Source organism: Spea bombifrons, chromosome 1, assembly GCF_027358695.1.
Source record: "Spea bombifrons isolate aSpeBom1 chromosome 1, aSpeBom1.2.pri, whole genome shotgun sequence".
NCBI classification, from domain to species: domain Eukaryota; kingdom Metazoa; phylum Chordata; class Amphibia; order Anura; family Pelobatidae; genus Spea; species Spea bombifrons.
In genome coordinates this window covers 102,611,375-102,680,635 of record NC_071087.1, presented here as the reverse complement: position 1 = coordinate 102,680,635, position 69,261 = coordinate 102,611,375, and the positions used below count along the sequence as shown (strand labels likewise).

The following is a 69,261-nucleotide window of genomic DNA, read 5'->3' as shown; positions in this document are numbered from 1 at the left end:
ATATATATATATATATATATATATATATATATATATATCTAGATATATATCTGTATATAAATATGTATGTGTATAGTATATATAAATATTTATATGTATATATATATATATATATATATATATATATATATATATATATATATATATATAGTGTGTGTGTATATGTGTATTGCTGGGTCTGACTCAATGGTTGCTATGGTGATTGCTCTATAAAATTCTTCCCAGAACCACAGCCAGTGAATATAACCCATATTCACACAAGCGTTCATACCTTTGCTGATCTAATATCACATCATCATAACATCATCACATTCATGGGCTTGTTTGGGTTGCGGAAATATTAGTGTTATGTCATTGGTAAAAATCTATTGCTATTCATCCACATGAAACAAAAAGCATAGTACTATTTTGGGATTATTGTTGGTAATAATTATTGGTAGTAATTTTTTATTACAACAAAAAGAATCATATCAAAAGACATTCCATGATCAATAAGACAAAATATTTGTGTACATTGGTAAATACCGTGAGGTGGCATGGGGCAGTTCAAATGCTCTATAAACTTACATTTTTATATTAAACACAGAAATACATTAATAGCAGAGAACAATTACATTTTAAGATACATTGCATCAAATATGGTTTTGCACATTGGAACCACACCCAGCGAGGTGAAGTAAATAAAGGGTTTAAGAGGCGGGTGGGCCAGGAGTGGAGTAGGAATACTCCTCTTCCTCTAGACTGTCCTTAATAGAGTACTCCCTTAGGCTGTGGACTAGCCCGTGGCCATCTTGAACTGAGACACGCTCCCTTCTCATCAAGAGGCAGTTCCTGGCCCACCATAAAGCGTCCTTTACACGGCACATTAGGCGCCAGGCTTTTACTCGATAGAGTCCTTGAGTTCAAGCTCCAAGACTCCCAACATAGCCTGTGTAAACGGGTAGTGCCAGAACACGTGAAGGGATGTCTCTTTTTAACAGTGCAAAATGAGCAAAGTCTATAATGTCATCTAACAATGTTACTTTTCGTTAACTGTGACACATGTTTCTAGAAGGAAATGTAAATGATAAATATGTTTTACAGTATGCGGTGTTATTCGGTGACAGTGTTAGGTCTGAGTCAGGCACTTCAGCTGCTGTGGACTACAATTCCCATGATGCATCTGAAAAATAAAGCACATTAGGCTGCTCCACTCATGGATTATCTTGAGCTGCTCCACTGGAGTCCAAAAATTCCTTTCCTCCGTACGCTATCTGGAAACAGACCTGTCCAGTGTTGCGGATGACCCGGACCAAGCCCTCTTTTCCCATGAGCACCTCACAGATCCCCTAAATCCACAATCCTTATCCCCCAGTACCCCCATACCCACAGAATGCCTATGCCCAGATGCTCGCCACACCGGACAAGCCTAATACCATTTTTTGTTGCCTTCAATAATTAAACTTTTAATTAACCCCATTTGTCCCGGACGCTTTTTAAATGGCCCCAGTCTGATAATGAATCCTTTACACGTATTCTCATTTTAGAAAAGTCAACTTTTGCTTTTGTATGGTATGTCACTGTTCGTATATTAAACCACATCGACTGATGATCACTAGATCCAAAATTTTCACCTACGCTATTATCCAATACCAAATCTCCATTTGTGAACAGTAAATCTAATATTACCTCCTCACGTGTTGGCTCCTCAACTACTTGTTTTAAAGCTAATCCCAGTAGGGAATTTGGAATACTACTTTAGTTTTCCAGTTCACATTCGGAAGATTAAAATTGCCCATGATTAAAACTTTCTCATTCAATGTCATTTTAGATATTTCCTCAATTAGTAGATTATCTAACTCATCTACTTGTCCAGGCGGTCTATAAATCACACTTAGACAAGTTACTGTACTTTTACCAAATTGTAATGTAACCCAAACTGACTCTATGTTCTCATTGCTAACTTGTGTTGGGTTAGATTTTATGTTATCTTCCACATATAGGGCCACCCCTCCCCTTTCCCAGTCATTTTGCTCATTGTACCATGTCTCAGTAACAGCCACTAAATCAACATTCTCAGTTGCCACTGCTGTCACAAGTTCATAGATGTTATTCCCTAAACTCTGAGCATTTGTAGACATGACCTTAAGTTTGTAATTTAACACACATGCTGCAGGCACTTTATGTCCTTTTCTTGGAGGCCAAAATATATGTTTCTCCTATTATCTGCACAATCCAAGCCCCCAGATCAATCCAACTGGGTACTAACTAAAACACATTCCCTTTCTATGTCTAGTGTATATTATCCCCCCTCATACCTAGTTTAAAATCCTCTGTCTAGCCATCCTTTCCACCATGACTATAGAGATTCTACCCAGTGCTCTAAAAACCCAAAGGACTATTTCTTACAACAAAACTTCAGCCATGCATTAAGCTGCCTAGTATCCTGCTGCCTTTCTGGTGTAGTGCGGGGCACAGGTAGTATCTCTGAGAAAACTACCTTGGAGGTCATTTTCCTAATCTTACTACCTAAATCCCCAAAATGTCCTTTTAGGATTCTCCATCTTCCTTTTACTATGTAATTTGTACCAGTGTGCACCACGACAGGATCCTATCCAACCTCTCCCAACAATTTATCCACTCAATATGTTGAACCCAGGCAGCCAGGAGTCAGACAAACCATTTAGTTGCTGCAATCAGAGCCACAGAGTACCCTGTCTGTTCTCTAAATAATAAAATCCCCTACCACCACAACCTGCCTGGGCTTCCCTTGCTTTTGGACCCAGAGCCGGCCTTAGGTGTTCTGGCGCCCTGTGCGGACTACTCCTCTGGCGCCCCCCCATCCCAAAAAACCCCGCATACCAATCCACACGCATACACTAATCCACACATATATACCAATCCACACACATACACCAATCCACACACATACACCAATCCACACACATACACCAATCCACACACATACCAATTGTGATCCTGCACCCACACAGGGTACCAAACAGCACGGTCCTCTAGGGTATTAACGCCACATCTCAATTAGGTAATCACCCACGATTTATTTGTAGTCCACGTATGAAGATTTTTACAGGATTACATAGAACACAAATTCCCTACAAACAAAAGCCTAGCTCGTCTGAGCGCTTACTAACATATAACTCCCCTCACTACACAGGGTCTAAAACTAAACAAAACGTAATCCCACCAACCTTTTTGATGGTCTCTCTTGTGCAAAGCAAGCCCTGCTGCTTCCAAACAAACTCTCTCTCTTCTGTCCAACAGGTCAGGTTATATTGCAGCTAATTACCTGCAGCTGACCAGTGCATTGGAGTCAGCTTAAACTCCTGGCCTGGATCCTGGGTCAGTCGAGGTGCATGTAAACTGCGGGGCGGAGCACCAGCCTGCCCTATATGTCATAGAAAACCCTGCAAAATCGAGGGGGAATGTATACCCCTTCCACAACAACACCCCGCACCTTGTTACATATCCTCCCCCCCAGCTCAGACCCATCGGGGCGAGCGGCCTTGGACCACAAACAGTGAACTCGGGAGAGGCCATCCACATTACCCTGGGCAGTACCAGCCCTGTGAACCATAGTAAACTGGAATGGCTGGAGACTAAGGAACCACCTGGTAACCCTGGCATTCTTTTCCTTGTTCTGCCTCATCCAGGTTAAAGGTGCATGGTCAGTAATCAGTGTAAACCTTCGACCCAACAGATAATACCTCAAGGACTCTAGTGCCCACTTAACAGCCAGGCATTCTTTCTCAACCACTGAGTACCTCTGTTCATGAGGATTTAACTTCCGACTTAGATACATGACTGGATGTTCCTCTCCATCATGTGCTTGAGAAAGAACCGCGCCCAGGCCAACATCAGACGCATCGGTCTGTACAATGAATTGTTTAGAAAAATCCGGAGCTACCAATACGTGGTCAGAACACAATGCCTCTTTCAAGACCTGAAAGGCATGTTCTGCTTCTGGGGTCCACTTAACCATAACCGGGCCTTTAGCTTTTGTGAGCTCAGTCAACGGGGCAGTAATGGTGGCAAAGTCAGGGATGAACCTGCGATAATAGCCAGTTAAGCCCAAGAATGCCCTTACTTGTTTCTTTGTTACAGGACGTGGCCAATTGGAGATGGCTGCTACCTTGCTCTGTTGTGGTTTAAGGAGCCCCCGCCCTATTGTATAACCCAGATATTTAGCCTCTTCTAAGCCTAAAGAGCACTTAGCGGGGTTGGCAGTCAAACCGGCAGCCCGTATACTATCCACTACCGTCTGAACCTTCATCAGATGTGTTTCCCAGTCCACACTGTGAATCACTACATCGTCCAGATAGGCAGCTGCATACTCTCTATGAGGCCTAAGTATCCTATCCATCATACGCTGGAAGGTGGCTGGGGCACCATGCAAACCAAATGGTAACACATTGTATTGGAACAACCCCTCAGGGGTAGAAAAAGCAGTCTTTTCCTTTGCTCTCTCTGTCAAGGGAACCTGCCAATATCCTTTGGTCAAGTCCAATGTACTCAGATACCTAGCTTTACCCAACCTCTCTATGAGCTCATCCACCCGAGGCATAGGATAGGCATCAAACTTGGAGATATTGTTTAATTTACGGAAGTCATTACAGAAGCGTATTTCTCCATTTGGTTTAGGCACCAACACAATTGGGTTACTCCACTCGCTTTGTGACACTTCAATCACCCCTAGTTTTAGCATCTTTTTTATCTCTGCACTAACCGCTTCGCGTCTAGCCTCGGGTATTCTGTAGGGCTTCAGATTGATTTTCTTTCCGGGTTCGGTGATAATATCATGTTTTATTGTGTGTGTTTTTCCTGGTACTGGGGAAAACACATCTCTATTTTTTAGCACAAACTCTCTGACTTCCTGTTTCTGATGAGAGGCAAGAGTGTCACAGCAATGTACACCTCTGGTTCTTTCCCACAAGCAACATGAGTGGGTTGCCCTTTGGTCATGGTGAAGACCTCTCGCTCCACCCATGGCTTCAATAAATTCACATGGTAGATCTGTTCTGCCTTCCTCCTACCCGGCTGTCTTACTTTATAATTAACCTCACCGACACGCTCAATAATTTCAAATGGTCCTTGCCAGCTGGCTAGGAACTTGCTTTCAACTGTAGGGATAAGAAGCAATACCCGGTCCCCCGGTTTGAAGACCCGAAGCCTTGCATTCCTGTTATAACTGACTTGTTGGGCCCTCTGGGCTTTTTCCATGTTCTCCTTCACTATGGGCATTATAGCTTCCATACGCTCCTGCATTTGAGCAACATGTTCTATAACACTACGGTGAGGGGTATGCTCTTGTTCCCATGTTTCCTTGGCAATATCTAAAATACCTCTGGGGTGTCTGCCATATAATAATTCGAAGGGTGAAAACCCAGTGGAAGCTTGTGGGACTTCTCTAATAGAAAACATAAGATATGGTAAGAGATAATCCCAGTTCTTACCGTCTTTGTCTACCACTTTGCGTAGCATGGCCTTTAATGTTTTATTAAACCTCTCTACCAGTCCGTCCGTTTGAGGATGGTATACTGAGGTTTTTAGCTGTTTAATTTTGAGCATCTTACATAGCTCGGTCATAATCCTGGACATAAAAGGAGTTCCCTGGTCTGTGAGAACCTCTTTTGGTATACCCGTCCTGCTGAACATCATCATTAACTCCCTTGCAATACTCTTAGAGGAGGCATTCCGTAGGGGAACTGCCTCAGGATAACGTGTGGCATAGTCAACAACTAAAATGTATTGATGTCTCTTAGCTGACTTAAGCAGAGGCCCTATCAGGTCCATTGCAATTCGTTCAAAAGGGACCTCGATAACAGGAAGGGGTACCAGTGGGCTGCGGAAACCTTTGTGCGGTGCCTTTAATTGACATTCGGGGCAGGATTTGCAATACATCTCTATTGCAGCGTATATACCTGGCCAATAAAACCGGGTCAGAACCCTCTCTCTGGTCTTCTCAAATCCCAGGTGCCCACCTAGCACATGGCTATGGGCCAGCTTTAACACCGTGTGTCTATACGATTGTGGGACCAGCAACTGTTCCATCTCCTCTTCCCCTTTCTTCTCTACCCGGTAAAGCAGGTTATGTTTTACTTTGAAATAAGGAGAACTTAAGTGCTTGTCAGGGTTTACAATGGTATCCTCCATTACTTGCACATTCTCTCTAGCTGCTGTCAGGGTTGTATCCTCCCATTGGGCAGCTCGGAAATTTCCAGGGTGGACTCCCAGATCCAGAAACTCTACTTGTGCTAAGGGGGCCTCATTATGGGGAGGTTCTACTTCATTACCCAGGCACACTACTGGTGACTCTTGTTCCTTGCATGGCTCCCAATCAATACTGGAGAAAGGAAAAACATTATCCATTCCTTCTTCCTCATGGGTTTCCTCAGAGCACGTTACCTGAGGAACTGAGGGTTTTCCTGTTATGTTGCGGAAATGGGGGAAGTCCCTCCTTAACAATATCAACCTCTGCCGTGGGGTATGAGTGGGTGTCACCATGTATGCATACAATATCAAGAAGCTGCCTGGTATCTACTTTCTCTGGCTGAAGCAGAGCACTTTTTATCAAGGTAACCTCACTCCCAGAATCAATCAATGCTTGTACACTCTTCCCCTCCACCCTCACTGGTCTTAAATGAGTTGCATCAACAGCACTAGTAACCACACACATTTTTGAACAAGTCAACACAGTCTTGTGTAGGGCCCTGGCTCCTACATCACACTGCATGGGCTCTTCACCCTCTGGACAATTACGCGCAAAATGTCTCGTGGCATTTGAAGCATCTTATGTGTTCCTCAGTCTGCTCTTGTGGCCGTAATGGGAATTTCGGGTGCCTGTTACCACCATAGTCATATTGTCCCATGCGGGGTACAGGGTTTTGTCCTTTGCTTCCGGTTTTCACGCTTGTCCGGTTGTTAAGGGATCTGGACTTTGGCTGTGGAGAAGTACTATGTAGCTCCTTAACGGTCAAATACCTCTCAACCAGACACATCATCTCCTCTGGATCCTTCGGGTCCCCTTGGCTGACCCATTGTCGCAGTTCTGTAGTTAAATTCCTGAGAAAGCGATCCATGACCACCATCTCCATTATTTTAGTAGCAGAGTTGATCTCAGGTTTCAGCCATTTCTGAGCAAGCCTCAGCAACTCATACATCTGGGTCCGTGTAGGTTTACCCATGTCATAAGCCCACTTATGAAACCTTTGGGCTCTAAGGGTAGGGGTTATGCCTATACGTGTTAGAATTTCTTTTCTGAGTTGTACATAGTCCTGGGCTTGGTCATCAGGTAAATCTTCATAGGCTTTCTGGGGTTCCCCATTTAGACAAGGAGCTAGTAACCCCGCCCACTGGCTTGCTGGCCAGTTTTCTCTGGTAGCAACCCTCTCAAAAGTAGTGAGATAAGCTTCCACATCATCTGCCTCTGACATCTTATGCAGGAAATCAGTTGCTCGAATACGGGGCCCCTTATCCACAGTGGGGCTCCCTGCAGAGGGTGACAGCACTTTCTGCAAAACATTAGCAAGGACAGCTCTGTCCTCATGCTGGGCTTCTCTCAGGTTTTCAACCTGTGCAGTCAGTAAACGATTTGTCTCCTGCTGTACAGCAGTCGCCTGTACCAAAGCCTTCACCAGCTCTTCCATCATAACACCAAGGCAGATGACTACTATGAAGGTACTGTACTGAGTGGGTGACCCACAAGTCACAAACAATCTTCAATATGCAGACTGGCAAAGACTTTGCATACCCACAGACCTTTTATGTGCTGATACCCGCATTCTCCACCATATTGTGATCCTGCACCCACACAGGGTACCAAACAGCACGGTCCTCTAGGGTATTAACGCCACATCTCAATTAGGTAATCACCCACGATTTATTTGTAGTCCACGTATGAAGATATTTACAGGATTACATAGAACACAAATTCCCTACAAACAAAAGCCTAGCTCGTCTGAGCGCTTACTAACATATAACTCCCCTCACTACACAGGGTCTAAAACTAAACAAAATGTAATCCCACCAACCTTTTTGATGGTCTCTCTTGTGCAAAGCAAGCCCTGCTGCTTCCAAACAAACTCTCTCTCTTCTGTCCAACAGGTCAGGTTATATTGCAGCTAATTACCTGCAGCTGACCAGTGCATTGGAGTCAGCTTAAACTCCTGGCCTGGATCCTGGGTCAGTCCAGGTGCATGTAAACTGCGGGGCGGAGCACCAGCCTGCCCTATATGTCATAGAAAACCCTGCAAAATCGAGGGGGAATGTATACCCCTTCCACAACAACACCCCGCACCTTGTTACACAATCCACACACATACCAATCCACACACATACACTAATCCACACATATACCAATCCACACATATATACCAATGCACACACATACCAATCCACTCTCACTGAATGCTTTCCTACCTTTACTCTTTTCTCCATACAGCTCCTTTTCCTTCTCTTCGCTCCTCTTCTTCAGTTCTTCTGTCTTCTTCCGGGTCAGAGGGCACGGACAGCGGTGGGCGCGGCTTCAGTGTTGTGCGCCGGGATCTGACAGCAAACCATGGCGCACAGCAGCTGTTGCCGCGCGGATCACAAGGGAGTGGTATCGGAGGTCTTTAACAGACCTCTGGCTCCCTTGAGTGATTTTAAGCCGGGTTCAAGGGAGATCCTTGAACCGGCTTAAAATCACTCAAGGGAGCCGGAGGTCTGTTAAAGACCTCCGATACCGCTCCCTTGCGAGCCTGCTCCTCCAGCGGCGGACATTACTGTCCGTCTCTGGAGGGGTGCCAGGTGCCCCCCTGATGAGCGGCACCCTGTGCGGATCGCCCCCCCCCGGTAGGTACGCTGCTGACGGCAGCGGTACGCTACGGTGGCGTCGGACCGCGCGGCGACGGCGACGGCGGCGGCGCCCCCTGGAGTGTGGCGCCCTGTGTGGTCGCACAGGTCGCACACCCCAAAGGCCGGCCCTGTTTGGACCCCCTCTATGCTAGATGAGCTGTTCTCCTGGCTGTTAGGGGAAATAGTTTTTCCCACCAATCCCATATCTGCCCGCTTTAATGGGCAATTTTTTTAGAATGGAAAAACCCAGGACTGGCTTCCCTCATCCCTCCCCACTGCAACCACGTCTAACCATCACCCAATTATGTGCCTGGCTCACTTGTGACTCATCTCCTCCCTCATTGCTAGGGGCCTCATGCAAACTTTGCTCCATCCTGCTAGGCCTAAAATATTCCCATCTATTTAAAAGAATATGGGTGCAAAAGAATATTCTTGCATGATGTGCAACTTGGTGTAAAATGAAGTTGAAATGGCTACATTGAAGACTAAGTTGAGGCAGGGTAGGTGTATTTGAACGTGTGACTGGTATGAGAGCATGTGTGTGTCTGTATGTTATCGTGGTCATGTCTTTTTCTTGTTATGTTAGTATGTGTCTGGGTATGTTATTGTGTGTGTTTGTCTGGGTATGTTATTTCGTCTGTTTGAGTTTGTGGGTATGTTAGTGTGCATGGGTGTATAAGTATGGGTGACTGTGTGTGTCAGTGATGGGTGTGTTTTTTCCTGTGAATGCCCCTCCCATGTCAGCCTCTGGATCCAACTCTGTCTGCAATGCTGTCACGTAATGTCTCTTAACCACAAGCTTGGTGTGTCAGGCACCTTGGATGGTGGATTCTATACCTTGTACCAGTATATGTAGTTTATCTGTGTCTGTAAGTTGATGTTGCTCCTGCATGAATGTTATTTTATTTAACCTTTTAACCCCTTCAGTCCCTTGTGGACATACATGTACGTCCTAAGAAGGCATTCAGTAAAGACCTTTAGGGCGTACATGTACATCCTGACTTTATTGCAGCAGCAGGGACATCTCCTTTCCATGACATGGGAGGTCAAGCTGACCCCCCCCCTGTCAGCAGAAGCCAGCATTGCTAGCTTCCTGCTGACCGATCATTTGTAGGATACCCTCTGTCTAGACCCAAGGGTTCTTAACCGGTGGTTTATGCCTCCCCTGGGGAGGTTTGGACCAACTCCATTGGAGGTGTGTAGCCTCTCAACTATAAATTATTTCATGCAAACTCATCCTGCCTAAGCCCAAGTTTTGGGCCATTAAAACATGGAAGTCTTTGCTCATAAGACCAAGGGAGGTATGTCACCAAAGATGGTTAAGAATCACTGGTCTAGACCCTGCTGGGATATCTGATCGCTCCCCCTACCGGCTGATCACACACATTGCAATCCCCCAAAAACCTGCATTGGGGGTTGCAATGTGTGTGATTGGCCAGTAACAGATATCCCAGAGAGATCACAGTGGAAAAAGTAAAAAAAAAATAATCAATAAAGCGAGCTAAGTGTTATCATTGTGACATCACTGGCATAAAAACATATTCTACCCCTTACAGGGATCTCTACCCATGTTGCACCTATAGCAGTGCAAGAAATAAAATAAAAAAACAAAAAATGTAAAGTTATTAAAAGAATTATTTATGAAACCATTGCCCTAGCTCTACATGTAAAATGTATAACCCCTGCCCCTGATCACTACCCCAAAACCCATTAAACCTTATTAAAATTATTACCCTATAGGGCAGGGGCGTCCAACATGCGGCCCATGTTGAAAGTCCACACATGGTCTGACTCCACCATCTTTTTTCCCCACAAAAATATACCAGCCCCAGCAGGTGATGTAGAATGTCTTATAAATCCTTTTCGTAGGTGTCACATTCTACTGGGGATACAGGACAGAGGGGTGTCCTGTCCTGTATCCCCGGTAGAGGGGTGTCCTGTCTAGTATCCCCAGTAGAGGTGTGTCTTGTCTAGTATCCCCGGTAGAGGGGTGTCCTGTCCTGTTCATGTCGGATCTTGAGTATTCCTTGTCTTGTTCCCTGTTGTGCCCTGTATTATGTATGTCTTAAACAGAAGAAAATGCACCTGTAGTCCAATCGATGTAGGGGTTGTGACAACGAAGCCAGGGTAACCCAAAATAACAGGGAACATGGGTAAAGTGTCTCTTGATGTCCGGTCCCAACCGTGAGGGAGATGGGTATGGTTTCCTTGGTGACCGGACCCGACTGTATGGAGCTTCCGTCTACTAGACAGCATGTTTCTGTTATGCTGACGCAGGCAACGCAGGTTTGGACCCACTAAGCAGGTATGGTGACGTACACGCTAGGTAGTAGTGCGGCAGATAGGCAGATCGGGGCCAGGGGTCGGGGTGGTCAGTGCAGGTGCAGGGTCAGGATACAAAGCCGAGGTCGGGTCAGGCAGCACAGGATCAGAGTCAATAAACAAGCCGAGGTCTGGTACACATGAATCAAGCAAAAGGGAAACAGGAACACAGAAGGCACAAAACAGAGAGAGGACGAGCGAGCGGCACAGCGGAGGGACCATCCACCAGCGGGACTCCGGCTGACAAGGTAGGCATTTTTTTCCTTCCACTGTAAGAAGACAGGGATAGACAAGTGAGTAGCCAGACCCCAAAAAAACGCAGGAGACGGAGGTGGAATACACTTACCTCTGGAGGCTAGTGTGGGGCAATTGTATGCTGTGTGACCCGGACCCCCACAGTAGAAGCAGAGATTAGCGTTCCTCCTTCTTTCCTTTTCAGCCGAACAGTGGACCACGAGCCATACCTACTAACATAGGTTCTTCGGTTGTTTCCGGAGCGGATGCTGGAATGGAGTGGCTAACAGGAATAGAGTGAGGAGGATGACCTGAAGTACTGGAGCGTTCTAGGCGCTGTTCTCTAAATCGTCTGTCCATCTGGGTTACCAGTTGGATTAGACCTTCAAGAGCCTCTGGTATGCCAACTCTAGCCAGTTCATCTTTAAGGATTTCAGAAATGTCCTATTTGGGACATGGTGGAAACCGGCAAATTTAATTTACCCCTATCAAACCATATATTTTTTAAAACTAGAAACCCCAGGGTATTTTAAATGCTGATATTTTAATACATTCCATACATTTCTACCACCAGCCTTTGCCAAATTGTGTGGTAGTAATTTTTTTGTGGTTTTGTTTTTTGCACATATTGTATGAATTTACAGCTCTTGGTATATGTCACCGTAATATGTGTACAACAACATCTCCATCTAGCAACATATAGTCAGCCTGTGGCCATGTCCTATTTGGGACCCAGCCAAATCAATTTATCACATCAAACCATACATTTTTTTTTTAACTAGACATCCCTGGGTATTTTTAAATGCTAGTAATTTAACTGTTCCTTGTCTGGGCTTTTGGGAAGATACAGTGCTAATGCTAGCACTTGTTCATAAAAATAAACTCTTATTGCGTTACATAATATCAATTAAAGTGGATCTGTCAATTTTTGAAAAGATCCTAAATTATACAGTCCCATACAGCAAATAAGCCTATATAATTTTTTACACATTAAAATAACCAATATATGTTTATACAAAAAGTGCCTAAAGTGCATATGATGGGTAAATGCTTTTTAATCAGGATTTGCATGATTATGCCTCGTTATTATCCCCCATCTCCAAACAAGCCTGCACTGAAGCCCGGTTGATGCCAGCCCGCACGCAGAAGTAGAGGTTCAACTGGGTAAAGTACCACAGCATTATGTGACCCCACATTAGCAGAGTCATAGCTCTCACCGTGTGTGCGCTGCCCTGAAGACATGCTCAGGCTCCATGAAAGGGGATAAAGCATCTGTCTGAGTATGCATTTCTGGGTTTGAGTGTGGGTCTCTGTGTTACAGTGTGTGTAAGTGTGTGTTAGTTGTGGGGGCAGAGGGCCACATGGTTTACATGTCCTCTGGGCCAGAAGCCATCTGCTATGCCTTATTATTAAAGGGACACTCCAGCCATCGTATGCACTAATATGCATATCATAGCTTTGTGTCTCATTAAAAATATAATTTTGTCCCCACTCAAATGCCACCATTTACAACCCTAGAGGTGTTTACTCTGTCTGCTTGATAGTTGACATATATTTTTTATTCATAAAATGACAAAATATTTAGAAAAGTATGTTTCCATTCAATAAGAAACACATGATATTGAACTGTATACACAGAGAGTTAAATCTATAATGACAGTGCACATTGGGGATAAGAGTTCTGTACTTTATTAGTCCCCTAGCTGTTTCCTAAAACAGTTGACTTCCTGCTCAAGTGTTTCCTGTTTATTACAGAATTTCTCCAAATCACATCTTTTATCTTCCCGCTTTAAATTTCCTTACTCCTTTAGAGTTGATAACATTATTTGCTATTGTCATTGTAATTGAAAGCTCCTAATATTTGACTTAACACATTAATATTTATGTTCTGGTGCATTCTATAGCAGCCTCGTTATTTGTCTAGTTTCTGATTTTTTTGTTCTTTCCATCATTCCATCAAAACATTTCCTTATTGTGCAAAGTGTCTATAAAATGCAATATTTTAACCTCTTTATTTAAAAATTGACAATTTTACTACTGTTACCCTCAGAGGTCTAGATGAACTGAGTTGGCTAGGGTTTTGCTATGGTCAACTTGGCTGTATTTCTGACCATTACACCAACAGGAACTTTTATGACATTGCATTCTAAATACATATGTAGTTGCCCCCCTTTGCAGGTATAACAGCTTCCACTATTCTGGGAAGGCTCTTGGAGAAACACTCCAGTGTTTCTGTTGGAATTTTAGCCCATTCATCCAATTGTCCTAAATGTCATAGTATCCTGAAGGGGACATACCAAGACATTTTGGACAATGTTATGCTTCCAACTTTGTTTGGAGAAAGTCCTTTTCTATTCCAGCACGATTGTCCCCCAGTGCACAAAGCAAAGTCCATAAAGACATGGTTGGATGAGTTTGGTTTGGAACAACTTGACTGACCTGCACAGAACCCTGACCTCAACCCCATCGAAAACCTTTGGGATGAACTGTAATGTAGATTGCAAGCCAGACCTTCCTATCAACCATCAGTGTCTGACCTTACAAATGCTCTCAAAAACATTCCAAAGTCTTGTGGAAAGCCTTCTCAGGAGAGTGGATGCTGTTATAGCTGCAAAGAGGAGACCAACTACGTATTAATGTCAATGTATTTAGAATGCAGTGTCCCTTGGTTTAATGGTCAGCTGTCCGAATACTTTTGTCCATATAATGTATACTCCTCCCATAAGGGAGCAGAGATATGTGCCTCTCTGGTATTTATTGGTTACATTTACATTTTTATTTTTTACAGAAGGATCACCAGTGGATGCTACCATAAACCAGGCCTAAGGCAACAAACACCACATATTCATCCATGCCCATTCAAATGTAACTAACATATAGACTTAATATTAATGTAAACTCATCAAGAGTAGCGCAAGAGGTTCAAAAACATACACACTGCAAAACACTACTAATTTCCTATTATACAGCCAGGAGTAAGTCTAGGGTGCAATATTTATTTGCCCTCCTCTGTTACTAAAACATGGGCAGATACTTAAGCGCTGCGTAAACTGTTGGCGCTATATAAATAAAAGATAATAATAATAATAATAATACTAACAAGCAAACTTACTGTAACACCACACACATACATATTATCTCTCTCTCTCACATCACCAACCCTACACTCACCCAAAACCCGTATGCCGACACACACTCACGCTAACATGATACACTAACACCTACACACATTCTAACATCATATGCTGACACACAATTATTCCTACAACATACACTAACACCTACCTACATACACATGAACACTTAATACTAACACACTCTCTAACACCATACAATAACACACACATGCTTTAACTATATGTTCACACAGATGCTAACACCATATATACTCTCACACACACTAACACAATGTTAGGGATCAGTTGCACTGTTACTAGCCTACTTCTGTGGGGCATATAACATGTATGCAGCTCTGCCTGAACCACACAAATTTCACTCTATAAAATCTATATTTACTGAGTATAATACATAACATACATTTTAAAGTTTTTTTTACAAATATTTTGTTGGAGCAAGTATACTTAAAACTTAAACATTCTGAAATACTTACAGACCATCTGTGTTTAAATGTTCAAATCACATAATAGATTGTTTCTCAGTTGTTCTTAGAGAAGAATAAGCTATCTCACCAGCTGTGAAGCTATCCCACCAGCAATTGAAACATTTGCTTATCACTCTGCAGAGGGTCTCCTTGTCATGTAAATAGCTTTCAACCAAAACTCAGGGGGCAACCCTGAAACACAATGTATTTATCCCATAAGTGATCCAACATACTGAAGATGTGGATGAGTAAGATATGAAGCACAATGTACTAAAGAAATGAGTTTGAAAGTGTTAAACAAATGTAAGGAGGGCTGAGGTATTAAAACCCAAATAGATACAACAGAAGCAAATATAGACATAGTATTTCTTAAAAGAGTACTAGGTTTGTATATTACAATGTGGTTCTGTGTATTTTTAATTTTTTTTGGTTACTTCACAAATTGTTAGAAATGCAATGGGATATGGCCAAAGTTATTTATAGAGCTTTAGAGTGTCCTGGTAAAACCGTTAGCAGAATTATTTAACCAGTCGCTATTGACAGGTGTAGTTCTAGAAGACTGGAATTTGGCAGTTATAAGCTTGCAAGCAGGGTCCTCGTTACCTAATGTATCGGGATTGACTTAGTCTGTCAGTTCTAGTTTTGTCATACTCTTTGAATGTATGTATTATGATAAGCGCTGCATTCATTGTTGCAACTATATAAATAAAATATAATATTATTAATAATAATAACAATAACAGTTGTAGTACCAATTCACAAAAGGTAGCATTTATGGAAACCATGCTAAGGCATCAGATTAGTAAATATATGGATGCAAATGTTTGGTAAGATCAGAAACAAATCTTGTCAAATTAAGTCTATAATAGACCAAGGAGGGGCAGTATATATATATATATATATATATATATATATATATATATATATATATATATATATATATATACTACGGTATATATATATATATATATATATATACATATTTCAGGAAGGCATTTGTCCTTCATATAAGACTTTTACGTAAATTGTAGTGTTTGGATTTAAATGCTAAATAGTTGAATGGATAAGACAATGGTTGAGTGATAGGAGACAGACGATTGTAGTTAATGGTGTATATTCAGATGAAGGACTTGTTATTAGTGTGGTACCGCAGGGATCAATATTGAGATCCACTCTTTTTTAACATTTTTGTTAGCGATATTACAAAATGGTAAGGCATGTATTTTTGAAGTCGCAACAAAGGTCTACAACAGGGCAGACATTCGTGGTGGAGAAACCCAAATAGCAAGTGATTTCAGTAAAAAAGAATGGTCAAAAGTGTGGCAACTGTAGTTTAAGGTTGGTAAGTGTAAAATACATTTTGTAAATCCCAAATCAGTATAAACCATTGGGGCACTGTTCTGTCAGTGACAACGGAATAGAGAGACTTGGGAGTAATTATTTCTTAGGACTTAAAGGTAAGGAGGAAGTGCAATAAAGCATTGAAAAAAAAGAAAGCAGGGTGCAGGGTTGTATAGAAAGTGGCTTTAGTAGTAGAGAGAGGTGGTTCTGCCACTTTACAGATCTCTGTTCAGGATTCACCTATAGTATTTGTGTACCGTTGTGAAGACCACACATCCAGTAGGATATTGGCATATTGGAGGGAGCAGTAGCGTACCTAAAAGGGGGGAAGGGGGCCATCCACCCCAGGTGCCACTCATCAGGTGGGGTGCCCGATGGCCTGATGGCTGTGTAACACAAGCCCGCAGCTTACTGCTGTGGCGCTCGCGTACTGTATGAGAAAACTCTTTATCTGCGCAAGGGGGAACAGGATTGTGGGCGAGAGTGGCGCCCCTGCACTGTATGAGGAAACTCTCGCCAACAGTGTTTAGGGGCAGAAATGGCACAGGCAGGCTGTTTCAAGTGCAGAGTTTGCAGATGCAGGTTACTTCTGTGCAGCGGTGGCACAAGCAGGCTGCTTCAGGGGCAGCGGTGACACAGGCAGGCTGCTTCAGGGGCAGTGGTGGCACAGGCAGGCTGCTTTAGGGGCAGCAGTGGCACAGGCAGGCTGCTAAATGGGCAGCTGTGGCACAGTTAGGATGCTAAAAGGGCAGCGGTGGCACAGGCAGGCTGTTTTAGGCGCAGAGGCCTACCACGTCAATGTCTGGCTTAGTATATAGTAATAGAGGTTATGCTGAACTACCGTCAATGTCTGGCTCAGTGTATAGTGGTGGGAATTACGCTGTACCATATCTGTTCAGTAAATGTTATTTATTTAAATTAATAATTTAATAATTTATTTTTCCAGATTTCAATTTTTTTCCAGTTGACATACAGTAAAAAAAATTGAAATAAATATTCTTGTCAACATTCTCTTTTTTTGGGGGGGGGCACATACAGGATCTGCCACGGGTGCCAAATACCCTTGGTACGCCCTTGGGAGGGAGTTCAGAGGAGGGCTACGAAAATGGTAGATAGTTTGCAGGATAAAAATTATCAGGAAAGACTAAGGTATATCAATATGTATAGCTTAGAGGAAAGAAGAGAGAGGGAAGATATGACAGAAACATTTAAATGCTTAAAGGGATTATATACTGTATTTGTATAAACCTAATTTACCAAAACATGGAGCCATAAAAAAGTAGCTCACAAATGAAACTTTTGTATGGTAAATTTTCCATTAAACCCAAATAAACAGCTGATTATTATTATTACTTATTGTTTTCTATAGTGCCATCATATTCCGTAGCGCTGTACAATGGGCAGACAGGAGATAACAAGTAGTATATAGTATAACAATTTGACTTACAGAAACAACAGTTGAGGAGGGCTATGCTTAAACAGGCTTACAATCTGGAACTGAAATGTATTTTTAAAAATAGTTTACTGTTCTTTTGCTTGATCAAACTCAACATCCATAATGGAAAGCTGAGGCCCCCAAACTGTCCTCTAGCTTCTGTTGATAGGCTCATTATCTATGTGTTTTCTGTAGGACATTTCTTTCTCCTCGTGGGTCATAGTGGGTGCATGTGGCATACTACTTTAACTACTGAATATCATTCACTTATTTCATATTAAGCTATAGTAGCGGTCTCCTGTTCTTTCAGTAAATATTTAGTTATTTGTTACGTTGCATTAATGATAAACTGACGTAAATATCCGGTTTAATGTCCAAGAGATTTCAATTTAATAATCAATTTGATTTTTGACATGTAAAGTTCCTCTAATATAGGCCAACCGAAACACTTATACAATTCCTTCTGCTTTTTAAGGCTATAATTATAAATATGGATCTAGACATAAGGTTTACTAACAAACAACCATCCTGCTATTGTTGAACTATAGCTCCCACAATGATCACGCTAGTCAATGATCAAGCTATTTGGTACTTGTAGTCAGGCCCGGACCGGCCATCGGGCACACCGGGCATTTGCCCGGTGGGCCGGGCCGCGGCAGGGCCGGATTGACTTATGGGCTGATGGAGCTGCAGCTCCAAGCCCCTACCTTAAAACAGGCCCAGTCAGGGCCGAACTGACTGGGCCTATGAGGCCTCTACAGCCGCATTAACGCAGGGCATAAGGGGCACCTGCCTGACTGGGCCTATTTTAAGGTAGGGGCCTGGAGCTGCAGCTCCATCAGCCCCTAAGTCAATCCGGCCCTGTCGCGGGCCCGGTCGCAGTTGCTGCTTGCTCCGGCAACAAGGTAAGTAGGGTGAGGGAGGGGGGGTGCAGTGAGAAGGGGCATAGGGGGGTTAGATAGTGAGAAATGGGGAGAGGGGATAGATAGTGAGAGGGGGTACATAGTGAAAAGGGTGAACATAGTGAGAAGGGGCAGATAAGATGGGGAGAGGGGGTTGTGTGAATCAGGGGCGGGCTGGGCCGGGGGGCAATAGCCCCCCAGGCCGCCCGAAATCTAATCTAAACGGCCGCTGGGTGCTGATGCTGCCGGCCGGCGCTACTTTAATGCTTTTTTTTTAAATTTAATATGGCAAGCCGGATCGGCTATTAAATGGAAAAAAAAAGTATTAAAGCAGCGCCGGCCGGCGGCATCAGCACCCAGCGGACGTGTGCAATGGCCGCCTAGTGATGGGAGCAGCGTGAGGGGTGAAAGCTCCGCCCCCTCGCACTCACCTTTCACCCCTCACGCTGCTCCCATCACTATTCGGCCATCAGATTGTTGGAAACCTAATCTAAACGGCCGCTGCGTGCTGATACTGCCGGCCGGTGCTACTTTACTACTTTATTTATTTATTTTTAACATGGCAAGCCGATCCGGCATATTTAATAAATAAAAAAAGGATTAAAGTAGCTCCGGCCGGTGGGAGCAGCGTGAGGGGTGAAAGGTGAGTACGAGGGGGCGGAGGTATGTGTGTGTGTATGTAAGTGTGTCCCCAGTGTCACTTCTGTCCCCAATCAGCCCCCCATGTCATTGCTGTCCCCATTCAGCTCCCCAGTGTGGCCTCTGTCCCCCATCAGCCCCTCCCAGTGTCACCTGTCCCCTTTCGACCTCCCCATGTCATTGCTGTCCCCATTCAGCTCCCCAGTGTCACCCCTGTTCCCAATCAGCCCCTCCCAGTGTCATCTCTGTCCCCAATCAGACCCTCCCAGTGTCACCTCTGTCCCCCTTCAGCCCCCGTGTCATTGCTGTCCCCATTCAGCTCTACATTGCCACCTCTGTCCCCAATCAGCCCCTCCCAGTGTCGCCTCTGTCCCCCTTCATCCCCCGTGTCATTGCTGTCCCCATTCAGCTCTTCAGTGTCAGCTCTGTCCCCAATCAGCCCACTTTAAGGTATGATCCTGGTAGGGTACTCGTATTAGCCTTTACAATTTTCCTGCTGCTGTGTACTATACTTTCCATAATCCTCAGCCAGTATCATGGGGGGCATTTAACTGGCTGAGCATCAGGGGACATTAGGTTTTGCTTTTTTTTACCATCCTTTGTTGCTATTAAATTTACTTATGTTGAACCACATTTGAATCATATTTGTATTTTTATAATGAATATGCGTTCAGGAAAAGATGGGCATGTATGGTGGGCTGATTCGTGGCACAACGGGCCACTTCACTTGACTTGCCCCCCAGGCCTTAGGCTGCCAGCCCTCCCCTGGTGTGAATGCGTATGAGAATGAATGAATAAATGTGTGGATGAATTGTGTGAATGTGTATGACAATTAATGAATTCATGTGTGGATGAATTGCTTGAATGATTTGTGAGACTGCATTAATGAATGTGTTAATGATTTGTATGAATGAGTAAATGCAAAGATGGTACATGAAGGGTGGGCTTTAACAATAAATAAATAAATAAACAAAAATGGGCTGCTCAGGCTTAAATGCCCGGGCCTATTTTTTGTCCCAGTCCGGGCCTGCTTGTAGTCCCACACAAACTGGAGAGCTACATACTGGTCATCCATAACTGAAGGCTTTCTGCTACCGAATGATCATAACTAAATGGATGGGTCATCCCCTATCATGGTACTTGCAGTCCCACACAAACTGGAGAGCTACATACTGGTCATCCATAATCCCAGGCTTTCTGCTACAAAATGCTCATAACTAAATGGATGGGTCAGTTTATGCTGCATCATCTATAGCAAGGATTCTAATGAGTCTTGCTTTACCAACAGCTTTTAAATATCCATAGGGGATGCTTAGTAGGCAGATTTGTTGTCCTAAAATGGAACCTTTCATTCAATTTACTAGACTTCCTAGAGAACCTGCACAGGTGGCTGTTTGCTATGCAGACAGATACAAACGATTTCCTTCCTTTACTGTCAAAAGTGCCCTAAAGGCATAGTTTAAGGTGCCGAAAATACCAACAGCAATGTTTTTTCTCTCTTTCAAATAAATGTGTTTATTTCCTCGTTACATTTATCTAACCTGTAGTGCAATAATAAGCGACTGGTGGTATTCCAGCGGCTGGGCATTCTGAGATCTGGAGTTGCGGCGGGAATGCCAGAGGTTCCCTTATTTGCATGCAGTTGAAATGTGACGAAACATCTTGGCGGAGTGAATCACACCGATCAAAAGAAAGTATCCACCATTAAAAAGAGCTAAAATATACACTATAAAGACAAACAGCTGGATGACATAAATGAAAAGGCAAACTGGAAGACGGGTGATATATTAAACACGCTCTCTAACATTCCATGTTTTAGCTACAAAATCAAATGGGCCTTTAAATGAGAATCTCTTGTTGCGTATTAGAACATAATTGACTAATATTCCAAAATCATAATCAACCCATCGCCTCATCTACTCTGTCCGTTTTGAGACTCGGACCTTAATTAATCCTCGTTTAAACGCATTCGTGTTTAAATTCCCTGGCTGTATTAGCCTCTACCGTGTCTGCTGGTAGGTTGTTCCAGTTATCTACCACCCTTCCTTATAAAAACTTTCCTTATATTACATCTAAACCTCTGACCCTCTAGTTTTAGATTACACTCTCTTACTCTGGCATTTCTGTTTGAAATAAACTTCCCCAAATCCCTTTAACCGTTTTGAAAATGTATAATGCATTTAAATGTTTGTCTCCTGCTAGCTATACATATTGAATACATTGTAATGCGGTTCCTGTAATTCCTTTTTTTTGTGGAGCTGCCGCTATCTCCTCCCCCCGTTTTACGACGTCATATGATCCAATAGTGAATTGGCTGTAATAAAATTACATACACGGACTAGAGAGGGAACCAAAAGAAATTGTATATGGGGGTATAGACGTTTCTATGAGGCGCAATACTAAGGGGATGCAATGGAAGCCAGCGCTGGCCGAACATAGAGACGAGCTGCTGTGATTTATTTAGCGGGAATGAGGGAAACGCACAGCGAGTGAAACATTTGCCGTTTATTCCCTGGGATTTGCACTCCTCTATATAACTGTCTATTCCTGCCTGCTCTGAGAACGTCCGCCATATTCTTCCTTACCACGCCCGGGGAGCAGAGCCATTGAAAGGAAAGGAGAGAGAGGGGGAAAAAAGGGCTGGCTGTGGGAATGATTGCAAGCAGACACAGCTTGTGACTAGAAGACGACTGGATGCACAGAACGAAGCCATTGCAAATATAAAATAAAGGAAGGAGGGAGAGAAGGGGTCTGAAGGCTGGCAGTTTGGAAGGATCTCTGAGGAAAATCAAGAGGAGAGGAGGGAAAAAAATGTGTGAGAGGGGGGAAGGGTGCGAGCTGATGAGCCTGTTAGCGTTACAGTAGGGTCTGCAGGGGAGCTCACGCTCATTGCTAAGGGACATTCGGAAGGAAGAAAACAACAAAAGGGACTGAAGGCGTACGTTACACCCGGTGCCTGCTGCCGCCAGCCCCCGCCTGTGTGTCGGGCTTTGCCAGTGAGGGCTGTTATTCCCATGGATGTCACCATGTTGTTTGGTGCATGGTTTTGAGAGGAGGCGGAGTTGGAGCAGGCGAGTGACAGCAGATCGGGTGTTTGGTGTCCCCTGTACACGGGCAACGGCAGCGCCCACCCACCCACTTAAGGGGGTGCTAGCAGATCAGCTGTTTGGTGGGGGGTACCTGCGTACCTTGGTGCTGTAGCCCGTGGATTTTAACTGCTTTATCAGTATATTTTTTTAGCGTTTTTTCCCCATTTTGCACTGCATTGCCTCCCCCCTGTTTTTGTTGCAAGAAAGCAGGGTTGCAGCGGCAGGTCTGTGTTTTGCAGGGTGGGGGTCTGTCTCTCTCCAGCAGTCAGGAGACATGACTCTGGAGTCCATCATGGCGTGCTGCCTCAGCGAGGAGGCCAAGGAAGCCAGAAGGATCAACGATGAGATCGAAAGGCAGCTCCGCCGGGATAAGAGGGACGCCCGCAGGGAACTGAAATTGCTGCTGCTGGGTGAGTGTGTTTGCTCATGGCGGACGGTGCCATAGGTTGGGGGGGGGGGTTGGGTTGCTCGGAGCCTGGGCCCTGATCATGCACATGTGTACAGCACCCCTCCCTGTTTCATGGCTGTCCATTCATCCGCCCAGCTTGCCTCACACACGCAAATTAATCCACCCCAGTCAGGGCACCCGACCCGCCCGTGCTGCTCACCGGTATTCACGTACATGGCACACTACGTATAGCCAGCCTTAAGTGGCACCACGAACCGTGCATCTTTGCAATAATTTAACCAGTACACAAAAATGGCTGATGTATAGAATCTTTCTATGTATATATCCAATCATTACGCACCCCATATGCAGTACGTACTATACCCTTCTCCTTCATATACCTTGGAAGCTTTCTCCTGTGTGTGTGTGTATGTAAAATATATATATATATATATTGCAACTATGTCACCCCATTGCAGTTGCTTCTACTGTATATGGTTTCATATCCCAGCCATAATCAGTTACAGGCCTACTATATGCTGAGTGACAGATGGCAAGTGATGTATAAATCTTACACCGTTGACATACCCTACATAGCAGTATTCAAGTATACATAGCCCAGTGTTCGGACTGGTGATGTATGCTAACTTGGCATCTTTTAGAAAAAAAATATCGGCTTTGCATTATTCTGTAGAACGATGTATCGCACAAGGTTCGCGAAACCGCATTTGGTTTCCATGCATGCTCTTTGGTAACCGTGCTACCCTAAGATAATATGGAAAAATAAAATTATATGCAGAATGCAACTCGCATAAGATCATTGATGGGTGCAGAATCTGTATGATGTGTATTAGGCTGCTTTCCCTTTTGCAGTTTTTTCCCCCTTCCATGTACGGTTGTCATCGTAATAGGATATAGTGTATTTAGAATGCTTTGTATCGCTCTACGTTACATTAATGCATAGACTATTCTCCAAACTGTTATGAATAACCCGTTTCCATTAAGGATGGGATGTTTGATGTGTTTAACGCAGAAGATATGTATTTATCTAAATCCCACGCATATGACACCCCCCCCTTTGTGTTTTATTTCTATTCCCTTACAACGTTTCACACAGCTGCTTCTACAATGTGTTCTTTTTACATTGACGAGAACCATTAGCTATAGATGGCCGAGTTTGGCACTCTGCTTATATATATAATATGCAATCTATCGTTTCTTCCCCTTCGTAAAATGCCTGTGTGCTGGCGTCCAAAGTTAAAGATGGATGCTTGCTGTCAAGTGATGAAATGTGAAAATGGGGGCGAGCATGCGGTGTAGACACCTCGCCACCGTGTGTAATGAGGGAAAAAGCTTTCTCTGCGCCGACTAAAGCATGGCGCGTGCCAAACATGTACAGGAATATTCTATGTTTATTTCTGGCATTGCGGAAAATAATGAAGGGGTTAAAAAGCCACCTACACGAGGGAGAGAAGGCATGGCGGTGTTTGATGCCTGGTGACAGGTTTAAGTGTCTGCATTGTGTGTGTGCGCGGTGCTTCCCGAGTGGGCTGCCATAGAGCCATTTCTTTATTCTTGCAATATAACTATAGAAATGATCAAGGGAACGGGCAGAAGAAGAAGAAAAACCCTCTACAGTGGCTACGCCGCCATTGATGTGGCTTCGGATCTGCAACTAAAGTAAGCAGACAGCGATGCTGCCTGCATTGGCTGCCTTTTTTGTTCATTGGAGCTGCAGACCATTGATATGCATGCAAATCCTAACGGGCTAATATGTTAAATCCTTCCAGCAACTCTACAGATTAACACCCAGAAGAACGCGTAAAAATCGACTCATTTTCTTAAATCTGCCAATTTACAGCAGAGCGTTATTCAAGAGACAGAAAAACTGGTTAAGTCTCCTTTGTTTTCTGTTTTACTTTGACAATTTTTTAAAATTATTTGTTTTGCTTGCTGGAGATACTTTGTAGCAGCGAGCGATCAAGCGTCCGTAAACTACAACTCTCTAATCCTCATCCGAGAATTGGCTGCTCGGCGGATAGTTTAGAATGAGGTTTTCATGTAAATTGATTTTTACTTGCGCTGCATTTGCTGGCACACCAGGTACCTGTGTCTGTTTTTAGTATTGGGTTTCAATGAGGTTAAGTTAAATGCTTTTATTACGGTTTAAATTTATTTGTTAGTGTCATCGTGTTTGATTCTGGATGGCCCATGCAGCCATTGTATAGCCAAATACACTATTTGGGTGTATGCAGAAGAGCGACTGGTACCATCCGAAGTGGACTGATCACTGTGACCAACTGACCATAGAGGATTATTATGCATTGTGCAGGCGATATGATCTTGTACCCCAAAAAACTATTTTTTTTGTACAACTCCTGGAGTGTTGGTAGAGGAGGCCAATCTATTCTGCTGTATTTCCATATAGAATACATAAGTATTTGGAATAGTCCTGGTCACCGTCAGGGCAGTTTATCACAGGGAGAGATGCAGTCAGTCATCTTTGTTCTCCAAATATATGAAAAGGAACATGTTTTGTTTGGCCTTGACTTTATAACTTGTGTTGCAAGAAAGTACAATATAGGTAACCCCTATAGCTTCTGTGCTGCTTCATGACACTTGGCTAGTTATTGGCATACACGCCTTCAAACACATATTAAAAATATATTTATATATAACACGAGTGAGTGGTTTCTTTTCACTCAAACATTTCATGTGGTTTATTCTTGTATATCAGGAGAAAATGCCATTTTTATATATATATATAATATATATATTTCTCTTATTAAACTGCTTTTTAACCTCATTGTGATCCCTCCATGTAGGTATGAGCTACAGCTGCAAACATCAGGTCCTGGAGCTAATAATGATGATTGTTAGCCAGGAACATTAGAAACATATCTGCAGAGTTTTGATGAATTGCATACTTTTCATTGTTAAATTGTTAAATATTGTTAAATAGGATCTTTGCGTAAAACAAATTCTGTGGATGCGTTGAAAACAAACCAAACAAATAATAAAAAAAAAAAAAAAGCTACCTAAAGCCATTCCAAAATTAGGAGGGCTATGAACGGTTATTTATATAGATAAAACCAGAGCAATTTCGAAACCATGCATTTGCCTTCTAGTGACACTTGCAGAGCGGAGAAGATGCTGCAGATGGGGTGTAGCAACCTATTGTGTCTGCATGTACAGCTTTTGCAAGCTTTCTTATTAAATCAAATGCAATACATTTTGTCTACATTTTAACCCATTTGAAGCAGTTATTTCTGTATGGGTTTTCCTCGCATTCCCGTGCAGCCTTTTACGTGGGATCCTCTTCCTATCAGGGAATTCTGAAATTCCCAAGAGGGTTTTTTAATATTTGTGGCTTTAAAATTTTGCACCTGGTTTAAAAAAAAAAAAAAAAAAAGGCCTTCTATTATGTAGAAATCGGAATTGCTCTATTACTTGATGATGATTTTGGTGCAAAGTTTCAAAGTGATGTAATCTCCATGGCAACCAATGGGTTCTTCTTGCTGGTTGGTTTCTATGGTGATAATCCCTTGTTTTAAGAGACCTACAACATTAAACTTTCCATTAAAATTAAAGCATGGCAGCAGATTCAATAGTACTATTATAGTAGGGGAGAACAAGAATACGCAATAAAATGAAAATGTTTTCCTATTGGTATAGGAGGAGAAAAGATTACAACCGCCACACAAAATATTTATGTGTAAATAGAATATAATCTATACGGTGTGCGTCTAATATATATATTTTTTTTGTCTGAGATCTATCATTAAATTGTAAGCTTGTGAGAAGGACCGTTTTCTCTGATATCTAATCTATCAGCTTGTCGTTAGATGATGTAAGGCTGTCAATCTTTTCTCCATAAAATCAGAGGACTTGGTCAATCTTTCAAAAGCGCACAAAAAGCTTTAATGTCACACATCAGTCTGAGTGGGGGGGTGAGTCCTGCCCAAAACCTCCTAATTGAACTCTCTGGGGTGAAATGGGCAAATGTTTGTCAGGGAACAAACTTTATTATTTTTTTTTTTTTAAATTTAACATTGGCACTCCATTACGCCAGGGCCAGGCTGAGTATTGTGGGCCATATTGAAGGTCTTGTGCAAAAACTGATAAGCCTTTTAATGTTGAGGACTCCGAGCTAGGAAAGTGTCTGAGACTTCATATTAGTTACTACCTATGGGATGAGAGCGTGCCGGAAACTGGTACTAACTGCTGTGGGAGCCATTTCTGTGAATACGTGTGGGGGGTGTCTCATTAGACGGCCCTGGAACTTGCACTGGAGTTAGCTGGCAGATTATATGCTGTATGTGCACACTGGTAAGCAGAAGATATGTTCAGCCACGTATATATCAGAGAATATATTCTCTAAGCCACGGAGTTGAGTGGCGCACGCAGCGCAATTTTGGTAGACTGGCAGCTAGTAGACTTTGAATGTATTAGCAAGACATTAGTTCTATAGAACAGGTAGTTATTGTGGTTTGCAGGTTTTCTGTGTGGTTACCAAAGCACATCCATGGTTGTGTAGTAAAAGAGAACTGAAGAATGTACGTCTCAAAACTTTTCTTACCATGTGCAAAAAAAGTGGTAATTTAGTAACCTGACTACATGATGTAAATGCGTATTCATTGCATGTTCATTTGTGGCATATTGCTTGAGACTATGAACGATGGTAGCTGTCTTAACTCCTTTTACAGGAAACCCAACAGACATTACGTGTTGCCTGGCTTTATTTGCTTTGGTGCCATTAACAATGTTTTTTTGGCACTGACTTCCTTCGTAACTGCAATTCTAAATTGGATCTTGTATCAGCTGTGTTAAGAGTTACTGGGCTTACTGCTTCCATTATCAGGAAATAAAATCTGCTTTTAATGACATTTATAAAATGTCTCCAGCGACCAGCTGGCTTGACTTTTGCAATTGCTGGTGAATAGAATGAATTTTTATCTAGAATCGTTAAGTAACGTGATTTCCCCATTCCTTATTCTATCATTTATATACCTGTTTGCTGCTGAGAGAAGGTACAAATAAAGAAGCTGTTTTTATTTTTGAAAGCAATGTAAAAATATTTTCTAAAATTAAATCATAAAAAAAATATATTTTTTAAGCATCACTTTATGTATATTTAAGTTTAAAAGTGTTGAGACTCTCATCCCAGTGCTGTTATGCTCTGGCTGTATGAGCACTGCTTTCCGTTATCCATTGCTGGAGCCATCTTGTATTGGTCCCTGTAGACCCATCCCTTCTTTGTTCCTATAGAAATGTCTAGCCCTGTCTATACACATAGATAACTGTGAAGCATTTCATTTAAGAATGGTTCTTGACAGAAACACTGGACAATGAGGCTTAAAAAGTGTTTACGTGAACATCACATGTCAACGTTTTGAGGAGCAGTTAAAAAGTGATGTGATTAGTTTGGTATTCCCTGAGGTACTGGCCCAATACTATTTGTCACTCTTTATTTTACCAAACATGACCACAAATGTAAAGGAACTGGAGAATGTTCCATTGGCTTCCATGGTGTTCATGTCATATTTTGAGCTCCTTTCCCAAAATATCTCCAACTGTGGTGACCTTCAGGTGCTGCTGGTAATACATTTAATTGAAATACAAAGGGAAGGGACCCTTCCACGATACACCACACCACCTAATATACACATGTATGAATTTGGGTGTTTCAATTAGACCCATTGGAAAAGGTGTTTAAAATCAAGCACCTAGCCAGTCTATGCAGTCTACATTTAGTGAAACAAATGAGTCTTTCTGAAGAACTCTATTTAAGCATAGTACCGTGATAGGAGGCCACCTTTACAATAAGTCAGTTCATGAAATTTCATCCCTTCTACCCAACTGTAAGTGGTATTATTGGAAAAGGTGTAAGTGTTAAGGAACGGCAGCAACTCGGCCACAAAGGGGAAAACAACGTAAAGTCACAGAGAAGGGTCACTGAGTGCTGAGATGCATTATGCGTAAAAGTCACCAACACTCTGCCGATTCCATATATGAAGATTTCCAGGCTTCCACTGGCAATCGGCAGAAAAAACGTGCGGCAGGAGTTTTATGGAATGGGTTTCCATGGCCGAGCAGCTGCATGCAAGCCTTACATCATCCAGTACGATGCTAAGCATTGGATGAAGTGGTATAAAGCATGCCGGCACTGGACTCTGGAGCAGTGGAAACGGGTTCTGCCGAGTGACTAGTTGCACTTCTCTGGCAGTCTGATGGGCGAGTCTGGGTATGGTGGATGCCAGGAAAAGCTTACCTGCCTGACTGCATTGTGCCAACTGTAAAGTTTGATGGAGGAGGGATAACGGTATGGGGCTGCTTTTCAACGGTTGGGCCCCTTACTTCCAGTACTACATATATATTTGTTTCAAAAGCTCCACATGTTAATTAATCAAAGCCTAAGTGCACAGAAATTGACATGATGCTAAAGAAGTGTTTTTAGTTCTCTGGTGAGCATGGGTTATCCTGGTGAAGACTTCTATGGATTTTCCCACCTATGCCCATAAAAGAGCACATTCTGTGCTTGTGGTAGGGATATTGAGGATCACAGAGTCCAAACAATGTGTTGAGGTTTTACATTTTCTAATGTAATACTGCTTTGTTGTTTGGGGGGGGGGGCAACTCAGATAAGTTTCAGAAAAATTGCAGTATTTCCAAAATATTTTGGATGAACATTTAGTTGTTCAAAGTAGGCCTTGCTTGTTATAATATATGCCTTGCGTTTTCATCTAAAAAATTGTGCCTGGTCCAGGCTTTCCAACCGTTTGGCTTTTGACTGTCATATCAAAGACATAAAGTTGATCTCTAATGGCAGCACATTCTTCTTTCCCCAAAGAAGAAATCCAAGTGTGGTTTCACTACTTCCTCTTTTGTAGCTTGTGGCTTTTGTCCAGGCATTCCCATTCAGCACATTAGAACTCATCAGTTTTGTGTAAATATGGTAATTGTTTTGGGGAAATTCCAGCCTTTTCTTTTAAGAGCCACAAAAAGAGTTTCATTCAGTTGTCTGTCGTCCTCAAAGGTGTGTCTACGCATGTGAAGCTGGTTGACTAACCTTTTGTTACAAAGCTTTCGCAAAGTATATAGAAAAAGGATTAATTCTATAGCGATAAAGTAACCTGTGGGGTAACTCTAAAGGGTTCTAATGATACAAGTATTTTGTTCCAAATATTAAAACAAAACAAAAAAAACTGTCACTAGTGGTGTAAGAAGGTTTGAAACATCTGCCTTAAACATCCAAGAGTCCATTACTTACACTAACGATGCAGTGCTGGTAGCACCACGAGATTTCTGTGGGACCAGCAAGTCTCCGGGCTTGTCTCGTGTTTGTAGGTTAGTATTTAATAATTTCTCTGCTACCCCCTTAGTTTTCCATCCCCTTTACCCCACCACGACTTATGTTATGTTACTTTCGCTTTGAAAGCTTGAATTTTCGTTTGTCATGTTAATTCTGGAAGCTCATCCTGGTATTCTGCTATGTCATATGGTACAAGCCATGAAGGGTGGGGTCTTTACTGGTCCTGCTTACAGTGAGCCCAGCCAAGAACAGCTTAAAGACTCATTTCCAGAGTGTCAACATACAAAACCGTTACTAAACAGTTTTCTTTTTGGAGTCTTCGACATATTTTAATCTGTTCTCCTTATGGAAATATTAATGTTGTATTAAACTATTACAACACTTGTATTTATGTTTTGTGTATTTTTTTTTTTTTTTGTGGAGTTATTTTATTCACATGTGGGAGGAAGCTGATTTTATCCGTGAAAATTGCTTTCCCGTGTCCAGCTGCAAAATATTGTTATTTAGAGTAACTTCAGCTCAGTCAATGTTCTTGTACACTATTAAAAGCAGTTAGTGTAAAGAAAAATGCTTTAAATTACTAATGGCAAAGGGTTGGTTTTATATGAATAATGCTACGGAAGTCAGAAGTAGAAATGAGTGTCTGCGGGTGATGATCCAAGGAAAATGGCCGCTATTTATTTATGAAATCCTCTTAACCAGGATGAATAGTTTGAGATTTTTTTTTTTCTTCCAAGTATGCACTTACTGTAGAAAGTTGACACACTACCTTGCCCATCTATGAATGTAATGTAAAAAATGTGAAGAAGGCATGCTGCTTGGGTTGACTGGAACCTTTTTAAAATATGGGTAGGTAAGTATGAGAGGTGTGGAGTTCTTCTTGAATTGAGTGTTTAGATGTTGTATATCACAACAGTGTGTATTGAAGTGTCACTGGAGAACAGCATCACAACAAATCCTAAAGAATGTTTAACTTTTGTTTCACTTGCAAGCTCAATAAGCCACACAAGGGTCAGTGTAGCTTCAAATGCTGTTATCAGCCCAGCCTCCAAGGTTTCATGATGTGTAAACAGTTTGTTTCTAGTAGTGTGTGTGTGTGTAAATATATAAAAACACACACTATATCACTATATGGACAAAAATAGAGGGACACCGACCATTACACCAAGAATGACATTGCATTCTAATTTCATAGACATTAATATGTAGTCTACACACACACACACACACGCGCGCGCACACACACACACACACTTTGTAGCTATAACAGCTTCCACTCTTTTGGGAGGGCTTTCCATAAGATTTTGAAGTGTGGAAAGTTTTGTGCATTCATCCAGTAGAACATTTGTGAGGTAAGGCACTGATTTTGAACGAGAAGGCCTGGCTCGCAATTGCCATCCCGTTTCACCCCGAATAAGTTCAATGGGGTTTTGTACGGGCCAGTCAAGTTCTTCTGCACCAAACACATTCAACCATATCTTTATGGACTTGTTTTGTGCAGTGCTGGAATAGAACAGTGCCTTCCCCGAACTGTTCCCGTAAAGCTGGAAGCATTAATTTCCCTTTCCTGGAAGTAAGGGGCCCAACGCTTGAAAAACAGCCCCATACCGTTATCTCTCCTCCACCAAACTTTATAGTTGGCACAATGCAGCCAGGCAGGTAACGTCCTTCTGCCATCCGCTAAACCCAGACTCTCCCATCAGACTGCCAAACAGAGAAGCACAATAATTCAGACTGCAACAACTAATCGATAATGAATACTATGATCCAGATCCCCGCAGCACTGCAGGGGACCCAGGTCCTCCTCTCTGACAGCCGGCGGGGCTTCTATGATGGAGCACCAGTGTGACGTAACCTTCTGGTGCTCCGCCATAGAAATCCCGGCGGAAGTACCGGCCTGCATTGGCGGAGGTGTTTTCCGCCGGCTAGAGAGGAGGATCCACCGCAGTGCGCAGGGGACCCAGATCATTCTCTCTTGCGGCCGGTGGGCATCTGTGCGATGCTCGCAGACTACTTCTGCTGGGGCTTCTATGATAGAGCACAAGTGATTGCAAAAATGGCATTAACTCAAACCACAGATACAATCCGGAAAAACAATATGCCCCGCTTATTCCGTGAAACTGGTATGCGTTTCTAGTGTTGCTGCGTGTGCAGTGATTCAGGAGTATGCAGCATGTATAATGGAGTAATTGTCTGATAAGTTCATACACCCCATATCTTGCAGAGTAGCACCTTACATGTGATGGTCAGCAACTCGTAAAATATACTAGTAAGCTTGTCTGAGTAGAGCTCTCAAAAAATTTAGCATGTAGTTCTTGTCCTATTTGCCTATTGTACAGTGCTGTTGGCTATGATGGTGCTACATAAATCAATAAGGTCCTTGGTGTTTTTCTCACCAATACTGGTTTAGGCCTCTCAGTTGAATTACCTTTTGATGTTTGTTCACTAAATCCAAAGCTGGCTCTAGTGTTTTCTGATTTCATTACATATTATAAAAGCCCAGTCCCAGTGAATTTGAAGCGCTTGGGTTGACTTGTATAATGCATACCTAAATCCATGAGGTTTTTTTTAAATCAACTAATCTCCTGAACCGTGCATTATGCTGGGCAAACTCAGCCCTTAATGCTAGGGTTGGCCCTTCGTCGTGTATAATGAATTCAGTGCGTCGAAACCACAACTCTCCTGTCAACCACTGCTTTAGTAAATAAACCCATTTAAGAATCTGGATTATGTAATGGAACCCATGTGCATTGTGTACTTGGACTTTTGTTTTGCACTTTTTGGCTGTTGATCTAGCATTTTGGAAAGCTTTTAAGAGCAAGTTCAGTAATAAAACCTAAATGCAGTAATGGTAACCACATTACTAGAAGCCTGAGTGCTTCACTTTAGTGCTTGCTCCGTGGGTTTTTAAGTGGGTTTGTGGGTTTAAGCATTGAGCCCATTCCTCTAGTGCTTTACTTTATATGCTCGGCCTGATAAAAGAGTAGACGTATACAACACCTTGGAGATGTTCGCCAATGTCTCGCATATTGGTAATTAAATGTAAGGCAGGCTCAACCATTTTATACTCGTGTTTTCCATACATATCCCTTTATGTAGTTTGTGTATACAAATAGATTTCTATATATATGCGGTACATTATTTAAAGGCTAATTTGAAATTAATCTTAGAAGGGGATGCTGCTATATTGTCTTACAATCTTAGTCGGCTAATATGTTTTTTCTCTCATTTTTCTATTATAGCAAGAATGGCTTTCCTCCTTTCTCATACCTTCAAAATTTGTTTGTCACCACCAGTCCCTCTTTGCTCCCTTGTTGTCCTTTTCTTTGAATGTAGAATATTTGCTGGGTTTGGGTGTATCACATTGTTCTATAGCCCTAGAAATTTCTAACCGTAGAAATCAGAAAATCTAAGACTCTGGTCTTAATTAAGTCTTTGAGCTTGTCTTAGCTTCAGGATACCTTTTTGTGCTTATTCAATGCATGTTTAAATCCCCTTGCTTTATTACTGCAGGGGTTGAGAAATTTGGTTTGGATCTAGGAGCCAGCCAAAAAAGTTGGCAGCCAGCAACCCCCACCCCACCCTTCCCATACATTAACACATACACACACTCTCTAACATTCTGTGCTCATGTACACACATGCTAATACCATGCACTAATATAACACTATATGCTAATGCCATACGGAAATAATGGAATAAACTTTCATCCTGTACTTTGTTAAATCCCTTTAAGTACTTAATGTTCTCTAACCCCCCCTCCTTATTTCCCCCAAGCTATACATATTAAGTTCCCTTTGTCTTTTCTGGTACTTTTCTATCCTGCAAACCATACAGCGTTTTAGTAGCCCTCCTTTGAACTATATGCTGATACTGATTTCAACAACTTCCACAATGTTTTTTTGGCTCCTGGTTATTACTGGTTTGGTGGTAGAATACTGGCTAGATGGGAATGTGTCTTGGACCCCTGGGTGTATATACAGCTAGATACAAAATGACTAGAAAACACTAAAAAGGGAAATTGCATACACTAAACTCTAGTATGTCTGCATGTGCTGGTCCATGGCTATTCTATTGAAGTGGGCGAATTCGTAAAGTTTATGTACAATATACTAAGAACACTGGATGTGAGTTTTTGATGTATTTGAGTGCCTTCAAAACATCCTATTCCCGTACATCTTTCCTCCTGTTAACATCATCTCTCCTCTTTGGAATATGATCTCATGTTCATTCCGCAACCACTTCATTTCAATATATTCTCATAATATGAAAACGTGGAATTAAATGTGGATGTACTTTTGAGGCCCAGCAAGTGTGACTTTACAGTCTGTCCACTGCTGCCCCAGCTTTAAAGAATCGGGAGGATGAGCTGTCTTGGTCCGTATTTCAATAAAAGAAATCACCACCTCGTAGTTTAGATATAATTAATGATCCTTTCTAATTTGCTAATCACTCAGGTTTAAACAAAACACGTTTCTACTTAATAGATGTAGCTCTGTCCAACGCAATCTAATTATGTGTAGAGAATGTAATCCTGCTAATTTACTAATGAGTCTGTAGCCAGGCTTGTCAGACCCCAGGAGACGATGTTGCCAGTGTCTGTGTGCAGGAAGCCTCAGAAATCAGATGTCCAAACGGCAGATCTATTGCTTTTAATTTTATGTTTCCTTTAACTATTAGAATACTAATGGTTATTAATGGCTTGTTTGGAGCCATACAGCATAACATGTGGTTTTACTTGATTATTAATCAAGAAATTCTTGGCAGTAAAGCTTAACGTAGCCAGTGCTGGTTGTATATTGTTGATGGGCTTTAGGGTTTCACCTGAAGTTTAGTTGTACTAAAGTGTAATGTGTGACAAACTAGTCGTGTCTGAGTTTCTTTTGAGCGATGAGAAAATGATACCTTCTTACTTGTTTGACCATGATACAAATGACAGGGCGATGTGGGTGACCTACAAAAAGCTATAAGAAATGTGAGTTGGAATTGGTCCGTGAATTGGTAAGACCTCTTGGGGAGATTTTTGTCACCTATACTTTAGTAGATGGTTGTTGTGGGGAATGTGTATTGTACAGTACTGGTTAGGCGTATTTACCAAGGGTTATTTTATTTTTATTTAAATTGTTTCATAATTTAGTATAGGTGGATGCGTATTCATTCATGTATCTATCTTTGCACAGTTATGTGCTCCCCCCCCTTGGAAAAGTAGAAATGATATTTAATGGATCTAAGAGGAACCAAATGGACTAACTGTTCATGAAATGTCCAATCTTGAGATTGTGTGTATGTATGTGTTTATATATAATATATAATTACAATGCGGTGTAGTTATTTGGGGGGGAAAAAATCATTGCTATACCATATGTGACTAGGTCTCCCCCGTCTCTAGGTCAGTAGTTATTCTAGAACTTGCGGCCAGTTGTCTGATGATCAGGGAAAAGACCAGAAATCGTGGTAATGCATAAGCATTATGACAGAATGGGAAAACGCTGTTTACTAAAGAAAAACTGCATGTTGTAACACTATATTGCTTGCTTTTAATATGTAAACCTTCATTATTTTATTTATTGTATAAAACTGTAGAATTTGGGAAAGTGCTCACGCTTTTATTTTGAAGAATTTGCTTGTTCAATTCTCTTTTATTAGATAACATTTATACTTTATTTGCTTCCTGATTAATTGACAGTTATTTTATTTGCATGTTCCTTTTCTTACAGCCATTGCTGGCCAGTTTAATGGATACAACACTTTTTGCGTCATGGAGTGCTGGTGGTCTTTTTATTTTTTTATGGAGGTGCTTGTAATTCCTGACAAAGCAGAAGCAGACTTGATGATGTCCTGTGGAGTCTAGGTTTTAATCTTTGGGTTTTCTGTGGTGCTTTGTTCTGTGTCATCCAATTGAATAGAATCTTGTATGTGTTCTTTTTAAATTGAAAGTCCCGTTGGTAGAAAAGTATATATAATTTGAGCATAGAATATAGTGCTAGGTACAGTAATGTAGGTTTACAAAACATGGTTTTATCTCCTTTTTGTTCCAATACATTTCTTTTCTATGCAGACCTGAAGGCTGCCATTGTTCAGTCATCTGATATTTTGACTGACTTTGCCTGCTCAAGAGAAAAAAACATAGCGCTAAACCTATTTACCAGCTGCAATGTGAACCTGTGTAGCCCCTCATTACACCTTCAAAGATATACCAATAAAAATACAAATATCTAACCTGTTTCTGAAAGCAAATTTCTTTTGATAAACCGGCTCATAAAAGGAGGGAAAATAAAACAAACACTTTTTTTTTTTCCCCCTTTTATTTTCCCTTGGAGGGACTTGCCAGTATTGACCCTTGATAAGGAGCATTGACGTGGGGAACGCTCTTGTAGACTTCCCCTTTAGTTAATAGAGGCCATAATGTCTAGTTGGGTGATTAACATAGAGCCATTCCATTGTTGCAGTTAGTCAGGAGGTTTGGCTAATATGCAGCTTTCCGAAAGTGTTTCGTTATTTACATGGTGGGAGTTCCCCAATGTTTAATGATGCAAGAAACCCGAACGTAGTGTCTCCAGTCTAAGTTGGTACCTTTTTCATATGACCCTCAGAGGTCTCCTAAGAGTCCATCTGACCATTAGACCTCTGAAGTTCCTTAAACTTATGTGACTCTGCATCTCTTCTTTATTGCTTAATGGCAGGTGTAAACTTGAACTAAAGACTCTATCCTCTCGTTGGCCAATACTGCTGTATCTTTTGGACTTGAAAACACAAATATGTTTCTTCAGTAAAGACTTTTAGTATCTAACTTGTAACTAAAATGTCAGAGGAATTTGTTAAACGTGAACAATAAGCACCAAGGAACCCCATTAATGTGCCTCGTGTATTGTGGAAGCATGAATGCAGGAAAAAAAACTTTCCTTTACTCAAATATTATTTCTAAACAGTGCTTCACGGTATTTATAGATCCCATTGAAAGTTTAACACTTGCAAGTTTTTATACCTTCTAGTGGTTGAACTTAAAACCAAAAAAATAAACATGCACCACACATTTTGCCACTTATGGTTCAAAGAGAAATTCTTCTAATCTTACAACGTATTAGTGTCTTTTCACTTCCTTAGAGATTTGAGCAGTTTTTTGTGACAACTGTGATGTAGGAAGAAGAAAAAAAAAAAGTTACTTTCAAAAGCCCCTTTTTAAGGCAAGCATGAGTATAATACAAAATTATTACTGGCATAAGAATAAAGAGATTTTTCTTTTATAAGACAAAGTAGGAAATTGGTTTGAAAATACTGCACTCTCCGGAATATGTCTGGTAACTTCGTTGTACTGAATAATGTTCCATGCTGTCGTTAGTTTTTTTTTTATATATAATATATATATATATATATATATATATATATATATATATATATATATATATATATATATATATATATATATCCCTTAAAACTGTATTGAGGAGATAAGCAGGATCCAAAGCCCTATAGCACAATGCTGTCCTACCATCCAACATCACCAGGGAGACTGAATAATGCATCCTCTTATTTTGTTAAGAAATGGCCACCGTTCACAGAAATCGGACATTGGTAAACTATGAAAAGTACGCATCTGTGACCAGGAAACGGCACATCCCGTTTGATATCCATCTTGTCACAGAGCCCCCATAACCCAGGCACCCAGCAGAGACGGAACACACATTGTTATCCCGCAGTAGTAGCACCTTACAGAGAAAGCCAGGGCTCCGTATGAGGTATGCGTATGGTGTTAATGAGTGTGTGTGTGTTACTTTTCATGGTGTTGGCACGAGTGTGTGTGTCAGTGTATGGTGTTATCATCCAGGAGTGAGCCTAAGGTTTGTGGCACCTGGAAGGGGAACAGAGTGCGTGCAAATGCATAAGTGTTTGTTTGTATATGGGGTTTGAGTAAGTGGTTTTTAGAGAAAGTAAATTGAACCCGGCTAGGACTGACCTCATCATATAGGGGAACTAATGTCACCAATCTGTAGGGGGTGCCATATTTCATTGCCATCTCTCAGCTGCACAGGACGCTGCAGAGACAGGAGCACCTGGGTTCTCCTGCATGCTGCCTGTGATACTGGTGGCACCACTTCTATACAAGGAGGGAAGCCACAAGGAAATAAGTTGAAAAGCTGCCGGGTAAAGGTATATAGGGCTTGGAGTATTTTTTTTTTTTTTTTTTTTCCCCCTGCTTTTATATTTGCTTGTCATGTCAGCAAAAATGTAATTATAAATGTAAGTATTAAATTATAATATATACTGTTTTATTCAATTATTTAAAAAAAAATAAAATAAAAATATGCAGGTAAATGTTTGACGTGCCAAGCAAATCACAAAACGTCACAATTACTATTCTTTAGCCCCAGATCTTTTTGGAACCTAACACCCCTGCATCAAGCCTTCATTCTTTGTCTATTACATGTATTGCTGCGTTGAAGCTTGTCAATGGCTTACAATTTGCGGTAAATGCTTTAGGAATTACGTTGGGGGTAAACTTTGAAACTTCTAAGCCTGCATCCTGGATAATTTTTTATATTTTTAATCTGTGCGACAGCTTAAAGATTTCATGACAACTAAGTTTTATTTAATTTAATATTTTTTTTTTTTTTTTTAAACATCCACTACAGTAGTAGCACACACCATTGATTTTTAACATTCCAAACATTTTGCCCACATCCTATCGTTTTTATTTATTTATTTTTTTTCCCCTTCTCCCCTTTTTATCAGCTTTGTAATGCTTTGCTTTACTGGCTTCAATGGCACTGACAACAGCAACACCCTGTAGATGCAGACTCTACACCTAGAATGACCTCCAGATCTTGTTTGCTCTCTTGCAGTGCAACAACTCATACCTGGTTAAAAAAAGCCAATTCAACTACTTTTGGTCCCCTAAAATTGATTGACTATGTGTAAAAATGGCTATATTTCTTCCTATTCTGTATGGGTGGACTAAACCTTGTTGCTTAGTAACCGTAAGAATTGGAAGGAAATGTTGCAGCTGCCCAGAGCCTGCTTGGAACCACCATGTATATGTGACAGGGCATGAATTCTTTGCCTACTCCGGTGTAAGCCTCTATAATATGACTCCCTTACATCACACTACTTGAGAATGCTGAATATGATGCTATCTGTTGGCACCTCCAGTCAAACTGAGTGGCTTTCAGAACATTATTTTTTGGGTAGGTGCCAGAACAGTCGCAGACCTCAGGCTCACGCTACTGGGCCACCAGCGAAAACAAAAATGTGTGGAGGGGAACTATACAGAATAACAATTTGGAATGTGAAAAGGGTTGGGACTGGGGAAAAGTGTGTGTGTGTGTCTGTGTATTCTGGGATCACCAGTATTTATGTATATATTTGTCTTAAAATATGATATGATCTTCATCTAAGTTACAAAGGCCTGCTTTGGTTCTTCAGGGCCTGGACAGCTTGCTGTCCTTAAGTGGACAATAAAGTCCCAAGTTTATAAAGGTATTCTACTGGATAACGTCAAGATGGCTGTCCTTTTAGCTGAAGCTTAGTACTATTTGTATAATGCAGTAGAGCAAGTAAACGTACTACAGAATCTGCGTTTTGTAGTAGCCCCAGTCAGCGCTCAGACCTTTAACCTAGAAAGCTGTTCACACCAGATACCCTTGGAATATGGCTAAGCTTAAGCAGTTCTGTAAAGAAGGAAGGTCTGAATTTCCTCCTGAAAGGTGTGCAGGTCTCATCTACAGCTACCGGAAGTGCTTGCTTGAGGTAATTGCTGGCACAGGAGGTTTGACTAGTTATTAAATACAAGGGTTCCCTTACCTTTTCCACCAGCACTGTGAATGTTAAATGGGTAAAATAAAGGCATGAAAAATTATCGTTTGTGTTATTAGCTTTTGTTTGTCTATACATGTGACTTAGATGTACATTCGATCACATATTGTGAACAATTTAATGTAGATAACCAGGTAATTTCATCTACTTTTTCTTGCCACTTTATGCATGTACAATATTGTTCAAATATTTGTAGGCGGGTGTGGAAAAAAAAAAAGGGGTTTTTTGGGGGGGGGGGGGGGTTATCATTTAACAAAATTGAGTGAACAGAAGAAACATCTTAAATCAATATTTGGTGTGGCAACCCTTTGCCTTCAAAACAGCATCAGTTCTTATAGGTACACTTAAACACAGTTTTTATTTATTTTTTGTTCTTCTTTTAACAAGCTTGGCAGGTAGGTTGTTCCAAACATCTTTGAGAACTAACCAAAGTTCTGTGGATTTATGTAGCAGCAAGTTGCTTCTCTGATGATGTTGAGACCCGTGCTCGATGGGGGGCCTTTCCAGGATTGCTTACAGCCAAAGCGATTAAGAACTATATATATTTGGGGTAGTTGTCACGCTGCAGAATAATAATTTGGGGCCAATAAGATGCCTCCCTGATGGTATTGCATGAGGATAAGTCTGCCTGTACTAATCACTATCAAGGAGACCATTACCATATTTGCTCGATTATGAGACGACCCTGATTATAAGACGATCCCCCAAATCTGAATATTAATTTAGGGAAAAAAAGGAAAAGCCTGAATATAAGACGACCCTATAGGAAAAAAGCTTTACCAGTAAATGTTAATTCATGTAAACTATTTTTTTTAGTAAAAAAAAAAAATATTTTGGTTTTATTTCCTTCTATTTTCCAACCTGCCCCCCCAGTTATGCACGTCTGCCCCAGAAATGCCTTATACCCCCTATATGCCACTGTGCCCCATGATATGCCTTTTGACCCCCTATGTGCCACTCTGCCTCCAGAAATGCCTTATACCCCTATATGTCACTCTGGCATTTAGAGGGTTAAAAGGCATATTTTGGGGCAGAGTGGCATATAGGGAGGTTTAAGGCAATTGAGGCAGAGTGGCGTATAGAGAGTTAAAAAGGCATTTTTGGAGGCAGAGTGGCATTAAGGGGGTTAAAAGGCACTTCGTAGAACACTCTGCCTCCAGAAATGCCTTACGACTAGGGCTGCAACTAACGATTATTTTCATAATCGATTAGTTGGCCGGTTATTTTTTCGATCGGATAAAAAAAAATGAATACGTTTTTTATTTATTTAAAATAATTTAATAAACGATGTTAAATACAAACAGCAGAATAAAAAAAAACTTTGCTAAAATGCATTTCATGTCTTGTATTTCCCAATCAGCCCCCCCCCAATTTATGCACATTTGAGCCCAGGCTTGCCACGCTGCCTTCCACATATGTCACTGCACTCTACCCCCACATATGCCACTGTGCCTGATATGCCTTATACCCCCCCTGATACACCACTCCATCCTCCCCAGACATGCCACGCTGCCCTCCCCATATATGCCTTATATACCGTATATGCCTTATACCCCCAGATATGTCACTCCATCCTCCCCAGATATGCCTTATACCCCCCCCGATATCTCATAGTCCCCTCATAGAGTCACAGACCTGTTCACAGCACACTGACACCATACTTTTATAAATAAGTACTGGGTTAATCTTCACTGCCCCCAGGATTTAGATTCCCCTTAGTCTGCCCCCCCCCTTTACCTCTAACTGCATTTTAAGTTAACTTTATTAAATTAATTAAATTAACCCTCAGTCCTCATCATTAAATTAAGCCTAAACACCCTATTAACCATAACTGCCCCTAAATTAACCCTAAACACCCCATTAACCATAGCTGCCCCTATATTAACCCTAAACACCCCATTAACCATAGCTGCCCCTAAATTAACCCTAAACACCCTATTAACCATAACTGCCCTTAAATTAACCCACACCTCCCCTAACTTTCAGCAGCCCAAATATTAATTTTATACTTACAGTTAGATGAGTGTCACAGCCATGTGGTTCTGGCCTTCTCGGAGAAGGAAGGGGCGGGGCCAGTTGTCACAGTGATTACAGGGAGGGACTGTAAACAGAGTGTTTGCTCTGAAAAAACCCTCATTTATAATCGATTCAACTAATTGATAATGAAATTCGTTGGCAACGATTTTCATTATCGATTTTATCGATTAGTTGTTGCAGCCCTACTTATGACCCCCCCCCGTTTAACTCCCCCTGCCCCCCCCAACTTACCGGTGCTTCTGACTCCCCTGTCATGCAGCGTAGACAACTTGCGCTGCAGCCGGACGGAGGTGTGGCTAGAAGCGGGGTTGTCTGCGTCTGCAGCTGCGGGGGATCTGGATCTTAGTCGTCTCATAGTCAGACCTTTTTGAGGTCTGATTATAAGACGAGGGGTATTTTTATAATTGTAATTTTTTATAATCGAGCAAATACGGTAATTCTCACCAAATCCCCATCTTAATTTGCAGAAATGCAACCCTAAACTTTCAAGGAAGCTTCACTATGCCTTGCTGTTGCCTATAAACACTAATTTTTGTACTCAAGCCCTTCTGCTACAGCCAAATATTTCAAATTTAGACTCATCCCTCCTGAGCACCTGCCGCTGTTTTTCTGCATTCCAGTTCCTCTGTCCTCTGTTTTCATATATAGTATGGCCTTGTTTGGACATAAGTCCTCCAAGAAGACTGCTTCTGACCAGACCTGTCTGGACAGTAGATGGTTATACCAGGGTCCCGCTGTTTTCTGTCGGTGCTGACCTGATGGAGCTGGGCATCTTCAGATTGGGAAAGGAAGTAAACCTGATGTTTTCTTCATCTGTTGCACTGCTTCCTTGGCCGACCACAGTGTCTACGGTCCTCAACATTGCCTGTTTCTTTGTGTTTTGTCAAAAGAGAGAACATCAGGAAACATGCAGTTGTGATGGCAAAGAGTGGTCCCCAAATATTGATTTTTCTTTTGCTCACTTCACATTTTGTTAAATGACAAAAAATAACCTATTCATGTCTACCTTTTGAAAGCATTCTTGCTTTACAGCATTATTTTTTGTGTGTGTGATTTTAGCGAGGGCTCTATGTAACTTGAATGCAAAAAACATTATTTTTAATAATGTTGATACTCCTTTGTAGTCGCCTTTGCTGTCTTATTTATCAATGGCAGATTTATTGGCTCCTACATTTTTGTCCAGCTTAGTATATGCTAGAAGACTATGTAATTGTTGTTTATGGAAGTCAACAGGATGTCTTCAAAGGAAGCTTAAGCATTCCTATGAGAATGGAGATTTCGAGCCATGTTTTTCTTCTTAACTTCCATCTTTTGGTTTAAAACAAATCTAAAAAATGTTTATTCTGTTTCATACAGATTTAAGTTTTCCCCAGATGTTTGTCTAGTTTTTACATAATGCTTTCAGACTACTAATGATATATAGCTATAGCTTGGTAGCCCATTATATACTTGCTAGCTTATCATACTGCATTGTTGTAAAGCAGAGGATAGCTCAGTCTTACTCACTCAGCCTGGCACTAATTAATGAAAGTCTACAGAGGAAAGGTTTTCACCCTACAAGCAGGACTTAATTAGTTTTGCCATAAAGAATAAGGTTAGTATGATGTTTGAGCAGGGACAGTAACCCAAAATATCACATAATTGAAAACTATAGAATCCTTCAGGTACAGGAAGTTTTTTTTTTTTTTTTTTTTTTTTGTTCTTTTTTGTTCTTTTTCGTTTTTGTTTTTCAACCAAATGAGACAAAACCAAGTTTTTAACAATGCCCAGCTATGTTACTGTATACATCTCTGTATTTTGTGCTGAAGGAGGTGTTATGTATATCATGAGTCCTCCCCTTTAAGAATAGCTTCTTTTTATCAGTTGTGTCATATGTTTGCATGGTTGTGGTTTGTGAACCACGGTTTGACAGTAACAAGCACAATTTAGTTTTTTGAAAAAAAAAAAGAAAATTAAACTATTTAGTCTCCTTTTATTATAATATAACCTACAGATGAGACATACATGATTAAACTCTTGCTTATATCAAATTTTCATCCCAGTGTAATCAATACCATGTGCTCTGCATTGTTCCATGTGAAATGCTTACCAGGAGGAAAATTATTATAACCGTGATGTGTCACCGAAGGCTTGAATACTATTTAAAGGACAAAGTCTAAATAGGACTTTCACTCCTTCAATCTGAGGTTATCCTATGAAATTTAATGGGACCGGTAAATTTAACAAAAAAAAGTGTGTGTGTGTGTTGTGAGCGTAATGCACGTGGTGTACCGTTGCTAAGGATAACACTATCCTGTAGACGTGTGCATTTGAATTTGTATAAGTTTTAATTGCAACAAAATTAGCCAGAATAATGCAGACGGATCCACTGAGGAAGAGTAGTGTTTCTATACCTCTCTCTGCAAATTTCTTCTGTATTATTCTGACCTCCTGGCGTACTTCTGCACAAGGGTGGAGAGACGGCATGCCCCACAGGGACAGCACTCCCCCATTCCTTACATGCTCGGCCATCACAACATAGATCTCGTTGTCCTGCTTTCTGAACTAGACAAGGGTTTCCATAAGTCTATAAGTTACAAGATGAGGCCCAGATGCATCCTGGCGCCGTGTGTTCTCCAGGTGAGTGCCGCACACCTGCCCAGCCATCCTCATGATGTAAAATGAAAGAGTGATTCATCGAGCCAGGCCACCCTCTTCCATTGTTTGGTGGTCCAGTTCATATGCTCACGTGCCCATTGTAGGCACTTTCGACATTGGGCAGGGGTCAGCAAGGGTTTACTGGTCTGTGCCTACGCAGCCCCATATGCAACAAACTGTGATGCACTGTGTGTTCTGACATCTTTCTATCAGAACCAGCATTTAACTTTTTCAACAATTTGAGCTACAGTAGCTCATCTGTCTAGCCATCAGAATTTTGCCCTAGTCAAAGTCCCTCAGGTTCTTACGCTTGCCCATTTCTCCTTCTTCTGACACACCAACTTTGAGGAGGAAATGTTTACTTGCTGCCTAATATATCCCACTCACTGACAGGTGCCATGATAAGATTATCAGTGTTTATTCACTTCACCTGTCAGCGGTCATAATATTATGGCTGATCAGTGTATATGTATATATAAACAGGGTAATTAAATGGGCAGTAAATCCCAGTTTTATCATTTTTAACATGTTACATGTTTATCTGAAAAAATGATTGGAGGGACAGCTCTGTAAGTATATCTACAATAGTGCTTGTGTATGTAAAGCACAGCTCTCTAACATGGGACTGAATTTTTTTTTTATTGTATAAAATATAGATCTTATTAATTGGCAGCACCTATATTTGTGTTGGGAGCTCTTTTTGGTAGTAATTGTAGATGGTGTACGAAGTAATGGTAACCCCAATCTCTTAATCAACTGTTTAAAGTCTCCTCAAAAGGAGCATTGTGGTTCCACATATGTTAAGCATTAAAAGGGGAATATTCCTGTGTGTGTATATAGATGAGTCGGGTCCTCTTCAGTGTTCTGTTTGAGTAATTTTCATTACCTTGCCGGCTTTATTGGTATGTATGGACACTGAAATATCACACTGGCCCATGTATAATATGTTTAAGGTCTTTCAGGTGAGTGGGTATTAAGTTATTCTTGAGTTTTGCACCTTTTCTGCATTATAGCATAACGCTCCTTTAATGTTTCTACTGATCACTCCTTTTTCCTGTTGATTCCATTAGTGTAAAGTGCTTGCAGCACAATTTGTTCGATCTCCCGAGTTGACAGATTAATAAATGCTTTCAGTAGCCACAAGTTCTTTTGTTCGTGTGAAACCTCTTACTCTAGAGCTGTCGTAACCTCCCTGATAAACATGCACTGTGTGAGGTCAGCACAAAATATATAAATAATAATAAAAAAAAATTGGTAGCAGGGAAATTCTATCAAAGTACTATTTGAAACGGTCAAATGAGCTCTGGGATTTGTTTCTTCTACTTCAGGGATTTTAATTGAGTGCAATAAGTGTAAAGTAACTAAGGCAAAGAGCATATGCAAATAGGAATGGTGTGATAATTTACTAGCTGTAATGCACAGCCAAACTCTTAAATGTCTTTGGAGAAAGGAAGGCGCAGTGAGGCCTTACAGGAATCTAGCCTAAACGAAGAGGCACTTAATAGTGAAACAGAAAGTACTGGCTACAAAGTGCTTGTTTTATTGAGGATTAGTGCAATATGGAAGTGCCAGATCATCAAATGCTGTCCCCCCCACACCAAAACCATGCCCAAACCCAGCCAGGAACACATGAACCCAGACACACACCCACATGCTAACCTACTCACACACAGAAATTCAGGCAGACGCATACCCAGACCCACATATCTAGACACACATGCGACTCACTTACCTCATCTTCATCTTGCCTTCCATGCAGCTTCCTGCTGTGCTACTCCAACAGGGTCATGCAATGCGACATAACTCTTCCGCCTTGAAATTAGGGGTATAAAGAGGGAAGTCCCGCACTACTTTAGCCCTACTTGTGAAGCTTTCTTGAAGGGGGAGCAATTGTCATGTTGCCCCCTGGATCCACCCATGCTTGGGGTGGGAAAGTGCAGCCTGGACCAATGTATAGGCTGGTTTTGCCAGGCTCACTAGGCATTTTGAAGGCTTCCAGGTGTCCAGTCCAGGCCTAGTAAGTACTACAAATAACTCCTTGCTGGATATTGCCCATGTTAGAATTTTGTGGGCTCATCACCATTCTAGTTCTGCTGGAAACAATGGTTTTTAAAAGGCGTTGATGACTTTTTTTTTTTTTTTTTTTTTTTCCTTCCTTTTTCCTTTCAAGTCTAATGTGCCCTTAATAGATCTCCCCTTTTGACCACCAAAGTACTGATCAAATGCTTTAGCTCATACTGTGTTTTGGGCATAGTTAGACAAACCCCAGGGGATAGGTAGCCACATTCACGTGCCCTTTCTAGGTTTTAGTTTGGTCATGGAGGGATCCTAACATTTCAATGCTAGTATTTCCTAGAGAACCAGAGCCGGCCTTAGGCGTTGTGGCGCCCTGTGCGGACTACTCCTCTGGCGCCCCACCCCACTTACCTTGTTGCCGGAGTCCTGCGGTGAAAGTGGGAGGCATCCGCCCACCCCTAAGGCCGGCCCTGTAGAGAACAACTACTATATTGCATAGAACATCCTTCAACATTTGCCTAATTTATTCAAATTTTTTGCTCTGTAAATATTCTGAAACACAATTTCTTTTGTTCTATTTCCAGGCACAGGAGAAAGTGGCAAAAGCACGTTTATCAAGCAAATGCGAATTATTCACGGATCTGGCTACTCTGATGAAGATAAGAGGGGTTTCACCAAACTTGTTTATCAAAATATATTCACAGCAATGCAGGCTATGATCCGTGCCATGGAAACCCTTAAAATCCCATACAAGTATGAACACAACAAGGTAAGCAGTGTGCTTAGTAGTGTCTGACCCATTTACTTTTTCATGTAGTAGTTGTGTATAGATGCCTTGTGTCCCCATTTTGTTGGCACATTCTTGAGACAGACCTCATCGGTAGACTGTCCTGGCAAATGTCCCAGGTCACTGTCCTGGCCATTGCGCAAAGTGAACAAATTACATCATGTTAACTATGTTTCTTGTTTTACACTATGTAGTAGAAAAAATATTTAACCTATGTGGAGGGAAGAATAGGCCCTTCCCAATAACTAAAGAGTGCAGCTAATTTTCTGTGAGTATTGACCAGTATAGGTCAGCAGGTTTCCAGCAAGGCAGGATTAACACAACCATAAGTAATATAGTTTATGTACTTGTGCTGTGAGGGTTAGATTGCAACAATGCCTTTGTTTTCTGCTTGGACTGTTTTCATATTTGGGATGAAGTTCCCATGTCTATGAGATTACTTAGGGTGACATAGAGCACAGTCATTGGGCCACTTTATATTAGCTAATGGGTCAGATACATCTACTTATTACCAAAACATGAATAAGTTGATAAGTTGTGCATACCGTTAAACAACCTGTACAACAGTACAAAAATCTTATGATTCCAGTAAAAAATTATAGCCTCAAACCCCACTGTTTGCTTTATTATTTTTTTGCAAAAAAATGTGTTCTTGATTAGGAGGAAGTATTGTTTATCTTTATGGTGACAGACCTGACAACAAAGCTACAAATTTCCTGCTTGTGTGATAAACCAAGACACCAAGGAGTTCACTTGTTTCTGGTATATATGATGAGTATTGGAGAGAATTTTAGCATGATTACCAGCTCCTTTCTATAAAAGAATGAGAGCGAAATTATGTACAAAGGAATTGAGTATAGTTCAATTTCAGTGAAACAGAGGATTCTGCTAGTTAGCCATTTATAAATGTGCAATGGTATCTTACACATATGTATAAAGTATTACGTTATTGGGAGCCGCTAGACACATACATTTTTAGAGGGAACTGGGCAATATCCAGAAGAAGTACACTCTTAAACATATGTGGATGTGAGCTTGTTGGACATCCCATTCTGAAACCATGGTCTTTAATATGGAGTTGACCCTCCCCGTTGCGGCTCTAACAGCCTCCACTCTGGCGTGTCTCTGTGGAAGTTTTTGCCTATTTAGCCAGTAGAGCATTTGTGATGTCGGGCAAGAAGGCCATGCTAGCATTACCAGACCATTGTCCCTCCTCCTCGTTCTCTGGGCATTCGCTAGATTCATTCATCAGACTTCTCTTGATTGATGAATCATGTTTCACTATATGGAGCACGTTGCCACTGTTCCGGAGTCCAGTGGCGGTTTGCTTTACACCAAGGCAACCAATGCTTGACATTGTGCATAGTGAGCTTTGACTTGTGTACAGCTTCTTGGCCATGGAAACCCATATTATGAATGTTGATGTTTATTCCAGAGGCAGTTTGGAACTCTGTAGTGAGTAATGCTACAGAGTACAGGTGATTTTTATGCTGTTTTGCACTTGCCAGCCCTGCTCTTTTGCATGCGCGTGGTTTACTGCTTTGTGGTTCAGCTGTTAATCCTAGATGATGCCACTTCCCAAGAATAGCACTAAGCGTGGACATGAGCGGATCCAGCAGGGCATAAAATTTCATGAACTGACATGTGGCATCCTATGGTAGTGCCACGTTTAATGTCACTGAGTTCTCCATAGAGATGGCATGGTTATGAGCGATCACAAACACCAGCGTGCTGCCTCTCACAAGATGGTGGCACCCAGTACAAAGTAAAAGAGTAAACTCTGAACTCTCCCTGCATGTTGACTACAGCCAGCCATGCAGGTCAGTGGAGCCCAGCTTACTAATCACTATGTGATTATTTAAACTGGATGGTTTTACTTAAGTCCTGTAATTGAAAGTGTTAAAAATACCACCATTTGAAATACCCTTGGTTGTCTAGTTTTATATATATATAAATATGATTTCATGTGGTTAAATTGAACCAGAAGGCATTAAAGATGTCCCAAGTAGGACACGGGGACAGGATGGCCATACATCAAAGTTCCAATTTGAAAAATGCACACTATCCTTAACGTTGCATTTTAGCCCCCAAAGCAACATGGGTGTTATCACTGTATGTAGGGTATGATGCTGAACAAGTATTGAGGTATTGTTTATACCAAGAGCTATAAACTCATACCCAAATTAGTGTGTGTGCACATCTTTTGGCCGATATGACACTCTCAAGGTCACAGATATTTTTACATATTATGAGCATATGTTGAACTGTGCCTCTGGTCCATGATGGAAAGTGTATCCATGGTATAGCTTTTTTTTTACCAGATGACCAATGATGTAGTAGGAAATTCCTGTTGATCTAACTAAATACTTTATTTGATCATTTTGTATAAATATAAAATGTATAGAAAAAAAAAATACAAAATCCACTTAAGGGGGAATGAACAAATAAAAATACAACAAAATGTAGAAAAAAATTTCTTCTTTTAATATTATCCTGACAAGCCAAAATATCAGGAAAGCAAACGAGGAACATACTTTGCTTGAGGCACCCGTGACTCAACTGTAGCAAAAACAAAAGGGTTCAGGCTATAATAAATTGATTAACCAACGAGTTGTGTAATAACCCCAGTTATTAAGGAGTGTGTTTGTTTGTGAACTAAGGAAGCCAGGATTTGTAGACTGGCTGTGGTGTGCCATCCACTAATAAACGAAGTCTGACCATCCACAGGTTATCGTCAATTAAGAACAATAAGCTGAAGAGATTTTTTGTTTTTTACTTTTAATAAACAGTTGACAATAGTTTACTTTTTTGGTAAACAATAATAAAATGTTCACGAGACTCTGCCTTTTACCTTGAGATTGTATTGCAGCAACAGGGACCCCAACATAGTTTTAATGTCTGTAGCATCAGACATTTTGTTTTAATGCAGTTGTTGGTCACCCTTCAAATACCTTTTTTGTTCTCGTTAATCACATTTGTTCGGTAAATTAGGCAGAAGATGCTGCTGCTGCTGTATAAATCAATAAATTAACCGCCTGGGAGGGATCTCAGTCTAGGAGAAGATGCCAAGCTATTTTAAAACAAAAATATATGCCTTTTAAGTGTCCTTTTTCTTGTACAAATTATAAGTGGTGGTATTGCATACCCCATGCCGTTTTCAAGGTTGACTGCTGGTTCTATCCTCACCCTTAAATAGTCTATTAAGTGTCCTGCCGGAAACCCTGTTATACAATCTTATAGGTGATCCTTGATTTCATAAACACTTAATATGCGTAGGCGAGACAGACCACATATGCTAACCTGCAGCGAGGTTCCTATTCCGTAGCAAGACCAAGCTTCTCGGCTTCAGACTGTGTTTGCAGTTACTGTATGTTCTGTATGCACCACTCCCTCTTACGACTACATTGACTACATTCCTCACTGGCTCCCTGCCAACTGTAATATTATACATACAATACTTTCTGTTTGGGGGAAAATGTTTGATATACTGGGGTCAATTTAAAAGTCACCAGACTCCTTTTAGTCTCCTAGATCCAGATTACTATAATGACTAATTGATATAATCAGACTGCCCCATTCTCATCACTTGGTACAGAGGAGTGGCTGATAGCACAGAGCAGCTGAAGCATTTTCCAGGAGGAACAGGAGCCATCAAATGTACAATATATTAGCAGAGCACTTGAACTAGGTCACTAGTCCCTTGAGTGATTGTGGGAAAGGCTCTGTCTTGTCTGCTTTCCTCCTGAATTTCCCATTGTGTCATGTTTCAGCCTGTCATTGACCTTCGTCCCATACACTGGCAGGAGAGAGCTGCTTTTTATCAGCCAAACTTTGTAGACGGGAAAGAAAAGATTGCATTTCTTTTATTCCTGCTGTTGCTAATATGCTAATTATTTGAATGATTATTCAAATCATATCTCTGAAACAAATGTATAAAAGATATTGCAAGAACCGTAATTTAACCACACCAAGTGTTTGTGACATATGTTCTGCTCCCTTGACAAGACCCCGTGGTTTTCCAGTTTGTCTTGATTGCCTTGAACTGTAGACTAGGAGCCTGGGATAAGTAAAAGCCCTGCATGCAACGGGAACAACCCACAATCGACAAAAAGATGAGCAAATTTCTGAAGCTATGTCAAGATGTTTACATTCCACCTGCATGTTTAATTCTGCGCATGCTGCTGACGGTTACATAGTGTTTGAGAGACTGCAGTGTTTCAGGCCCACCGGGAAAGTTATTAGGAAACTGGGTTAATTTGTGTATGCATTTGTACGGAGCTCCCGTGCTCAACCAAAATTTCATTACTACTTTAATCTTTGTAATATATTTGAGTAAAAAAAAAATGAAAGTATAGTTTTGATGGTTTATAGGTATAAGCTAAAATTATACCTCCTGACATTTCCATAAGACCGCTAAGTCTTAATCACCCAGTCAGACTACTGCATTTGCTCGATTATAAGATGGACCCCCCCCCTATTTGAATATTAATTTTGGGGGGAAAAAAACTATTTGCTCATATTTTATAAAAACTATGATTTGAGAAAAATGCATTGGTTTTTATTTGTCAATCTGCCCCCTTATACCCCCCCCCGACTTATCAATGCATCCCCAGACTTGTTCCCTTGTGCTGTAGACTCCCTGGTGTCTGGTAAGGGCAGCCGGTGAACGTCTGCGAGGTGCGCATAGACAACCTCTGGTGCTATCCAGCACTTCCGCTGCGGCTTCTATGACACCAGAAGGTCATGTCACACAAGAGCTCCATCATGGAAGTGTTGGGAAACAGCAGAGGTTGTCTGCACGCATCACGCAGATGTTCACCGGCTGCCAGAGAGGAGGTCCCCTGCAGCACTGCGGGGGATCATCCTCTCTGCCGGCTGGTGAACGTCTGTGATGCACGCCTACTTGACGCCGGCGCTCGGTCATAGAAGCCCTAGTGGAAGTGTTTGGCGGCAGCAGCAGAGGTTGTCATCGTGCAGACGTCCACCGGCCGCCAGAGAGGAGGATCCAGGTCCCCTGCAGCGCTGTGAGGGATCTGTATCTTAGTCTTATAGTCAGACCTCCTATTTGAATATGACGAGGGGTATTTTTCCGAGCATTTGCTGTGAAAAAACCTTGTCTTATATCCAAGCAAATACAGTAATAAAAGACTAAGGAGGAACTGACTTAATTAACATTGCCATAAAGAATCAGCTCAGTGTAGTGTCTGAGCCGAGAAAGTCACCCTGAATATCACATGACTGGCAACAGCAGCAGCCTCCACGTCTGCTGATAAAGGAAGTTTATTGGAACAAAATGAGATAAATACAGAATTTTTTTGTCAATGTTTACCTGTATTACAATGTATGCAGCTGTATTTTATGCTCAAAGCGAGAAGTATTTTTTTTTCATTTTAAGCAGTGAATTTCTTTGCATTAGTGGAGAAAAACCTAAGATTTTAATAAAATATTTCTGGAATGTTATGCCACATTTTTATTCAAATGTGTTTTCCCTTCCATAAATCATTTGCTACTAGTATTGTATAGTTGCTTTGGTCATCCCCCACAAACACTTGTCACGTAGGAAACCTGTCACACCATCGATCCCACACACCTTCTGCGACAAGCGCTAAAACTCATTACCGGAGAAACTGGTGTTCTATATAAAAATATATGCATCATGCGCTTGTCGTAAAATTCAGGGTTGTTGTCTTTTCTAGTAGGTATTGTTAACGCGCCAGTGCATGCAATCTACAATTGTAGAATCAAATGGCACACTTTTTCTGCTAATGACACCATTGCAGGACAGAATAGATTACGGTCTGTCTCTTGCTGTAGTTTTACAAAATTCTCAGGACTGGTCCTCCGGTTTTCTTTGCGCAGATTGTCATCCGCCTGATGAGTGTGGAAATTCATTTGTTTTCTAAATCTATGTAATAAGTAGAGTACATCACAGAAAATAAGGCTGTAGTAAAAAATACATGCTATAATTTGGCTTCCTACTGGTGCGTAGTTTTACTTGTATGTATGTGACCACAAACAATGTTTTTCTGCTTCTGAAAAAAACTGTGACTGGAGTCACTTTTGTAAACTTTGCAGATATTTCATCATTTGAGCAGCCTTTCCCGTTTCTATTGCAACAGCCTATACGTCCATACTTTGTGTCACATGGCAGTTAAGCATTCCTTGAACAATTCTGGATTATTTTACGTGATTACATATGCCCATACCTGGGAACCTCTGGGCTCCAGCTACCTGGAGCCTTCCCTTGCAGGATGCGGCCAGGACTGCCCACTGATGTCGGTGGGAAGGTCCCCCATTGAAAGGGAGGATTTGGGTCTTGAACATGAGAAGCGGTGCTTCACCTGGCAATATCTGGGCAAACCTGGAGAGTTCCCAGGTATGCATATGCCTCCCAAGTTTCCCTCTTAAGGAGGATAAGCCCCTCATTTTAATTTTGCGTGCCCTACTTGCACAAATGTTTAGAAATTAATAACAAGGTCATATAAAGTAATCTCTATAAAGCTTTGCCACAAGGCATGCTTCTAAGCACAAATCAGTGACCATTGAAAGTGTCAGGAGATATTTCTGGGAAAGTTTTACAATCCCAAAAGTTGCAACGATGTTAGCATGTCCAGCTGTTGGCTGTACTTATGTCATCGGGTATGAAAATGAAAAATGAAAATGAAAAGATAAAAATTAGTTTCCTGAGGTTTAAGCTCAGAAATCCCCAGTTTGGTCCTGATGATATGTACATATTTTATGTGTATATAACTTTTAAAGCTGTGCCTGTTATACATAGTATTTTAGTATCTTTTAATGTGTTTAACAAATTACAGCTACTAGATTTTGTTTTCTTTCCTTTTCGGTTTATGGAATGCTAAATATATTCCTTTCTCTGTTATTTTTTGCCATTCTTACTTAGTAATGTGCATATATATATATTATAAACTATTTGCTTTGAATATTGTTTCATGGCCCACCCACTCACATGTACTCAGACATCTTAGAGTTACCTTGCTACAGTTGACTGAGCATCTAGTAACTATCCAAAGAATATTCTTTGACCTAAGAGAACCATTTCCAGGACATCCAGATCTGTTTATGCTTGTGCCTGACAATAAAGGACTTCATAAAGGATCCATCCCCCCCTTTGTGTGGTGTTTGAGTTCAACTATTGTCAGTTTATGGCGTGTCATCTGTATAACCAATTCTCTATCCAAATCTTCTGCTCTCCCCTCCCTGTAAAGTTGCTACGCGTCTTGCACGTGATATATTTACTGCCAGTCAGCTCCAGCGCCAGCTCATAGAATGTTCATTGATTTCAATTTCCTGCCACTGATTGGCTGCTTCAATCTAATTGGTATACAAAATGGTCGAACCGCGGATGAAGAGGCCAGCTTAAACCTCAGGAACGTGATTTTTTTCATTTTTGAAGAATGCATATTAAAGCAGTGGTTGGCAAACTTGGAAGAGCCAGCCAAAAAAGTTAGGAATGTCACACAATTATTGGCACCCCTGTGAATACATATGAGAAAAATATATTTGAAGTATGTTCCCAGTTAACATTTTTTAATACACCTGGGTGACTAGGAACAGAAAATTGTTCAGCCATAACTTCCTGTAGGTAACACACAGGCCAAATCCCCTTAGTCATTCGTTGCAATGAGGAAGGCCAAGGAATATAGCTGTGATGAGTGGCAAAAGGTTGTTGAGCTTCACAAAATAGAAAGTGGCTGTAAGAAAATAGCAAAAGCATTGAAAAGCCAATTTCCACCATCGGGACAGTGATTAAGTTCCAGTTAACTGAAAATGTTGTGAATCAACCTAGAAGAGGAGGTGTGTCTATCGTCTCAATGCACTGCGAAGAGGATGGCTTGAGTAGCCAAGAAATCTCCAAGGATCACAGCTGGAGAATTGCTGAACTTAGTTGCGCCTTGTCATTTTGGATACTTTGACCACAATTCGATGTTGCCTATATCACTACAAGTTGTTTGGAAGGGTTTCAAGAAAGAAAGGAAAAAAAAAATAAAAAAACAGGGTTTCCAGAAACAAATTCAACTTGTCTTGAGTTTCCCAGACACTACCAGAACTTCAAATCGAGTTCCATGGTCAGATGAAACCAACATAGAGGTTTTTGGCAATAAACACCAGAGGGGGTACGTCATACTCGCAGCTAAATATGCTTATGGCTTGGGCTGTTTTTCTGCCAGAGGACCTGGACATTTTGTTTTTTTGGGTACATCATCAAACATCAATACATATTGATTGAACACCTGACTGCCTCTGCCAGAAAGCATAAAATGGGCCATGGTTGGATCTTCCAGCAGGACAATGATCTAAAACATACATCAAAATCCACACAAAAATGGTTTACTGACCACAATTCAAGTTCCTACCATTGCCATCAGTCCTGTAACTTGAACTCCTTAGAAAACATGTAGGATGAACTGAATACGAGATTCCACTAGTGTCAGCCTCTAAATTTGAAGGACCTAGAGAGATTATGTATGTAGGAATTGTCTCAGATCCCTTACAATGTATTCTCTGACCTTATTAGGCATTATGGGAGCAGACTCTGAGCTGTAATCTTGGCAAAGGGAGGCAGCACAAAGTATTGATTAAAAAGGTGCCAAATAATTGAGTCATACATATTCACTGGCCACTTTATTAGGTACACCTGTTCAATTGCTGGTTAACACAAATGGCTAATTGGCCAATCACATGGCAGCAACTCAATGCATTTAGGCATGCGGACGTGGTCAAGACCACCCGCACTGGGTGCCACTCCTGCCAGCTAAGAACAGGAAATTGAGCCTACAATTTGCACAGGCTCACCAAAATTAGACAATGGAAGACTGGAAGAACGTTGCCTGGTCTGATGAACCTTGATTCCAGCTGTGACAATCAGATGGCAGGGTCAGACTTTGATGTAAACAACATGAAAGCGTGGATCCATCCTGCCTTGTGTCAACGGTTCAGGCTGGTGCTGGTGCTGGTGGTGTGATGGTGTGGGGGACATTTTCTTGGCACACTGGACCCCATAGCACCAATCGAGCATTGTTTAAACGCAACGGCATACCTGAGTATTGTTGGTGACCATGCCCGTCCCTTTATGACCACAGTGTACCCATCTTCTGATGGGTACTTCCAGCAGGATAATGTATCGTGTCACAAAGCTTACATCAGCTCAAACTGGTTTTGTGAACATGACAGAGTTCACTGTACTCCAATGGCATCCACAGTCACCAGATCTCGATCCAATAGAGCACCTTTGGGATGTGGTGGAATGGGAGATTCGCATCATGGATGTGTAGCCGACAAATCTGCAGCAACTACGTGATGCCATCATGTCCATATGGAGTAAAATCTGAGGAATGTTTCCAGCTCCTTGTAGAACGTATAACATGAAGAATGAAGGCAAAAGGGGATGCAACCCAGTACTAGCAAGTCATCCCTAATAAAGTGGCCAGTGATTCTACCTGCCCCACCAGGGGTTAATATATCAACAGAAGAAACACAGGGCAAATGAGCATAAAAATAAAGATAATACTTACCCTGTGCTGCTTACTTGTCCTGTTTTTCTTCTGTTGATATATTAACCCCTGGTGGGGCAGGTGGAAGTGGCAGTGAGATGAAGTAGCGGAGGTTGTGCACATGGCGCACTAAAATCCAAATCCCCTGCAGCGCTGCACGGGACCTGGATCCTCTCCGGCAGCCAGTAGGGGTCTGTGCGATGCGCGCAGACAGCCGCTTCTCCCCTCCGCTTCCGTTGGGGCTTCCATGATGGAAGCCGCACCGGAAGGTCACGTGACGCCGGGTTCAGTAATAGAAGCCCCGGTGGAAGTGGAGGGGAGAAGCGGAGGATGTCTGCGCGTTCTGCACAGACCCTCACCAGGTGGCAGAGAGGATCCAGGTCTCCTGCAGCTTTGCGGGGGGGTCTGGATTCTACAATTAAAATCCGATTTCTATTTGAGATCGGATTATAGAAGGGAGTTTTTCAGAGCATTTGCTCTGAAAAACATCATTTTATAAATCGATAAGAATCGATTCAACTAATAGATTATGAAAATCGTTGACAACGATTTTCATTATCTATTTTATCGTTTTGTTGTTGCAGCCCTAATTCACTTCACCTGTCAGTGGTCATAACATTATGGCTAATCAGTGTATGTATGGATGAATTCTCATTCATGCTGCCTTCTCTTCTATTACAGAATGCAGGAACATGGTGCTGAGAAATGATAGACTAAGACAAACCGATATATTAGGTGGAGAGAGCCCTGCTTGCAAGCTTACAATTTTGAGGGAATGGGGTGACAAACATAAGGCACAGAGAGGTTGAGAGGTAGTGTGGTGGTTGTGTCAGTGACAAGGAAGTTCTAGCAGTTAAGATGGCATGCTTTTCTAAAGAAGTAAGTTTTGAGATGTTTCTTGAATGTTGGGAGAGTGAATGTTTGGTGGAAGTAGGTTACAGAGATATGGGGCAGCCCGAGTGAAATCTTGTAGGCAGGAAGAGGTGATAATTGAGGAGAGCCTTAGCTCTTTGGGGTGAGGAATGGGTAGGTGCGAGTGGTGTTGTTTTTTTTTTTTTTTTGGTGCAAGCGGCAGGATCTGGCGAGGGACTGAATGTGAAGGAGAGGTTTGAGTTAAGGTTAGACAGATATGAGGAGATCCAGGAGTGAGCTGTATCTCGAACACCTGTAAAAAAAAGAATAATGGCGAAGTGACCTTTTGTTTTGGCAGGGAGCAAGTTATTGGAGACTTTTGTTATGGCTATTTCAGTAGAGTGAAGAGGTTTGAAACCAGACTGTAGAGGGTCAAGGAGGGAGTTGGAGGCGAATGTACGTAATCTGTTCAAGCAACTTAGAGGTAAAAGGAAGTAGAGAGGGCGGTAGTAAGTCAGACAGATGGGATCTAAGGAAGGATTTTTTAGAATGGGTTGATTAGCGCATGCGTGAACGCTGTTGGTACGGTTTCAGATGATAGAGAAAGATTAAATACTTTGAGGTGTGATGGGGTCAAGGGGACAGGATGTTGAGTGAGAGGAAGAAAGAAGAGTGGCTATCTCTTCAGCTGTAGGTGAAAATAATATAATATAATAAGCCTGGTAGCATACAGTAAATTTAAATCTTCTAAATAACTTTTTGTCTATACATTTGCTAACCAGTTAGCTAGTATAATATTTAGGTGAATAGTTACTCCCTACAAAGCGACACCTTATCAGTCCATGGAATAGATTTAATTTCCAGCTGTTGACGTACGTAGCTGCAGCATTTGAGAACTGAACTATCTGCTAAATTAAATAATGGCAATTGTCAACCAGGCCTCAAGGTTACTTATGTCTGTTACTGGGGTAAACTGTGCATCCTGGTGCCTTTTTTAAAGCCATGTTGTACTCCTGTTTGCATATATTGTCCTGTCTTCGGTCTTGTACAGTCTGTTCTTCTCTGTGCCATCTGCACAGGGCGTAACACATTACAGCACACCTCTCTGTGCCAAGTACCCTGAGGGTATGACTTCCTAAGCTGGTTTACAATGGTGTCTCTTGTGCAGTGATTTTTAAACACTGTCTTCTGTACAAAAAACAAGGGGGAAGTATAACGTGCTTGTTATCTTTCCAATCGTTTTTTTTTTTTTTTTTTATCATTTACAGGGCTGTTTAAGTCTACGTGTGCTGTGTGTAGTAGGCGTGTAAGATTGTATTGCTTAGAGTTATTAAAGGTATGTATGTATGTTTATACATCTAGCTGGGAACTGAAAGGTCAGTTACATCTTATAAAATGTTATAGAGAACAAAAGATGCTCCAGCAGGGAAGTGCTACCTTAGTTAAGTATGCAAGAGAACAGTGCCAGCCTTTTTGTGTATAGCACCAATCTGTAAATTGTAATTCCTCTTTTCCATGTTTGATGTACCAACACAAATTATACACCCTTCTTCCTGGAAAAAAAAAAAAAACAGGCTTTCATTTAAAACCATAGAAAGATGCAAAAAATAATTTAGTGCTAGTATGAAAAGAAAAGGAAAAAAATTTCTACTAAAATAAAATACCGTATTTGCTCGATTTATAAGACGAGTTTTGTTCTAGAGCAAATGCTCTGAAAAATACCCCTTGTCTTATAATCGGGGTCGTCTTATAATCAGACCTCAAATAGGTCTGACTATGAGACTAAGATCCAGATCCCCCGCAGCGATGCAGGGGACCTGGATCCTCCTGTGTTATGCCCCCCCCCCCAACTGACCGGTGCTCCTGAGTCCCCGGTGCTTAGTCCGGGCAGCGTGTAGAGCTCTACACGATTCGCGTAGACAACTTGCGCTGCAGGAGCACTGGTAAGTTTGGAGGAGGGAGGGGGAGGGAGTGTTAAATGGGGGGAATAAGGCATTTCTGTAGGCAGTGCTCTGTGAAATGCCTTTTAACCCCTTAATGCCACTCAACCTCCAGAAATGCCTTTTAACCCTCGATATGCCACTCTGCCTCCTGAAATGCCTTATACCTCCCTATATACCACTCTGCTCCATAATATGCCTTTTAACCCCCTAAATGCCAGTGGCATATAGGGGTATAAGGCAATTCTGGAGGCAGAGTGGCACATAGGGGGTCAAAAGGCATATCATGGGGTGCAGTGGCATATAGAGGGTTAAAAGGCATATTGTGGGGCACAGTGGCATTTAGAGGGTTTTAAGGCATTTATGGGGCAGAGTGGCAAGCCTTGGGGCAGATGTGCCTAACTGGGGGGGGGGGCAGGTTGAAAAAAAAAAAAAAAGGAAATAGCTTTTATTAACAAACAATTGTTCACATAGTTTACATGAATTAACATTTACCGGTAAAACTTTTTTCCTATAGGGTCGTCTTATATTCAGGCTTTTTCTTTTTTTCATAAATTAATATTCAGATTTTGGGGGGTCGTCTTATAATCGAGCAAATAGGGTAGTTTGCAATTTTGCTTAGAATTTCTGTCCTGGATTTTGCTGAACATGGGGTACAGCATCAGAGATGGAGAAAAGAAACTGACCTGGGCAAATTTCTGCCAAAATCTGGTCACTCTTATGTTGGGGTCTCTGATATAGACGCATACCTCCCAACATTTTAAAATGTGAAAAAGGGACGCTTTTTTTTTTTTTTTTTCCCCTCTCTCAGCCAGCCTGGTGTCCATCATGACTAGGCATCGTGGGAGTTTTAATTCACATCTAATACCTGTCACATCATCTGCTGTTAACTACAGTTCACAATGAGGCTCAGCCAGACATACTGCTTCCATGATGCCGGCTGAGCATCATGGGAAGTAGTCAACAGTAAAGCTGCAGATTCTAGCTCTGAACTAAAATTCCCATGATTCTCAGCCAGCCAGGTGTCTGCCGTAGTGCTGGCTGAGTATCATTTGAAGAGTAGTGAACACACACGCGTACACTGCCCACACACACACACACGTACACTGCCCACACACACGTACACACCTGCCTTTACATACACGTACACACCTGCCTTTACACACACATACACATTCACTGCTCTTACACACACCTGCCTTTACACAGACATATACACATTCACTGCCCTTACAAATTCCTATACCGCTCTTACACACAAGCTTACAAACACATGCATGCACTGCCCATACACCCCTTTCTCCCCATCTCTTACCTCTTCCTCCATCCTGTGGTGGGAGTGCGAGGTCTGTCACTGAGACTCCCTCATCACTATGCACCAGCAATGGATGCAGAACGCGGGGGTACGACGTCATTCCCCGTGCTTGGCATCTATTGTCGGTGTGTAGTGATTTGGGAGCAGTAAGTAGTCCTGCAGGCTTCAGCTGCTCATTGGGCGGCTGTGCGCCCCCCCCCCTGCAGCTGCACCTGAGGTGAGTATCGCTCTTGCCTCACCCTTCCTCCACCCCTGCAAAGCGGGACAGAGGAAGGGATAGGTGGGCAGTTACCTATGTATCAATGTGTCTTGGCCTTCAACAAAATGGCCGTCATGTTACAACTCTAAAGCACTTTTCATTTAACGTTTTCAGTTAGTATAAGAACAGCAAGTATGTGATACACAGAGTAAAAGACAAAATAAACCAACAGGCTTTTTGAATGTACTAATGCATTTATAAATTTTAATAAACACTCAGTTAATTTTTATTTGTATTTATCAATGTAATATTTAGCAATGAAAGTGATTTCCAATAATTTAATGTATTTTATCAGTTTATTAAATGGATTCCTGTTATTGAATTCTGTAATTTCCCTAATATTTAATGTATTGATAGAATACTTTATGAAATACATATATTTTGTGAGATATTTTATGGGATGCATTTCTTATATATGCATATATGTATAAGTGTGTGTGTGTGTGTATATATATATATATATATATATTTGTGTGTGTATAAATGTATACACATACATATATAAAGATGCATTACTTGGAATTTTCTTAATAAGCTGACCCGATACTATATATTAGCTAAAATATTAATACTAAAATAGAAAAATCCTTTTCATTTTCGCTTAGGATTTCTTCTACACAGTAGGTGCCACTGCTGAACAAAGACCTAAGTCTAAATATAAATATGTATCAAAGATTAACACTTGTCACAATCAAAGCATTTTTAATTTAAAAAAAATAATGAACATTTAATGATTTATTTATTTATTATTTTTTTTTTTGTTTTGTTTTCACCCTAACAGGGCCATGCACTGTTAATTCGGGAGGTGGATGTAGAGAAGGTGTCCACGTTTGAGAACCCTTATGTAGATGCAATAAAGTATTTATGGAATGACCCAGGTATACAAGAGTGTTATGACAGACGACGGGAGTATCAGCTGTCTGACTCCACTAAATAGTGAGTATGATACAATATTCATCTTTGAGTACTCTGCAGGTCTGTTGATTTAAACCGTTACAAGAGCCTTCAAATACATTGAGACCTAACAACCTGTACACAAAGTAATATTTGCACTATTTCTGTTTGTAGAATATTTAGGATAAAGTTACCATACGCAACTGCATACAGAAATTAAAAGGGTAGAAGCCAGCAGGAACATGAAATACGTATTTTTATAGCTGGTATTTTTAGGAAGATGGAGAACAATATTAAGAAAAGATCTTTAGTCTGACCGCTGTATATACTCACATGTTCGTCCAATGTTCATTCAGTTACTAACTACAATATGTTAGTGTTGCAATGTCACACTGTGAAGAATTAAATGAATGATGTTAGTAAACGTGCCAACATTTTATATTTTTCTTAAGCTAATTACTTACCATGTGTCCAAATTCAGCAGAAGTTGAATTTGTTTTGGTGTAGGGTGTTTTGTACATGGTGCTATACTCAATACTGGGTATTCTCAATATTTCCTTTTTGAATCACTGGATTGAAATGATTGTGCCACACTTTACCGAGTGCATTATATTTTATTTATACTTACAATTTATATACGTAACCTGGGGAAGAAATCTAACAGGGATATGCAAATTGTGTCCATAGCAAGTCATTGATGTCAATGGAGCATTTGGGTTTTTTCTACCCTCTTGAAACCCATAAGCCTTTCAACAGTGATCTTAAACAGGCCAGAGAAGCTGATGCTGGCATTGAACTTTGATCCATTACACATTTTCAGCCGTTATTCCCTGTGGTGAGCGCTCATGCATTGTCCTAAATAATTACAGAATTTAGAGGTGATCTGCATCTTGCTTTTTCATACCACTCCTGGGATGCCCTTAAGTACTTGTGGTGCAGTCCTTTCTAATATTGTTACATGGTAAAGTGTCTAAATTTCTGTGTGCGCTCACTTTCCCCTACTTTGTTGATTTTTTTTCCAGCTATCTCAATGACCTGGACCGTATAGCATGTCATGGGTATCTTCCTTCTCAGCAAGATGTTCTCAGAGTTCGAGTTCCAACAACAGGCATTATTGAGTATCCCTTTGACTTGCAAAGTGTCATTTTCAGGTACATGAGCCCATGCTTTTCTAAACTGACTTGTTTAAAAAAAAAAAAAAATGGATATCTATAGTGAGTTATGATTGTTAGGTGAGTATTAGTTGTACTTTTATGTGTATATTTTGAAGTCCTGAGGCAGCATCAAGGTTAAAACCTGTTCCACCTCCGAGGTGGCTTATTTTTGGTGTCTAAAGAAGTCTCAAAGAAGAGTTGCAGTGGGTTTAAAATACCAATATCAATCATAAGAGATACAGTTATTAGAAGACTGGTTGAAACTTGCTAAATTCAAGCGAAGTCCTGTTCTGGGCCGTATAGTGTAACTGAATCCCCAGTATTTTCATGTTAGATAGGTGATAGTAAACTGTATTTTACTGATTTGCAGTATATATTTAATATGCATGTAGAGATTTTATAGAAGAACGGTACTAAATTTGTATATAGACAAGCAGATGCCTTGTTACTAGTGTCAAGAGTGGATATGCACTTATTCTTTGTTTTGCTGCTGTTTTTCATAATGGTTCTTCCTTGTTCACCGATGTTGTGAAAATAGTCATAAAAAAATTTAGATAAATTGGCAATGCAGTCTGACTTCTGTAGATACTGTCTCATGTATATTTTTTACAGGTACAATCAATTTATTTTGTATGTTTTTTTCTCTTTATAAACATTGGGGGTATTTTTTTTAAAAAACATCCGGTTCCAAACAGAATAGTATATAAAAATATCACAATATGGAGCAGTGCGTGTGTATAAGCATATAATATACACACACATGCATATATTGATACATTTGTGATCTTAATCCTCCAGAATGGTGGATGTTGGAGGACAGCGTTCAGAGAGAAGAAAATGGATACACTGCTTTGAGAATGTCACTTCCATAATGTTCCTAGTAGCTCTTAGTGAATATGATCAAGTGCTCGTGGAATCTGACAATGAGGTAAGGGATTTTAAAAAGTACTTTCTAAATGGTTATGTATAATTTAATTCCTAAGGATTTTTTTTAATTACATCTCCAAAAGTGTTTGCATCAAAATACATTTGTGTCCATTGCCGTTATGCAACCGTTATTTATTTCAGACAAAAATGGCCTTTGACTCTTCTGGCCATCATTGAATCAGGCTTATGTATTCTTTTGAATCCTAGTACAGCTGCAAGGGTGTGAACTGGACTAGGGGGATTTATGCAGTGCCTTGTTTGACATGCATGTATAATATTACCAATTCTTCCATTCCGTGGGAGGATCTCTCACACCGGCGCATATTTACTGTGCTTGGGGAATACGTATGCATTGGTTTTCAGCGGCGAGCATGAGATAAACCTACTCAAATTTCATAATTTTGATGAAAATAAGCTGTTAAGTGCTTCTTGAATCTTATCCAGTGACAGGAAGGTTTTTGGATTTAAGTTTCTTGACTGTGTCTTGCAAAACATGAAAGCTTGTATTGTTTATACAATTCTGTGGCTTGTTGCACTATAGTTTTGTGATGTTTGAAAGTCAAGAGGCATTGCTTTCTTGCCATTGCCGCAGTTACTGCGGAAGCAAGACTGTTCAACATTGTTTGTTTTTTAGGCTGTAAGACTACTCTAAAAAGGATGTGTTATTTAAATAAAACCATGTGTAATATTGTTTTAGCTGCGTTAACGCTAAAGAGACCTCTTAAGATCTTGCAACTTGATTAAAAGCTAGATCTTTTTGGATTTGTGTATTAGTATATGTGCAGAGTATCACTCTTAACGCACATGTTAACCCCCCCCCTTCAATTTTCAATATAATCTTTATCCTACCTGTGGCAAAGGTTGCAGATTCACAATATGAATTACTATTTTCCATAATAGTAAAGTAAATCTGCATAGGTTGCAGATTTACAATATGAAATACTATTTTCCATAATAGTAAAGTAAATCTGCATAGGTTGCAGATTCACACTATGCATTTTAAGGCAAGACAGGAGGCTTCATATTTTGCATATCTTCCTTTACTCTCACCAACAGCAGCAAAGAAAGAGTTAATAACACAAGTGAAAACAACCAATAGAAACAGTACACAGGTGGTATATAAACCCCTCAACTATCTCCCTCTTCCTCTTTCTTTGCTGCTCACCAAAGCTGCAGGTCACTATTTTCCATAATAGTAAAGTAAATCTGCATAGGTTGCAGATTCACAATATGAATTACTATTTTCCATAATAGTAAAGTAAATCTGCACAGGTTGCAGATTCATGACATGAATTTGTTTACTGAATTAGCAGAATCACTTTAGTGATTCCACCACTGTATCACGCAGCAGTATGCAAAGCTCAGCCTAACCGGGACTGGTGTCTGCCAGCAGAAAGTCCTGCTGAGTCAAATTTACATAGATGCACTCCCAGTGCTTTTGGGAATGTTTTCCGGATTGGACCCTATTAGACTCTGTCATTTTATATGGACCATGTTTCATAATGTATAATTGGGGGTTTGTTGCCATGGCTTATAAATATACTTCTACATCTGTATGTTTTTGCAGTGGATGCTACACCTCAGTCAGGTTTCAACACTAAAGTGCCCCCACTTTTATTTCAGAATCGAATGGAAGAAAGCAAGGCGCTGTTTAGAACAATTATCACATATCCCTGGTTTCAAAATTCTTCAGTCATTCTGTTTCTAAACAAGAAAGATCTCCTGGAGGAGAAAATTATGTACTCGCATCTAGTTGATTATTTCCCAGAATATGATGGTAAGTATTAATATTATTTTGTGGATAGGCAGATACATCTGTGTTGAAACATATAATCTGACTGCTGGTAAGAACTGATGCAAAGATTCAGACCGTAATAAGTCCTTGGTCTTGTCTTTCCTATTCAGGATAGCTTTATGTTTATCCCTTAAATGTTTAAAGTCACTCACTATATTAGCATCTGCCACATCTGATAGGAGGCTGTTCCATTTATCTACTGCTCTTCATTTTTAATAAACCTGTTTACATGCATTGGAAAATCACACCAAACGGATGTGCTTGTGTTGTTTGTCATGTATTTGAATCATTGGTGTTCCTTAAAGAACTGTTTTAACAACTCTTGTAGAAACAAATGATCAACTTAGTTGTTCCAACAAACTGCCAAATTAAAAGATATAAATAATTGATTTTTATTTGATATTTTTTTTTAAAACACCTTATGGTTAAGAATTACAGCTATCATTAACATCCAATTTGGTGATATTTTGCAATGTTTAACCAACATTGCTTTAAATGGGGAAAAAATGCAACAAATTTCACTTCTATTTTTTTCCCCTCCCTACTTTATTCCATAAAAGGACCCCAGCGAGATGCACAAGCGGCAAGAGAGTTCATTTTAAAGATGTTTGTAGACCTGAATCCTGACAGTGATAAAATCATCTACTCGCACTTCACCTGCGCCACAGACACAGAGAACATTCGCTTCGTCTTTGCCGCTGTCAAGGACACTATCCTGCAGCTGAACCTGAAGGAATACAACTTGGTCTAACTGTGCCTGCTAGCTTTCCTTATCTCCCTTTGGGCCATTGAAGAAAATACAAGATGGACTGTATTATCTATGAGAGAGAGAGCGAGAAAGAGAAAAAAAAAAAACAATTTGCATAATACTAATTTATTGCCGTCCTGGACTCTGTGAAAGTCCACAGAGTTTGTAGTAATTATTAAGATTTTATTTAAAGTATATAGAGATAAAACACACAGCTGCAATACACAGCAGCACAATTTTCTAGGAGAAAACAGCTCGTGTTTTAAATTCTCAGTCGTGTACTCGCAAGGGCCGGTTTTAGTTTTTATGGTGTTTTTCCATTTTTAGGGAGAGAGCAGGGTGCTTTCAGTTCCGCATGAGCCTCCTCATTCCTTTAGGGTATTATAGTCTTTTAAAGCAAAATATTACTTTGTTTCCCCAAAAATCATTCCTTTCTGAGCCGCTTAAAGTAGTAAACAATTAGGCATAACTTTTTTTATATTATATATATATTTTTTAATTTAAGCCATCCGCTTTGCTAACTTATATACTTTTCTGAAGGATTAAAAAATATTGATACTGTGATTTTTAAATTATTGACATGTATAAAGTAAATTTGGTTTTTGGTACTGTCTTTTGTCACTCTAAGGTGAGACTAGAAAGATCGATTCAACCCGTAGCCATTAGCTAATTATCATGACAAATGGCAGACAGCAGTCAAAGTGTTAAATGATCAAGACACCCCATAAAAAGAGAACAGAGTAAACTTTACAGTGTGCCAATTTGAAAGGGGACGTAAAAAAACTTGCACAGAGAGAACAGTATGGACACTACTACCCCAGACATCATTTATTTTGTTTTTATTTTTTGTTAATACAATATAATATGTGCAAATCAATCTTCCAGTTGCCAAAATAAGGCTTTTATTAATTCTTTTTTATTTTTTTTATATAAATACTGTTCATAGATAAGATGAAATGCCAAAACTGACTGATTAGGTTCCAACTAAATCTGATGACTGCCAAATGATTAGCCTGTTTCAATCCACATAGTTTCATGCTCTTGTAAAAGTATTCCATAAACTTTGCCAAAATAAAAGAAAAAGGATAAAACGCGCAGTACATGAAAAAAGCTTAGTATTTACAGCATAGTAACTTGCAGTGTAGCGCATTAAGGAAGTCGGAACTCTTCATAGGGATCATTTTTAATCAAATTCTTAATAAACTTTTGCCTCATTTATGATTGACGACAAATGCAGTCAGTGATAGATTGTTGCCGTTGAAAAATCCTCTTCAATGTCGTCTTGTGTTTTCATGTGATTAAACCTTCAGCGTGATGAATAAAATTAAAGCTCCACTAAGGTTTATTTGCTAAACATGCTAGAGGAAAGGCACCTTTTTTAATAGTAGTGCCTTGCAGGCCGCGGTGGTGATGTCTAAAGACCATTTGCTTTTCATAGGCGCAAAATACAGATTCCAAATTTCCCTTGCATTGTAATCATTTAGTCGGCTGCATTATGCACTTCCTGCTAACAAAACAAAAAAAATATACGTTTGTTTTTTTTTTTTAATCTAAGTATTAGTCCCACCATGCTTGTTGAATTAAAAGTGGCCAGGGTAAAAAAAATATATATATATATTTAAAGCACACATCTTTCCTTGTTTTCCATTGCACGGCTGCGCCGTTTTCTTTAAACGCTCCTCTGTTAAATGGTGGCAGATTTTGAGCAAGCTGTGCAAATGGGGGAAGAAAATCTCTGCCGTGCCATTGGTTCAGTTGCTATGCAACGCAGCGGGGTTATGAATGCTGAAGTCACTGCCTCAGGGATGCAGATAGGAGCGGGGAATCAAGTGAACAGTGATTGCAGATTAAGATGTTTACATTTAACCCCTGCAGGTCCTCATATACCTGGGTATGCCTGACACTGGAAGGATTAAATGCCTGGATTAGTATTACCCGAAAAATAGACTAAATTCCCTTATACAAGAAACTATCACTTTCCTCTTTCACGTGTAATTTTAAACCGTAAGAAAAAAAAAATCATATAGTGTATAGTACAACTCTGAATGCTCTAATCCTTGTACATACATCTCTCTCTCTCTACACTAATATATATATATATATATATATATATATATATATATATATATATATATATATATATATATATAATATAGCAGCATCCATATTGGCTTTGTAATCATTAGTTTTTGGCAGATTGAATGTGCTGTATTGATAAATATATCTATGTAATTGTATGTCTAATAGCTTATTCACATTTTAAATAATGTTAATTTTACTCCATGTTTGTTTTTCTTTTTGAGAGGAGAATGTACATTTTGTCAAATTAGTACTTTCTACAAATGTTATCTTTCCCGCCATAGATATGACTACAAAATGTTCATCTGGTACAGAGTGCTACCAGAACTGCTATATGACGTGAAAGAAGAACTGCTTTTTTTCGAGGTACATGTATGAAGGATGTCCTGAAAAACTCTATGTAT

The 69,261-nt window shown here is 40.8% G+C and overlaps 1 protein-coding gene across 1 annotated transcript; it reads left to right on the top strand.

The window, feature by feature from the left end:
• The first annotated feature begins 21,658 nt into the window (after positions 1 to 21,658).
• LOC128497043 (guanine nucleotide-binding protein G(q) subunit alpha) lies at positions 21,659 to 68,383 on the top strand. Its single transcript, XM_053466905.1, has 7 exons — positions 21,659 to 22,805; positions 47,180 to 47,364; positions 62,042 to 62,196; positions 63,177 to 63,305; positions 64,107 to 64,236; positions 65,859 to 66,012; positions 66,591 to 68,383. The coding sequence occupies exons 1-7, from the start codon at positions 22,670 to 22,672 to the stop codon at positions 66,779 to 66,781; spliced, it is 1,080 nt and encodes a 359-aa protein (XP_053322880.1). The 5' UTR covers positions 21,659 to 22,669; the 3' UTR covers positions 66,782 to 68,383.
• Positions 68,384 to 69,261: the final 878 nt, after the last annotated feature.

Bases quoted from the DNA above. Each gene is read 5' to 3' on its own strand.
- LOC128497043 (XM_053466905.1), top strand. From the start codon at position 22,670: ATGACTCTGGAGTCCATCATGGCGTGCTGCCTCAGCGAGGAGGCCAAG. The intron at 64,237-65,858 runs GTAAGGGATTTT...CTTTTATTTCAG, and splicing joins TCGTGGAATCTGACAATGAG to AATCGAATGGAAGAAAGCAA. The intron at 66,013-66,590 runs GTAAGTATTAAT...ATTCCATAAAAG, and splicing joins TTATTTCCCAGAATATGATG to GACCCCAGCGAGATGCACAA.